The sequence below is a fragment of the Perognathus longimembris genome, chromosome 1 (assembly GCF_023159225.1).
Source record: "Perognathus longimembris pacificus isolate PPM17 chromosome 1, ASM2315922v1, whole genome shotgun sequence".
NCBI classification, from domain to species: Eukaryota; Metazoa; Chordata; class Mammalia; order Rodentia; family Heteromyidae; genus Perognathus; species Perognathus longimembris.
This window is the reverse complement of record NC_063161.1, coordinates 47,471,057-47,543,145: the sequence shown is the minus strand read 5'-3', so window position 1 is coordinate 47,543,145 and position 72,089 is coordinate 47,471,057. Positions and strand designations below refer to the sequence as shown.

Sequence of the window (72,089 nt, the reverse complement as noted above, 5' to 3'; positions counted from 1 at the left end):
ACCGCCTGACTCTTCCTCTGGCTCCATCCCTCCTCCTGGGACAATCCATTGGTCTGGGGCTAATCACCAGCAGCGCCTGGTCCTCCTGCTCACTCAGGAAGCACAGGCATGCCGCAGGCTTCTTGAAGCCCTGGTGGTGGTAAGTCCGCGTCTGGTTGTGCTTGAACTTCATCATAGAGGCATGTTCAGGGGGCCATGACTGCTCTGACTGACGCCATGGGGGCCTGCCCTCCGCCACCTGGAGGAGGAGTGGGGGCGAAAGCGAATCTGGGCTCTGGAGGGATGCAGGAGGCAGGGGTGGGTGAGGCGGCGATGAGGGAAGAGGCAGCAAAGCTGGGTCAGTCCCGGGACCAATGGCCACTTGGAGGCGGTGCAGGACTCGAGGGGAGGTCACCAGAGCCTGGGGGCCTAGATAGAAGCGCCTCCTCTGCCTGGCGCCAGCCACACTCAGAGCCAGCCTCTGCTGGCCACTGCCCCCTGTTGCCACTGCGGCTGCCACCACGTCCGCGGGAAGAGCCTGGACGTAGGCTTGCTCCATGCCAAGGCAGTTGTGGAGACAGCGCAGGCGAAGCAGCCCAGCCACGGCGGATGTGCCTATTTACTTTTATTCTTTATATAACACTTAAATGCTCTTAGTTTCCACTGGGACACAAACGATTGGTGAGAGAAAGAGAATTAAGAAATCTACCTGGTTTTCTTTTTTCCCCTCATTTTGTCTAATTTCTTGTGTTAGAAGCAAAAGAATACATAAGTTTAAAAGAAGTGGGAAAATTGAACTTTGCCAGATAACACTTATTTTGTTTTATTTATTTATTTTTGTTCCAGCAGTTGCAGTTTGTTAGCTATCAATTTTCTGGGTAGAGATAGGAGAGTGGGGTCGCTAGTCCAGGGGCTTGAATTCAGGCCTGAGAAATATTGTTGAGCTTTTTTGCTCACAACATGTGCTCCAGTCCTGGGCTTTGGACTCAGGGCCTGAGCACCGTCCCTGGCTTCTTCCCGCTCAAGGCTAGCACTCTGCCACCTGAGCCACAGCGCCCCTTCTGGCCGTTTTCCATATATGTGGTGCTGGGGAATCAAACCAAGAGCTTCATGTGTAGGAGGCAAGCACTCTTGCCACTAGGCCATATTCCCAGCCCCACATAGCTCCATTTCTGATGTTTGGATGGCTAATTAAAAGTCTCAAAGCTGACTTGCAAGCATGCAATTAGTTGTTCCTATGTTTCACTCTGTAAGCAAAAACTCTGTTTCTGGTGGGCAATATTCCAAAATAGAAAACTGTTTGAAATGCAGACTTCCCAGGATAACTGATTTGAGTGTTATTTTGTGAAATTTTCTTGTGGTATCTAGATCCATTGACATTTTATATTCGAGAGTCATTTCTTTTTGCCTTCCAATTTTCAGGTAACTTTAATTGCGAATCTTTACATTCCAGTTCATGGTGATCACTATGTTATGAAATTTCCATTTATACTCTACATTATATCTCAGAAGCAATCTGCATAGCAAACACTGTAAAGACAGAGAAATAAATCTTACAGTGATATGTCTATGGCTCACACAAATGCTTCCTTTCCTGCTTGGTTTGGACTATGGAATTCCCTTTTTGTTTCTGGGCAACAATGTCTCCCTATAGGGACTCAGGTAGATTTAATCTTCTTTGCTTGTGATTATCTTGTCTATCAATGTCAGTGGACAAGGAGGGAAACACAAAATATGAAAGAAATGGAGGAATTCCTTGAAAATATTGATATATACAAATACAACCAGGAGAGTTAAAAAAACAACAACAACAACAACAACAACAATGCCTGTCTGCATTTCATCTATATTCTATAAAATTGAGAAAAGTAAGGGAAAATGTAGGTTGAGGAAGGCTAGAATGTTGAAAAAAATGACATTAAGATATACAGTATGCTCCATTTCTTAAATGGCAACTCCTGTCTACAACTAAAGATAATAATGAAAATAAAACCTGCTTATACTAACAATAATTGGCATTAAGCTGTGAAGTTCACAATACAGAAAACATCTGACTGAATTAGGAAAACAGAGTCAAGTGTCATGATAGCTGAATTCAAATGGAGATGGAAGTAGGTTCTGAACATCAAGTCAGGAAGGCTCAGCTTCATGAAAACCTCTAAAGTCACTGTCCTAGTCAGTACATATTCCCACACAAACTTTTACTTTGGTAAAATTTTTACTTACCAGCAGAAATTAGCATGGTAGAAATCCTCAGTAATAAGAGAACTGCCAAGAACTTCATGGTGCTGAGTTGAAGATTTAGAATAGCACATAAGGCAAATCCAGTACCAGGAGAGAGCAAGATGCCCACATCAAGATTCTGGAACTGACAGTATATATATAGAGTGAAGCAATCAGAATTTCTAGGTTAGTATCTGGCTAGGTAATCCCTGGAGAATTTGGAGCACATTGAACAGAGGAAATTGAAGATAACAGCCAGAAGTTATTTGCAGAGGTCATTATTTCTGACCCTTGACTCTGATGACACAGGTTCAATTCAAGGATGTTTTATATAACCTGTGTTTCAGGCCACAACTTCCTCCCACCTACCTCTTACTCTGGACTTTAGCTTCATTGTTATAATCTCTTTTTATTTTTCAAAATTTCTTTCATTATTGTCAAAGTGATGTACAGAGGGGTTACAGTTTCATAGTTAAGGCAGTGTGGACATTTCATATCCAACTTGTTACCTCCTCCCTCATTTTTCCGATGCCTTCTGCCCTCCCCATTTCCCTCCCTCCCATGAGTTGTACAGTTGGATTGCTGCATATAGTTTTGTAAGTATTGCTGTTGCATTGATTTGTCTTTAATCCTTTTTTTCTCCATTTTCATATTCCTCTTCCCTTCCACAATTCCAACACATGTATATACAATATCCAGGGTACCAAAATCAATTACAGTGATATCAGGCATAAAACCATGGGGAAGAAAGACAAAAGAAAACGGCATAGTTTCACATGGTATGTTAGAAAAACAACAACAATGATTAAACCACTTGTTTCCATAACTTGGAGTTCATTTCGCGTAGCATCATCTTATGTGTTCATATGTACATAGCTATTAAGCTATTGCAATACTTTGCCAGTATTATCCTAGTGATGTACTAATTATTCCCGATGAGTAAACCATAGAGTCTATGTTTCTTTGGGTCTGGCTCACTTCATTTAGTATGTTTTCCAGGTCTTTCCATTACTTCTAGGACCTTCACAGTCCTTGATTATGAGCAGGCTAGATAGACAGTATCTTTGTTCAATCTGAGTTAGCCAAAGAGGTTCATAGAGCAATCCTATCATTCCAGATAGAACTAAACATAAGAACAGACTTGTTCACAGTTATAACTGTATATAATCCAACTGCTGAATACAGGGTTCAGGGTTGGTTTTGATGTTAAAATTGTATTCGTGGGACACAGATTAAATCTGTTTCTACATACAAAAAAGGAGAGGGGATTTACCCTATAATTGGGAACCTCTAAGATCTTTAGAACAGGGCTTGGACAGGTTTGGTCCATGTCTTAAATTGTGCTCTGGTGTACCTTTGGGTTTTCTTTCCCATCCAAATGGGCAGAAGAAACACAAGAAAAATGGCAAGTAGGGAATCTCAACTCCCACTCAAAATCAGCAGGAAACAGAGCAGTCAATCAAAGACCTAGAGGAGAGTCCTCAAAATGCTCTATAAACTCTGTTGCTAAAAATGATAATCTCCTTTTTCAAATTACAGAATCCAAGAACCAGTCTTGTTGATACATGATTCTCTCCTTTTAAAATTATAGTCTTATAACATTGCTAGCCCTGTCTTTCTTCCAGGCTGTCTTTCTTCCAGTCTATGTTTTTGGCTCCCTTATAGAATACGGGATGAGTGGAGGTCTGTGTGTTCTTTTGTGAGTCTTCTATTCTGTTGCATTGCACCTCAGGTCTGTCTTTGTCATTTTCAAGCTGTTTGGATCACTTCATTATTTAAAAGGAGAACTGAGTACAATCCTTTAGAATGCATATTATTCGCTCCTGTATATTCCAGACAGAGATCCCAACTTGATTATAAAGTGAAGTTCTTTTCTTGTTTGTATTTGCTAGCTTGAGTTCATTTCTCACAAAGGACAAGTAGTATAGTGCAGTGCTGAGCCCTAGCAAGAAGCAGCAAGGATCCCTGGAAAACCACAGTTCATGTGTGCTCACTATCTCCTTTAGAATGGTCTAGAATGCAACAGCCCAGTGGTGAATTTTCAGCTCCAGTGTTTGTTCCAATGTTCACTTTTCACTAAGGTCCTTTGGGCTACCTTCTGAACAAGAATTCCATTCTGGCACTGACAATGAATCCCTCTTTTGTTCCTTCCATTTTTTCTTCCGAGCTTCCTTCCTTCCTTCCCTCTTCCTCCTCCTTTTTCCTCCTCCTCCTTTTTTCTCTCTCTCCTCTCTTCCTTTCTCTCTCTCTCTCACTCTCACTCTCTCACTTTGTAGAGAAGGCAAAGGAACACAATGCCTTGTAATATTAAGCAGGCACTCTATTAATTGTCAATCCTTTAGTCTTTTGTTATGTTTTATAAGAAAATTTTATTTCATGTATAACTCATTTCATTCTTCCTTGTATTTTGCCCTTTCCTGATTTCTAAGTGTAGTCTGTGTGTGTGTGTGTGTGTGTGGTCAGGAACTTGAGCTAAGAACCTGGGTGCTGACCGATAGCATTTGTGCTCCAGACCAACATACTATCACTGGATAATCTCTCTCCCTTCTGGCCATTTGATGTTTAATAGGAGAAAAGACTCTCACGAACTTTCCTGCTCTGTCTGACTTTGGACCATGATACCTAATTCTCATCCACCTGAATTGCTAGGATTAAGGTGTGAGCCATCCACACCTGGCTCACTATACTATGTTTAAAAGTGTGTAAAGAATAGAATGTTGGTATACTCTGCTTATTACCATTTTTCAGTGGTCCTGGCACATGATAATGCTGCCACCAGTATTTTGGAATAAATAAGCTGAATCCATGAATGCAGGAATTAATAATTGTTTTTGCCCTCTTACTCTCAGATTTTTTATTCTTATCCAAATATTTCTAAAATGCATTCAGGTCAGATTTGACTCTTAGAGTTACCGAAATTCCTCTATTTGAGGCCAAATGAGCTTCTCCACAGGTCCACTGGGGAAATTCCAGATTGATGAAGTCATAGATTGGTCTGGAAAAGCTCCTCTCTCATCCTTGCTGCTTTATCCCAAGATTCCCATAGATAAGTTATATTGCTGAAAAGGTTACAAGATTTCGAACTGGGGTATCTTTGGAACAAGCAGTTCATAGACCAGGGAGATCAGTCTGGGACATGTTCACTTTCTAAGAAGAGATGATAATGGGGCTCCACTTTATCCAGAAGGAAAAATCTAGGGGAGAATTTGTTGTCTGGGACATCTTTGAAATGACATGTACATCATCAGAGTCAAGCAATGAAAAATGGTGATGTTTTCAGATGATTCTGTCTGTGCTTTTGATTCATTCCTGTTTACTGAGCATCAATGTTTCCTGGCAGTAGCTATCGAGAGTCTAACTGGCAATTCCTGTTCGGCACACTCAATTTATGTATTTCAGGTTTGGAATCCTGGCTTCAGCATCTTGCCTTCAAGTGGGCCTGCAGTTTTCTTGTGCATGATTCTTACTATTCAACTCAGCACCATGAAGTTCTTGGCACTCCTTATATTGCTGGGAGTTTCTACCATCCTGATTCCTGCTCATGAGTAAAAGATTTCACCTGAATGGAAGCTTGGGGTTATAATATAAAAAATATATATACCAAGTCTGGGGCTCTGTGTTTAGGAGTTCCCAATATACTGTCACTTCCTGATTTTTCTTGAGTACCTGATGGCATTGCTAGGTGATTAATATAGATGGAAAAAAACAGGAAATTAAGTTAACTGATTTTATCAAGCGTGTTCTCTGTTGTCATCTTGGCTCTCTACTTCTAATTTTAATAAAATGTGATTGAGAAGCTAAACATGGGTTTATATTAGGAAGTAAGAGTGGACCAAATTTCCCTCACTTGGGTATCTCCTTTATCCTCAGTGTGTCCACTCAGGATGAATGCTTTCCATGTGTGAACATCTCCAATATTGGTCACCTCTTATCTTCCCTCTGAAAATGGCCATCTTACATCTTTTTGTTTTTGTGTTCCAGAGAATGAGACACCTGATGCTTCCTCTGATACTGCAGGTATGGGAAATCTGCTCTTCCATTCTTCTCCTTTCTAGCACCATCTCCCATCCCAGTGTGCATATTTCAACTCATAAGGATTTCTAAGCAAAAATCAGGGAATGCTACATTGTGATGATCAAGTTCATTTTGGATGTAGATAATCTTATTTCTTATATACATATTTAGAAAAGGAAGCCACAGACACAGTTACTAAATCTGTGGATATTATTCATGATTCCTCATCTAATGGCATGAGCATGATTCCTGACTGTGGCTTGAGCACCTTTATTAATGTGTGCGGTTTCTCATTTATTAGAAGGACTGGATATTATGTGGCTTGTCTTTCTAAGTAGAGGACTTTTCACTTGTCTTAATGACGGGATAATAGGTAATGCCTGTTGGTGCTGTTTAATGAGGAGATACAGCCACCTGGAGAGATAGAGTCTAGGACCATACTAAAAACTTAAGAAGGATAGTTTGTGTGGGGGCACATGGGCTCAACCCTAAAGTCCTATCTACTCTAGAGGTTGATCCCCAAGGATTGAGATTCTAAGTCACCCCAGGTAGGAAACTTCTGTGAAGTGTTTATCTCCAATTGACCACCAAATGTTCAAGGTGGATTTGTGACTCTGGTGGTAGAATGTCAGACATCAGCATAAAAGCTAAGGGACAGAGTTCAAGCTATGTAGTCTAGCCCTAAGTCTAGTTTAAAGAAAATATAACAAAACATTGACAAAAAAAAGAACAAAGCAAAGAAAGAAAAGAGGGGCTCTCAGGTTTGCTTTTAGTAATGATGCGCATATTGAAGCTCCATAGCAATGTTAGTTCCATTGTCTGAGTTGACAGCAAAGGTTGTGGACAGTAGGATTTTCTTATTGATTCTGAGCAGCTGTGTTTGTGAATAACAACCCAGGTGGATTTAATTTATTGTTCCTTGCGGGAACTAAATGCTTTTCTGTCTCTACTGTGTCACAATAGAAGGAGGGACCACCAATTTTGTGGTGTTACAGCAAGGAGAGAGGATTTAGGGTGCAGAATCTACAAGTTTGTGACCACCTTGATGACAGGATTGAAGGGAGAATCAAAGTGCATTCCTGGGGGACACAAATATCATTTCAATTCTTGTTTTTAAGTAATTAATTACTTAATAATTTCACTAGTCCTAAGTGTTGAACTCTGGGCCTGTGTACTGTCCTTAAGTTTCTTTTCCTCAAGATTAGCAATCTAGTAATAGAGATTAATCACCATTTCCAGGGAGTTTGGTGATTAATTTCAGATCAAAGTCTATAGATTTCATTTCAGGGCTGGTTTTGAACCTTGATCATTTGATCTCAGCTTCCTCAAAGGCTAAGATTAGAGGCATGAGCCATCAATGCACGGGTCAAATTTGCTTTTATTTTGAAGTAATTGTACAAAGGTTTTACAATTTTACCATGGAGTATATGAGTACAATATACCTTAATCCATGTCTCCTCCTTCATCTTTGTTCCCATTCCTCCCAATCCCAACCCCTCTCTCACTTTTCTTAAATTTGTAGAGCATACATTAAATTTTATGATTACATTCATCTACCCTCCTGCCTTAGATCTCAGTACCCACTCTAAGCACTCCATTCTTGGTGACTTTTCTATTTCATTATTATTTAACCTTTCTCAAATTTCATTTCTTTAGAGAGAGAATCCATCCCCGACAAATTTCTCCTCATTTCAGATGCCCCTGAAGATATATCTTTTGTTGAAATCAATGAAATCATAGCCTCAAGAAAGTCATTTACTCCTTCCTACAGAAGGACCATAAGAGGTAAAAACTGTTTATTTAATCTGTCCTTGGTATGGCTCTTGGATACTCATAGTTTAACTGGTACACAAAACTACATGTATGCAAAACAGAATTAGGAAATCTACCTGTTTTTTCTCATTTTGGCTATTTTCTTGTGTTAGAATTAAAGGAATATGTAAATTTAAAAGGAGTCAGAAAGTTGAAATTTGTCAGATATCACTTATGTTTATTTATTTTTGTGCCAGCAGTTGCAGTTCGTTAGGGATCAATTTTGTGAGTGGAGGTGGGAGTAGGGAGTGGGGTGCTAGTCCAGGGGCTTGAACTCAGAGCCTGAGCAATATCCTTGAGCTTTTTTGCTCACACCTAGTTTTCCTCCACGTGTAGCTAGCTCCATTTCTGACTTTTTGGTGGTTAATGAATATAAAAATCTCAATGCTGACTCTTGGCCTTTACATTGCTTGCTACCTTGCAACCATGCAATAAATCATTCCTTATGTTGCGTCTTGTAAGTGAAAACTCTGTTTCTGGTAAGCAATATTCTAAAATTGAAAACAGTTCGAAGTAAAGGTCTCCCAGGATAACTGATCTCAGTTTTGTTTTGTGAAATTTGAGATGGTTTCAGGATGCATTGACATTTTATATTCTAGCTTCATTTCTTTTTGTCCTCCAATTTTCAGTTAACTTTAAAAAACTTTACATTCCAGTTGCATGGTGGTTATCCTGTTATGAAATTTACATTTACACTCTAACTTATATCTTATAAGCAATATGCAAAGTAAACACTGTATAGATAGGGAAATAGAATTGTATAGTGATGACCTTATCTTCCACATATTGGAAGTAAGAAAATGTCCACAATTCCATTCAAATGTTTGAAGTTCAGGGGAATCAAGATACTTTTTTCCAGATGTAATTTCCCAGCCACTTACTGAAATCTGACTCACTGGTCTCTGTGGCCCACACTGTGGCAAAGCATGGGCTCTATGTTATTTTATAAGAAGCTAGACCACATTGTGCAAAACTATGAGTCATATGACTATGGGACTGGGCCCTTGGTAAGCTCTGTAATCTAATCTGCCAGTTTACTCACTGTCCACCACAACATGCATATGTAAATATATTAGCTGAAAAACTATGCTTTAATATTTTACAATTTACAACATAATTCTTTGGACTTCATTTGAATTTGATGTCATTTCAGAGTTCTTAGAGTGAATGCAGATAGTAAAGAAAGACCCCCTCTTTCTTTATTCCTGCATAGAAAATATCATGCTATATTTTTGTTTTCTCCTGAACTTTCTCTATTCCTTTTGTTCAGAATAGAACTCAACATGTCATCCAATGAGTCACATTGCTCATTGTATCTTCCACAAATTGAATCAGTTATTCTTCTTTCAAATAATGGGTATTTGGGAAAAGCATTTGTTTCTTTGGGGTTTTTGTTGTTGTTGTTGTTTTGGTTACTATACAGATCTTTGATTGTTTAACAATCCATTGAAGATACTGAATATTATGCAGTACTTCCTTTGTTCTGGTTCTTTAGATCAGAATTAAATCTACTCTGTAAGAGGACAAATTTTCTTAACAAATACATTAGGAGAAAGGTGGCATTTCAAAACATGTCCAACCTGGATTAGGTAAGGGGGTTTTCAGATCTGCTGCTATAACAATAGTAATTTTCAGAGGAGACGTACTGCTGAACATGATGCGTATTCATGACTTCTGATATTTTTGGAAGAAGCAGTGAAAATATCAGTGAGGCTCCTCTTCGGAATCTTTGTCTGAAGAGCTTATTACAATGGAGGTTCATCTTATATCTTGATTTTGTTCCTGGATTTCAAAGAATGAGACATCTCAAACATGGTGTGTCCTTCTTCTCTTCCCTTCTAGGGCCATTTCCCTTCCAACCTTCTTTCTATCAGATGTGATGTCTACTACCTATGTTGTATGGAATCATAAACAAAAGCCAGGAAATGTTGCATTCCCAATTGCACTCAAGTTCATTTTGTATGAAATCTCCATATTTCTTATGTATGTGAACAGACATTAGAGCCTTTGTTGAAGATTTATCAAACTTGTAGATATACTTCATGCAGTACAATATACAGTCATTACTCCCAAAATTGAGGCTCAAGTATGTGTGCGTGTGTGTGTGTTTGTGTGTTTAGAAATTAGTGGTTGTCTAGCTTCTTGTAATTTATGATGTTTGACATATATGAAAACAAGAGCAATTGTTATATAAGAGACCATGATTCCTAGGAATCAACTGCCCGGAAGATCAAAGTACAGTACAGAAACTTTTAACTGGTTAAGAAGAAGTGTCTAAGATTTTCTGTTAGAAATGTTGCAAATTTCTACTGCTCACAATGCTTGCTTTCCTCATTGCTTGGAACTGTGGGATTCCCTTACTGTTTCAGGGCACAGTGTTTGTGAATAGGAACTCAGGTGGACTTGATCTTAAGTGCTTCTGACAACCAATCTTCCAGTGTCACTGGACAAGCAGGCAACTCCCGAATCATTTGTGTCCAAGCAAGAATATGAGTAGGAGGAGGAAGAATGAGAAAAATTGTAACTGGAATGCAGGGATGGCTACATTTCATACAGGATTGTAGTAATGAAATGAGAAGGAAGAATGTATATCTGGATCACATCATTTCATTCAGAAAGAGAGAGGAAGGGAGAGAGAGAGTATTACTAGACACCTTTCTCCTCCTTTCAGCTGCTCTGCTGAAGTCTCTACTGCTGCCAAGTCCATAATCATAGCTGCACATAACACAACCAGAGCTGCTTCTGACTTGTTACAAGAGAACAGTATTACACAGGAATGGTTCCTTTCTTTATGTCACTTCAACTTACATCTTCTCTGTTGCTTTGCATTCAGGTTCAAGTCAATATCTAAATTTCAAAGCAGTCAGCTGGTGGCATGTTTTCTGTTATCAACTTTAAGTGTGTCCTGCTTGTAGGATGTCTTTTCATTAGAGAAAATTGAAGGCTGGGAATATGGCCTAGTGGTAGAGTGCTTGTCTTGCATACATGAAGCCCTGGTTTTGATTCCTCAGCACCACATATATAGAAATTTCCAGAAGCAGTGCAGTGGTTCAAGTGGTAGAATGCTAGCCTTGAGCAAAAAGAAGCCCGGGACAGCACTGGCAAAAAGAAGGAAAGAAAGAAAGAAAGAAAGAAAGAAAGAAAGAAAGAAAGAAAGAAAGAAAGAAAGAAAGAAAGAAAGAAAGAAAAAGAAAGAAAGAAAGAAAGAATTGATTGTTACTAGCAATTATTGGCAAGAAAACAACTTTCACATGGAACATGGAAAATTTCCTTTCTCTTCACATGGAAGTTCTGTGGATCTTATTGATTATTCTACATTTTGAGATGGCATTATGACATGTGCTTTTAAAGCCAAACTATTTTACATGATAAACAGAATATGCCTGGGAATTTGCAAATTTATTCAGTTTCAAGGTCCATTGTTCTAATCTGCCGCTTTTCTCCTTAGTCCACAGAGTGACCCCAAGGGTCAGCTTTCCCCCTCCAGACTTTCAAACTTTGCTGGGACACACTGATGACTTCTGTACATGTTCACTATTATTTATCCACAATAACCTGAAATAGCAGTGTCTCCATTCCTACATTTCCTTCCTGAACCTTTTGCCCACTTCTTTTGGTAGGGTGAAATAACCTTTCTTTTTCTCTCTGAATTACATTATTTTTTGTGTGAAGAAAATTGCTGGGGCTTGAACTCAGAGCCTAGATTCTGTGTCTGATCATTGTGATTCAAGGCTAGGACTCTACCACTTGAGCCACAGCTCATCTTTTTGCTTAATCCTGGTTCGTTGGAGATAATTGCTGCATGGACTTTTCTGTGCACTGAGCTTAGAACCCCAATGCGCAGATCTTTTTCCTCAGTAGACTGGATAACAAGCATGAGCCCATTTTGTGGTTTTACATTTTTCTCCCTACTTACCAGTTGTCATTCATTATACAGTTTTTTACATTGGATTGATTAATTACTTGATTGATACCTATGGACTGATTGATATAGTTAAACAGCATATATTGTCTACTATGTAACATTCAGTTCCTAAAGAAGTGATACATAGTATAGAGTTTTAGGTCAGGAATCTTCACATGGGAGTGTGGTGATAGTGAGGGCTTGGTGCTGAGGAATCAAACTCAGGGCTTCATGTATGCAAGGCAAGCACTCTACCACTAGACCATATTCCCAGCCTTCAATTTTCTCTAATGAAAAGACATACTACGAGCAGGACACACTTAAAGTTGATAACAGAAAACATGCCACCTCCTGACTCTTTGGAAATTTAGATATTGACTTGAACCTGAATGCAAAGCAACAGAGGGCAATGGGAAGAACCCCAGGGTTGATTCCAGTGAATTTGCTCAAGCAATGCAGAATTGAGAAGATGTAAGTAGAAGTGACATAAAGAAAGGTCCCATGGACAGGGTTTTTATTCATTATCAGACAAAATACACACAGGAAGGTGGCTACATCAAAGAGACTACTTCAATAAGGGCAGAAAAGTGGCTACATCAAACAGATAAGGGTGTCTGGGGGGCGGTGATAATTCTAGGATTGGCAATTACCTGTAACCCAGGAAACAAGCAATTTTCATAGGCCATCTGCAGGCTCCAAGGTCTAGTGATGTTCCCAGTTAACCTTATGGTCAAGACTGTGGCACAGTAGGTCTTGAGAGGGCCACCCTCAGCCTTCCAAGGGACAGAGAATGGCATTCCAAGTCTCTAAGGCTGTTTCCCACAACATGGCATACTGAAAACTACAATAATGATATACCACTTGTTTCCATAACTTGGAGTTCATTTTACTTAGCATCGTCTTGTGTGACAATAAAAAAAAGAAAAATAAGACTGGTTAGAAGAGCTCAGAAACTGACCAATGATTTCAAAAACTGAACGCTAAATTGAATTTCCAAATGGTCGACAAGTACTTTCCCCAGTTTCTTTTTCAAGTAAGAAAAGCATTTTCTACTTTCTTTTAATATGTGGCTCAACTTTTCAATAGCATTAATAATACTTCTCCAGAGAATAAGTATAAATGTTTAATAGACTCAAGAAGTGCTCAACATCTCTTTCCAATGAGGAAATGCAAATGAAAACAACAATTGTATTCCATCTCACCACAGTTAGAATGACCATGATCAATAAAGCTAATAATAACATATGTTGCTGTTGGGGATATGGCCAAAAAGGAATGCTTCTCCAACCAACCACTCTAGAAAGCAGTATAGAGGTTCCTCCAATGACTAAACAAAGTTTCTATGCAACCTAGCAAATTCACTCCTAAACATTTATCCAGTAGAACTCAAACATGGTCATAGTAAAGCTAACAGCACAATCATGTTCATTGCAACATTGTTTACTAAGGCCAAGGTATAGAAGCAGTCCAGATGCCTCTCAGTGGATGAATAGATCAAGAAAATATGAGATATATACACGGTGGAATTCCACTCATTCATCAGAATGAATTATATAATACCATTCGTGAGAAGCAGAAAGATTTGGAAAAAATTATATTAATTTATATTATTTTAATTTATTAATAAAATTAGTGAGACCTAGAGAAACATAGGTTGCATGTTTCCTTCCCTTCCTTTGTAGTAGCAAGAATGTGCCTATACATCTACAAGTAAACACTGGATGTTCAAAAACTATTACATTGGGACATAATAAATTATGCTGGCCTCTAAGCACTCACACACAGTGAAACCAATGGAGGATATTGAAAGCATAGGTCCTGGCCATCCCCGAGGACCATGCGGAGATAATCACAGACAGGAGAAGAAGGTTTATAAGGAGGTTTGTTAGTGGGGCCATAGTTCCCACGGGGAGAGGGAGCTACATGGCATCTGCACCTTATCCAGGTGGCAGCTTCTCTCTCAGGGTAAAGAGGAAGTAGTTAGGTAGTGAGTAGTAGTGGCTCATTAGGTATGTGTGGATCTGGAGGCTAGTCGGAGGAGCTGAGGACGTGAGGCTAGGGAAATGCTAACATTCCCTCATTTGTTGTTAATAACAGAGGAGGGGTACGAGGCCGAGAGTATGGGTAGGGTTATTTCTTCTGGAGTTACTTCCTGCTGTAAGGGGCGAAGTAGTCAAGGGTCCCTGATTCATCATTTGGCCTGGTATTGTCCACTTTGGTTGGTAAAAGTCCTCATCATTTCCATGAGAATGGTTATCAGGGCCAATGAGTGTCATGGTCTCCTCTGGCTACCTCCTGCAGCTTGGGCAGATCAGAGTCACTGGGTCTGGGGTCTTTAGGGTCCAGATCTGCACTGGGCAGAGAAGTGTAGTAAGATGATGGCCTTGAACTATATGCTCCCAGGTGGCATGCTGGGTGAGGGATGTTATCCTGTTAAAAGAGACTTGAAAAGGGTCAGGAAAAAGGCTAATAAGTTCACAGGACCAGTTAACATGAACAACATGGGAGGGAGAACACACCCTGGGCACAAGCCAGGAAAGTTCCATTTGGAACATGAATGAAAAATGGACAGGTATGGACATTAGGTGGGTAAACAACTATTCCTCTTTATCTTCCAGCGCTGATTAATTTTGAAAGGGAAAGTTTAAATTGACTCCATTTAGGATGAGACTTCATCTCTTCATCTCCTCTTACTCCTCTCCATGGTTCCTCGTTGTCAGGATTGACCTCGTCCTGAAGGTCTAGGTGCTCATTGCTTGGATAGCTTGTCCCAGTTGGCATTCACAGGGTTTGAACTCAAGGCATGGGCACTGTCCCTGAGCACTTCTGCTCGAGGCTAGTGCTCTACCACCTGAGCCATGGTGATGCTTTCAGCCTTTGGCTGGTTCTCTTGAGCCAAGCTTCCAGTCTGTGTCATCTGGATAGTTGGGAGATGGAGTTTTAGAGGGATTTTTTTTTTTTCTGCCTGGGCTGGCTTCAAACAGTAATGCAAGGAGTCTTAGCCATAAAAGCCCTTTTTTATTTTCAATTACAGAAACAGGAGAACAATAGGACTAGAGCTTACCTGTTATTTGTTGAGAATTGACAAACAAGTACTTGCCAGAGTTCTGCTGTAACACTTAGAGAACAGCAGACTGAGATCCATGTGCCATCAAATCAAATCATATCATTTAACCTTACCTGCAGGTGGAAGAGAGCACAAATGAATAACAATCAAGAGGGCAAAGGGTCAGGACAATGTAAAAGTATCAGCTTCAGCAGAACCAAAGTAGCCATGTCTTTCATCCCGAATCAGCAGGCCTCATTAGTCATGTGTGATGGAGGCAGGCAGGAGAGATGGGTTGGATCTGGGCAAGGCTGTAATGGTGTTGTGCCAAGTCACAAGACGACCACCAAGAAGGCCACCGAGACTCAGACGTTCCAAAATGCAAAAGCAAGGCAAGGCTTTATTCAAGCGAGCTGCAACTCAGGCCTCGTCCTACCACCGACACAGCAGAGGTTAGGAGGGAGCCCCAAGCTGTGATTTACACAGGGCTTATAAAGGCAAAAAACAAAGTTACAGCAATCAGGTGTTCAAGCAAGCAAGATTAGGACACAAGTACAAATCTGATTGGCTCAGGGCTGGAGACACTCTGGGGGCAGTCAGAGTTAAGCGTTCCCAGCGGTTAGAGTTCTAGACCAACTGGGCCCTAATGGGCTTGTCCTGGGTTTGCTCACAGGGCCTGCTTATCTCAAGTTCGCATGGTAAGGTGGGGTTCGTGTGGTAAAGTGGGGCCTGACTTCAAAGTCAGGCACTTCAATGGCATCTCTCAGAATCCCCTGGATAGATTGTCACACCTCCTGCTGGGTTGCCTGCAAATTTCTACACAGACTGGTTAAAGATATTTGAAATCTCCCAGTATACTCTGGCTTTTGTAGGCTGGTGCTCTACTGGTTTAAGCAGGGTGACAACTTTAAAAAGATTTTAGAAGTCTTGGCTTGGGCCTTTAATCGTCTTCCTAGTCACAAAATCCACACAGACCAAAGGCCAACCAAGTCTGCTCTCTGCAGCAGCCACAAAAGTTTCTGAGACATGGAGAGGGAAGACACCAATGCTACCCCAATGCAACCCTGTGGCCACCAAACACAACTCTGATGCTTTTATCCTTGGAGTAAGTCTTGGTTGCAACTCTGTCAAGATAGGCCTGCTATAAGCCCAACTCTTATCTGGTATGGGGTGGCAGAGCCAGGACAGGAGTACTCTGGGCCTGTCAAAATCTTCACAGGACTGCTAGATTCCCTGAGTGGTTTCCCATGTAAGAGAGAATAAGGAATCACTAGTAGTGAAACCAGGCAGTTTGGGAGCAGACTGTGGAGGCAGCTTCCTATAGCCACAAACTGCCACAGTCCACGCAGCTAGCACACATGTCGATCTGCATATTATAAAGCAAAATATCAATCCTGGGTCAGGAAAATCAAGGTTAGCAGCCACATTTGCACACTCGTTCTAAAATGACTCTGGTCCCTTGATCTTAAAGAGTTTATGAGAGCACAGGAGAGAAAAATGGAGAAGCAAAATCTTAGTCTATACCAAAGAAGTGTCAGGATCAGATGTGCACTTGACTTTTAGCATAGATGGACATAAAGAATAACACACTGGTTTAGAACCTTTTGGAGTTTTTCTTAGACACATTTGCTTGCACCCAAACATGATCAGTTTGGGTTTAAAATCAAGGTTTTTTTCTTTGGCTTGGAGTTCAGTGATAAGAGTCAGGATTGCCTCCAGACTTTCACTGTGACTCTACCCACAGGCTGCAAAGATCAGTAGTCAAAAGCAAGTAATTTTGAAACCATGATGCCAGTTTTTACATGTTTTACCAACAGACAAATAGACAGACATATAGAGAGTTGTGCACAAGCTTTGGGGCACGCTTAGAATTTTTTTTTTTTTTTTTGGCCAGTCCTAGGCTGTGAACTCAGGATCTGAGCACTGTCCCTGGCTTCGTTTTTGCTCAAGGCTAGCACTCTGCCACTTGAGCCACAGCGCCACTTCTGGCCATTTTCTGTATATGTGGTGCTGAGGAATCGAACCCAGGGCCTCATGTATATGAGGCAAGCACTCTTGCCACTAGGCCATATTCCCAGCCCCAGAATTTTTTTTTAATTGGCCATGTAATTCTGGAATTCCAGTGGCAAAATGATACTATTTTGCCCATATTTTAGAACCACACGGTCAGTTAGAAAACAAAAACTTTTCCAGCAAACAAAAGTTTTCACAGATTATCCGGCAAGGAAATGGAGACGCCACATTTTGAGAAACCAGTTCAGCACCAATGGGGAGCTGAAGTGGGATGCTATGACCAGAGAAGGTCCAGGAGATGGGAGACAGGACACAAACAGAATACATACACGTGGCACAGTGTAATGATGATGGAGCTGGTCAGCGCCTTAGCAGACTCACAGCAAGACCCCTTCACCTTACAGCATTTGAATTGCAAGGCACATTTGAATTGCAAGGCCACAGGTACAGAGTTCAGGGTGGGGGGCAGGGTTACCAAGAGCTTGAGTCTCCACATCCCTGCCCAGCCTCCAGGAATTTGGCATGCCCATTACCTGGGGGATGGGTGGGACTCCACTTCCAAGAGTTTTTGGAACCTTGATGGAACCAAGATGGCGCTTGCTAAAACAAATTCTATTGTCCACCACATGGTCAATGCTAAAGAAAACAGGATTTAGCCACCAACAAGCAGAACTTAAATGAATCTCTAAGCTTAACAAACATCAATAACCATAAGGACTGACCTGAAAACTGGAGTAACTAAATATAAGTTTTAGTGTTAAAATTATAAGAGCTTCTAAACTCTGGTGATGACTCCATGATAGAGGGCTGCACCACCACCCATGAGACTAGTTTTTTATAGTTTGACATTTAAAAATATAGGGAGCACTTGTTCACCTCTATACCTGGGTAACAACCATGGTAACAGACAGTAAAAAATGATCATAGTCATAGACTATAGAAATAACCACAATAGTAGTAGAAATGCCATGGTAACTGTCAGGTTGGTTTACTTATGATTGAGTACTGGATTGTTTTAGCCTGCTCAAGCTTGCTTAGTGATAATGGGGAAATATGGTCGCAATTGTTAAAATAAAGTTGGTACTAGGTCAGCCTTATTGCAATATTCTGCTTCTGTAAATGGCTTGTTTAACCCATTTGTGACTTGCTCTACTCCCTGCATTAACCCCCTGCATCAGTGCCACGTGACCACCTGTTGTCAGTTCCTGATATTAAGCCCAGTTCCCGATATCAAAGCCAAAATAGATAACTGAAAGGGTAGATAGCCAATAGAAATAGGACAAGACTTGTTTGCTAAATGTCATCCAATCAAGTATCTGCCAAGTTGGAAATACCCTGCCCCTGTTGTAATCACAATAAAAACCCTGCCTATCTGAGGGTCGGGGCTCTCAATCCAAATCCACTGTGTCAGTGACAGTTGGGAGTCCAGGCTTGAGTTTGCAATAAAGACTCTCATGCGTTTGCATTGGTATCGGCTCCTTGGTGGTCTTTGGGGACCAAAAATCTGGCATAACATAACAAGAACAGAAAACCTTTCTTTGTGTCTTTCAAAGCAGATGTTAAACAAATATTGGTACCTTTGGAAGCTAGTACCCATCTTATCACAGGCAGGCAGGCAGGCAGAGTTTAGAGAGACAGAGAAAGAGAGAGAGAGAGAGACAGAGACATAGACAGAGACAGAGAGAAAACTCCATATGCCCAAACGCTCCTAGAAGTTATGTAAGTCCTGTAAAATATTCCAAATTTGTAAGATTTGGCTCAAACTTGAGCAGCATTTAGATTGTGCCCCTCCCATGGTAAGTGATTAGAGGAGCTGAGGAGATAAATAACAAGTGTTCTTGGTATTACTCTGGTCAGCTGAAATGTAGGAGACAATCAGCAATGAGGTCGTCACTCCGGTAGCTGTGTCCCAGACCAAGGGCAGAGTGTGGCCCTGAAGCCATGGCCCTGTGGCTGTATGCTATGCTCATTTGGAGTGGGGCTCAGAACTTGGTGCCAAGACTTTTAGTGTGGCCTTGAAGCCACGGCCCTGTGGCCCTATACAGTAAATCAGAAAATTGGATCCGAGCCCTCAGTTAGATTATCACTTACCCTGGGTGTGAGGGCAAATTTGTAGATTGTTATGGTGGATGGAAGTAGGGCGATCAGTCAGAAGTTACCTCGGTGGTCCTCTGGGTGGGCTTAGGACAGCAGAATAGGTCCTGGGGGCAGCTTAGACCCCCAGAAATGGGGGAGCAAATCCACCAGGGAGCCTATCCTGGGTTTGGCACTAATGAAAGCATAGGTCCCAGCCATCCCAGAGGACCATGCGGAGATAATCACAGACAGGAAAAGAAGGTTCATGAGGAGGTTTATTAGTGGGGCCATAGTTCCCATGGGAGAGGTAGCTACAGGGCACCTGAACCTTATCCAGGTGGCAGCTTCGATCTCTGGGGGTAAAGAGGAAGTAGTTAGGTAGTGAGTAGGAGTGGCTCATTAGGTATTTGTGGATCTGGGGGCTAGTGGGAGGAGCTGAGGACCTGAGGCTAGGGTGTGGGGCTTAAATTCCACGACCCCCCCCCTTTTTCCCGGGGAGACGCCAATCCCCAAATTGTGAAAGGAGCACTTGGCTCTGCGCGCTTCTCCCGCCGGCGGGAAGGCAGAGCGTGCTCCTGTCGGGCTAAGCTAAGCTGAGTTAGGGCTGCTGAAAATCCCCACACGTCCCCAGCCTCCCTCAAGCTCAAGAGACGACACTCACACGGAGATCCTGGGAGAGCCGTCCACTGGTCTACCGGCTTCCAAAGATTTTACCCAAGGGAGGGGTTTATATAACAGTAATGGCGGGCAGGAAGAGGAGGGACTAATTGAGTATTAAGGATTGGCTAGTGAACTGTCCATCATGGTGATGTCATGGAACTTCCTCTATGGGCGGAGACCACAGCCTCCCCAAGGACCAGGCCTCTGGGGTCTCCAGCGCCATGATGGCACACATGTGCCCGCCCCCAGGGGCAGGGGCTTCTCTTCCGGTTGAAGCTGGAAACAGGCTAACTAGGCCGTCCCCTCTTAAAGGCACAGCCATCCCCGACACTAGGGAAATGCTAACAGATATTATTAGGAGAGGATCACAAAGGCACAGTAGCTATGTGCATCTGAGTGCATAAAATAATGTTTATTGAAGTGAACTCATGGAAGTGGAAATGAGATTTTTTTTTGCTTTGTTGCTGTTTGTAGTTTCTTTTTCTTTTTTAAAATGCTGCTCCTGGGGCTTGATCTAAGGCCTGAGTGCTCTCCCTGAACCTCTACTACCTTAGTCACAGTGCCACTTCTAGCCATTTTATTTTTTTTAATCTTATTGTCAAATTCATGTACAGAGAGGTTACAGTTTCATATGTTAGGCCTTGGGTCCATGTCTTGTACTGTTTGTTACCTCCTCCCTCATTCCCCCCGCTCCCCTCTCCCCCCATGAGTTGTTCAGTTGGTTTACACCAAATTGTTTTGCTAGTATTGCTTTTGGAGTTGTTTGTCTTTTTATCCTTTGTCTCTCGATTTCGATATTCCCTAGTTCTAATACCATTATATACAGTATCCAGTGTATTTAGATAAGATACGGTGATAGCACGAGTACACCACAGGAAGGGATATAAGAGGATCATCAATGAAAGAAGCTACAGTTTCACATGGTGTGTTGAAAGTAATTACAACAGTTATATAACACTTGTTTCCCTAACATGGAGTTCATTTCACTTAGCACCATCTTATGCATTCATGGGGGCATAGCTATTAGGCTCTTGTGATCCTCTGCTGTGACTAGCCTAAACCTGTGCTAATTATTCCCTGTAAGGGAAACCATAAAGTGCATGTTTCTTTGGGTCTGGCTCATTTCACTTAGTATAATTTTTTTCAAGTCCTTCCATTTCCTTATGAATGGGGCAATGTCATTCTTTCTGATGGCAGCATAAAATTTCATGTGTATATGTACCACATTTTGCTGATCTATTCATCTACTGAGGGGCATCTGGGTTGGTTCCACCAGCCACTTTTGAGTAGTTTATTAATGTGAGTTTCATGGACTTTGCTGTCCTGGCTAGCTTTGAACTGTGATTCCCAGATCTCAGCTTCCTGAGTAGCTAGGATTACAAGCATGAGGCAGTGACACCTGGCTTTGGGGTTTCATATTGTTTGTACTTTCATTTGTCTTTGGGATGATAAGAGGGAGGACAGAGATTTTAGGACAACAGGTGAACAACAGTAGCAGCAGTGCTCACTAGACACTATGGTGAAAGTGAACTATATAACATGTGGGTGAGGATGTGACGGCAAAGGTGAGGGAGATCAGGGGAAAGGGTGATAATTTGAAAAAAGAAATGTACTCTTTTCTCTGATTTACATAACTGGAGCTTCTATGTACCTTGCTTTTGCAATAACAATTAAAAATGGGTTCAGAAAAAAGACAATGGAACTGTAAACTCAGGCCTAATAATTGATGGCCTAGTGCATTCTAAGGAAAGGAAAACAGTGAACATAGAAGCTTCGTGGTTTTCCAGGTGTCTCAGCTGCTAGGTCCCAGTACTTCAATGGCATGCACATCAAAGTACTTGTTTTTTTGTGGTAATGAAATCATTCTATTAGATTAAAAACGACATGAAAAAAATCTAACAATATCACATACAGGTTTTAGAACCAAAAATATGCCAAAGCTGCAATGCTGGATTTCTCTCTGGAAATCATGGAATAGTAGGGAATTCTCTACATTCACTTCTCTCTCCCTTTAAATATTTAAGCAGTTTTCATGTTCACAAAAACAATGTCTGTCTTTCCAAACCAACATTGAAAGGACTCTGCCATAATCTTGAAATAACCATGAAAATTGGTTAGAAAAATTGTTTGAAAATTGCCCTTTGGTGGAAAATTCTCACTGACAGCACTTGCAAAAATTGTTGGTGTGTCAGGTGTAGAAAGCAAAAGTATTTGGATAGAGTAGCCTTCCCATTTGCTTTTCCTTTTTCTTTTTTTATACCACAATGTAAGACTAATCAATCACAAGCACTATTTATGGTCTGAGGTTCTTAATGGTTGGGTAGGTACTGGTGCCACCTTTTAGTTATGATTACAACACTACTCTCTTAACCTTTTACAGGATTTTTTTTGCCTGACTCAGTGTCACGAAAATCTGAAAGTTTCAGAAAAGTACAGCCTCAAAATTGTTTCTGGACACGTGCTCTGTGGCCCTCTTAATTGCATCTGCTTCTAAGTAACCCGGCCACTGACTGTCTTCTCCATCTGAATTCTGGATCTTGGTCTCTGGGCTAACAGTGCACTGCTCATGGTTTACAGAGTGTCTACTCCACTCCTACCATACTTGTTCTGGATGTTTTCTCCCTGAGGTATAGGGTTTATACTTATACATTTATTAGCCTTTCTTCATTCTATATGTCAATATTCTGTTCAACCCACCAAGTGATTTCTTTCTCCTTACTGGTCCCTCATGGATGCAAGTTTCTTCTTTCTACAGCAAGACAGTCGATGGTTAACTGTCTAGTAGGTGGTAGTGCCCATGTGAGTGGCCCACAATAGCCTCTCAGGGAACTTCTGTCTTAACGGCCATCCTTCTACTAGTGTGAGTTTGGTAGTGAGTCCTTGAGGAAGTGGTTTACTGGAGTCTTCAACTAATTTTAGTGTTTTTCTTCTCTTCTCTTTTTTTTTTTTTTGGTGTTTATTCAGTGGTTTCTGTTTCTTTTGTTGTAGTACTAGGGGCAGGGGAATTGAACCCATCCAATTCTAATCAAACACTATACCATGGATTCACAGTACTAACCCAGATTCTGTGTGTGTGTGTGTGTGTGTGTGTGTGTGTGTGTGTGTGTGTGTATGTATGTATGTATGTATACCAGTTTTGTGCCTCAACTCAGGATCTGGGCTCTGTCTCTGAGCTTCATTGCCCAAGGCTAGCTAGCACTCTACCACTTGAACTATTACTACAAGTCCAGCTTTTTCTTTTTCTTTTGGTAGATAATTGGAGTTAAGAGTCTCAAAGACTTTCTTGCCATGCTAGCTTTGAACAATCCTTAGATCTCAGCCTCCTGGGTATCTAAGATTACAGAGTGTTCGCCAATGGTGCCAAATGGTACCTCTGAATTTTAAAGCTTCTATTGTGCTAAAGTCTCACCAAGACAAGACTCATTTTTTTGTCTCTCTACCATGACCCATGGCAAGGAAACTTGCTTTTAGAGATCACAGGCTGCCCTCTATCCAAATACATTTCTTTTTCTTTCCATAATGACAACTAGCAAGTACTTGCAAGTGAGGATCCTGGTACTACCTGTGAGAATTTCTAGTAACATGGAAATAAATTTTTCAGTGCATTTGCAGAATGAGAGGGGTCTCTTCAATTTTTCTTTTGAATTTTGTCATTCCTAGAGCTTGAACTGATGCCCTAGGCTCTGTCCAAGTCTCTCTGTGCTCAAGGCTAGCACTCTATCACTTGAGCCAGAGTCACTTCTGGATTTTTCTGAGTTGTTTATTGGACATAAGAGTCTCATGGACTTTCCTACCTGGGCTGGTTTTGAACTGTGATCCTCAGATCTTAGCACTCTGAGGAGCTAGAAATAAAGGGTAAGCCACTGGTGCCCAGCTGAAAGCAGTCTTATCAACAGGAATATCATTCATTTATTTTTTAATTTAAAAAGAAATGATTATCTTGCTTCAACTCACCAATATTTAATATTCTTTCAAAAATTTTAAATTATCATCTTTATGTAGTTGTACAAAGGAGATGTCATTTAACAAAACAGTTTATGAATTTAATGCATCTTGATAAGTGTCTTCCTTCAGTATTCTCACCTCATTTCCATCCACCTCTTCTTTTACTTTTCTTCATTTTGTAGCATATACAATGAACTTGACTTCATTCTCCCTCCCTTCCTGATTCATTCATTGACCCCTCTCCCCCTAAGCTCACCAGCATTTTCATGTACCCTTGAAATGTTGATTTTGTTGGGTTTTAACCTAGTCCTTCTAAAAGATTATACTACACCATTGCTCTATTCAATCTCTTATACTTCAGTTAATCCAATACTAACCAATATGTTTACTTACAGACTTATAGGTACATTCTACCTACCATGAATGAGGGAAACTACGCAACCACTGTTTCTGGCTCAGGCTTACTTTACCTAACATGATTTTTTTGCAAGGCTTTCCCTTTGCTCAAGAATGCTATAATATGGTCTGGGAATATGGCCTAGTGGTAAAGTGCTCGCCTCGTATACATGAAGCCCTGGGTTCGATTCCTCAGTACCACGTAGATAAACATGGAAGTGGCACTGTGGCTCAAGTTGTAGAGTGCTAGCCTTGAGCAAAAAGAAGCTAGGGATAGTGCTCAGACCCTGAGTTCAAGTCCCAGGACTGAAAAAAAAAAGTGGTATCTTATCATTTCTTCTAATGGATGAGTAAATCCCATTGTGTCTTATCCAACATCTTTTTGATTCATTTGCCCATCAAGAGGCATCTGACCTAAATCTATGCCTTGGCTATTGTAAATGGTGCTGCAGTGAACATGGTTGTGTAAATGGCTTTATAATAAACTTGTTTGCGTTCTGTTTTATAAATGCCCAGGAGTGGAATTGCTGGGGTGTAAGGTAGCTCTGTGTTTATCTTTTTTGGTTCTTTTTTTTTTTTTTTTTTTTTTTTTTTTGCCAGTCCTGGGCCTTGGACTCAGGGCCTGAGCACTGTCCCTGGTTTCTTTTTGCTCAAGGCTAGCACTCTGCCACTTGAGCCACAGCACCACTTCTGGCCATTTTCTGTATATGTGGTGCTGGGGAATCGAACCCAGGGCCTCATGTATACGAGGCAAGCACTTTTGCCACTAGGCCATATCCCCAGCTCCCTGTGTTTATCTTTTTGAGAAAGCTTCATTGTGCTTTCCAGAGTGGCTGATCATGTTTGCCTTACCACCAACAGTGTAGTAGACTTCCCTTTTGGGCCAAATCAAAGTCAGCATCTGTCATTGTTAGTGTTCTTGACACTGACCATTCTAAGTATTGATGAGGTAGAATCTCAGTGTTATTTTGGTTTACATTTCCTTTGTGGACAGAGATGCTGAGCATTACTTGATGTGTCTACTGGCCATTTTTAGTTCTTCTGAGAAGGTTTTCTTGAAGTCAGTAGCCCACTTGTAAGTTTGGGTTGTTGTTTCCTTCTGTGTTTAATTTTTGAGGACTTAATATTTTGAGCTCCCCATGTAGCCCAGATATTAGGGCCTTGTCTGATGTGTATCTGGTAAAAAAAAATCTCCCATTCTCTAGGCTATTTACTTTTTAGCTATGTCCTTTGCTGTACAGACACTTTTGTGTTTGATGCCAATCTTTTTTATAAGTCTTTGTTTTTTTGTTGAGTTTCTGGATATTTACTTAGAAAGGTTTTTTTTTTGTTTGTTTGTTTTGTTTTGTTTTTGCCAATCCTGGGACTTGGACTCATGGCCTGAGCACTGTCCTTGGCTTCTTTATGCTCAAGGCTAGTATTCTGCCACTTGAGCCCCAGCACCATTTGTGGCCATTTTCTATATAAGTGGTGCTGGAGAAAAGAACCCAGGGCTTCATGTATACGAGGCAAGCACTCTTGCCACTAGGCCATATTCCTAGCCCCTTAGAAAGGTTTGACCTATGCCCTGGAGGCCAAGTGTTTCCCTACCCCTTCCTGGAAGTTCCCTGGTCTCCAGTCTTACACTAGGTCTTTGATCCATTTTGAATTGATGCTGGTGTAAGGTGATAAATGAGGATCTAGTTTTGGTTTGTGCATGGAGATACCCAGTTTTACCAGCAGCATTTGTTGAAGAGGCTCTCTTCCAGTCTATGTTTTCGGCTCCCTTGTTGAATATGAGATAAGTGGGTCTGTCTGTCCATTTCTGGGTTTTCTATTCTGTTCCATTGGACATCTGGCCTATTTTTGTACCAGTATTACACTGTTTGGATCACTTACTTCTTTAAAGAGAGGACTGAGTACAAGCCTTCAGAATGCAGAGAATCCCCTCATATTCTGTACATTCCAGCCAGAAATGCAGCACTTCTCTTAAAGGCCCTCGCTGGGACCCATAATAGAATGTGAAGTGCAGTTCTTTTCTTGTTTTCATTTACTAGCTTGAGTCCATTCCACACAAAGGTCAAGTAGTTTGGTGCAGTGCTGGTCTCTAGCAAAGAGCATCAAGGATCCCTGGAAAACCACAGTTCATGTGTGCTTACTGTCTCCTTTGCAATACTCTAGAATACAACATCCCAGTGGTGAGTTTTCATCTCTGTTCTCTGTTCAAATGTTCCCTTTACACAAAGGTCCTTTTGGCTACCTTATCTGAATAAGAATTCCATTCTGACACTAACAATACTTTTTCTTTCCTTCTTCCTTCCTTCCTTTCTTCCTCCTCATCCTCCTCTCTGTCTTTCTCTGGCTTTCTAGTGATGACAATGTAATACAGGGCCTTGTACATTATAAGCAGGTACTCCAATAATTGTCAATCCTCTATTTTTCTTTTGTTATGTTTTATAAGAAAAATTTATCTCATATGTAACTCTTTTTTCTTCCTTTTTTTCCCTTTCCTGATTTCTCAATGTACTATGTGTGTTTGTGTGTATGTGTGTGTAAGTGTGTGTGTGTGTGTTTGTGTGTGTTTGTATGCCAGTTCAGGGGCTTGAACTAAGACCTGCTGGCTGACCCTTAGCTTTTGTGCTGAAGGCTTGTGCTCAGTCACTTGATAGACAGCTTCACTTTGGCCATTTTGTGTTTAATGGGAAATAAGAGTCTCATGGACTTTCCTACCCTGGCTCGTTTTTGTTCCATGACCCTTAGTTCTCAGCCTCCTGTATATCTAGGATTATAGGTGTGAACCATCAACAACTGACTTCAGTATACTATTTTTTTGCCTGTCCTGGGACTTGAACTCAGGTCCTATGCACTGTCCCGGAGATTCTTCTGTTCAAGGCTAGCATCCTACCACTTGGGCCACAGCACCACTTCAGGCTTTTTCTGTTTATGTGGCACTGAGGAATTAAATCCAGGGCTTCATGTTTGCCTAGCATGCTAGCATGCTAAGCCACATTCCCAGCCCCGAATATACTATTTTTTTTGGGGGGGGGGGGAAGTCCTGGGCCTTGGACTCAGGGCCTGAGCACTGTCCCTGGCTTCCTTTTTGCTCAAGGCTAGCACGCCGCCACTTGAGCCACAGTGCCACTTCTGGCCGTTTTCTGTATATGTGGTGCTGGGGAATCGAACCCAGGGCCTCATGTATACCATGTATACGAGGCAAGCACTCTTGCCACTAGGCCATATCCCCAGTCCTGAATATACTATTTTTTAAAAGTAAGGAATAAAATGTTGGTATGCTTTGCTCATTACTATTTTTCAGTGTACCCGTCAGATAATAATGCCGTATCAGTAGTATTATGAAATGAATATACTGAATTCATGAAGACAGCAATTAATAAATTTTTGTTTCCTTCCAAGTCTTAGATTTCATATTTTTATCCAACAATATCTTAAATACATTGAGGTCAGATTTGACTCTTTAGAGTTACTAAAATTCCTCTGACTGAGGCCAGATGAGTTTCTCCACAGGTCTAGGGAGGGAAGGTCCAGAATGATGAAGGCACAAGCTGGCCTGGAAAGGCTGGTACCTCAACCTTGCTTCTCTGTCCCAAGATTCCTGTGGAAGCATTATGGGATTGAGAATGTTATGAGAAAGCTACAGACATGAAGTTATTCCTTACTTTATGAGTCCTGAGAGCGGTTTGAGTGCCTTTATGAATGTGAGTGGATTCTCATCTATTAGAAGGACTGGATATGTGGCTTATCTTTCAAAGTAGTGGAATTTTCACTTGTCAGTATTTAAAAAGATTTAAGTGATAATTGACAATTTCTGTAGGTTCTGTTTAATGAAAAGATTCAACCATCTGGAAAGGTAGGGTGCAGGATGATACTACAACTTAAAGAGGGATATTTTCAACTGGGGCACCTGTGGGTCACCCCTAAAATCCTAGGTGCTCAAGAGGCTGAGATCTGAGGATTGAGGTTCCAAGCCAGCCCAGGTAGGAAAATTCTGTGAGGTGATTTTCTTTAATTAACCACCAAAAGTTGGCTGTGGAGCTGTGGCTCAAGTGGAAGACTGCTAGACTTCATCATAAAAGCAAATAGACTGAGTTCGGGCTCTGAGGTTAAGTCCCAGGACCAGCTCAGAAAAAAAGCCAGAAAGAAATGCATAAGAGGTCTAAGGTTTGCTGTTAGCAATTGTGCATATGTGGAGAATCCACACCAATCTTAGTTCCCATCTTTGAGTTGACAGCAGTGAAGGCAGTGGATGGAGGGGTTTGCTTATTGCTTCTGATCAGTGTCTGTGAGTAACAAGCCAGGTGGTGCTTCTGAGCAGTGTCTGTGAGTGACAAGCCAGGTGGATGTGATCCTCCCTCCTGCCTGCAACAAAACACTCTCCTGTCTGGTACAAGGAAGGACTCCAAACTTTTTGTGTTAGAGCAAGGAATCTAGCAAATCTGTGGGTAGAATGAAGATACGACCACATTAATGACAGAATTGAAGAAGAAATGAATGTGCATTGCTGTGTGAAACACAAATAATTTCAATTCTTGTTTTAAAATATGTATTTATTTTTCAGGCCCTGGGCCTTGAACTCTGGACCTGGGCACAGTCCCTCACCTCCTTTTGCTCCAAGCTAGCACTCTACTTCTTGGGGTAACACAAGGTTTCCAGATTTGTTTGTTTGTTTTCTGTCATTAATTGGAGAAGAGAGTCTTATGAACTTTCCTCCAACATCTAGCTTTGAACCTCAACCCTCTGTTCTCAGTATCCTTAGTAGCTAGGATTAGAGGCATGAGCCACCAATGCACAGCTTAAATTTATTTTTATCTTTAAGTAGTTTTACAAAGGAGTTGCCATTGAATGATGGAGTATGAGTACAATGAATCTTAATCCATGTCACCTTTTTCATCTTTTTCACGATTCTTCCCAGTCCTACCCCTTCTCTCAATTTTCTTAATTTGGTAGAACATGTGTTGTATTATATGATTATTCAATTCCTTTCTCATTTCATTCGACTACTCTGCTACCCTTGACCCCAGTACCTACTCTGAGTACTCCATGCTTAGTGACTATTTTATCCAATTGTTAGACTTTCTCACATTTTATTTCTTGAGAGAGACAATGTTTCACCTGACACTTTTTTCCTCATTTCAGATGCCTCTGCAGATGTTTCTATTGCTGACACCTCTGAAAACATAGCTCTTTCAAAGCCAGTCACTTAATCTTTTTAAAAACTTTAAAAGGTAAGAGTTGTTTATTTAATTTGTCTTTTATATGATTCTTAGATCCTCTGAGTTTCCACTGGTACAGAAAACCATGGATCAGAGAAAGAAGTGGGAAATCTACCAATTGTTTTCCTCATTATTGTCTAATGCCTTGTGTTGGAATCAAGTGTATATGTAAATTTAAAAGGAGCCACAAGCTTGCAGTTTGTCAGATACCATTTATTTTCTTCTATTTATTTTTTTTTTGTGCCAGCAGTTACAGTTTTTTAGCTGTCAGGTGTGTGTGTGTGTGTGTGTGTGTGTGTGTGTGTGTGTGTGTGTGTAGGAGCTCTAGTCCTGGCTCTTGAACTCAGGGACTATGCCCTGTCTCTGAGCATTTTTGCTCAAGACAAGTGTCTTACCACATTTCTGACTTTTTGGTGGTTAATTGAAAACAAGAGTCTTATACTCTCCTGGCTTGGCTGGTTTCAGTGCGCAGTTCTCATATACCAGCCTCCTGAGTAGCTATGATTACAGAAATGTGCCGTTTTCACCCAGCAGCAATTTTCACTGCGTCATTTTTATAATATTGGAATTAGAAAAAAAATTTGTTATTAGCAGAAGTTATTAAAATAAACAATTTCTCCATGAATCATGGGAACCTTTTATTTACTTTTAGTTGAAAATTCTATTTCCTTTGGAATTTATTTCAATAATAGGAATAAATGGTTTCATGATGAAATCTCTCATTGCATACAGCTCTGTGTGGTATTCACAATATTTTGTGAATACTGAATGGATTCCTTTGTCATCAAGATCTAGCTTTCAGTTTTGGTTTATTTTCCCTTGAGTTCAAGGTGACCACTGAATTCAGTGTCACCTGGTAGTTTTCAGTCCCCATGCAGATTCCAGAGTGGGGAATATTCTTCATCCTCTTGACATCCCATTTTTAATTACAGCCTTGTGATAGGGCTACAAATCATAGTAGAAAAAAAGTATTTTATTGCAAATGAAGGTATTTGTAGCTTGTAGATTTGTCCTTCTGGACTTGACCCTTCATCCAATTTCACCAAACAACCTACTTTTTGCCAACTCTGGCTAACCACCTCTAGTTAGATTAATCTTCTTTCAAATGAATCATAGTTGTATGCACTGTCATGGATAATTTCTCTTTTATGAACTGGTGGTGCTTTTCAATTGTGGAGACCACCCATTTAAGACAATGCATTTCTTTTAATTTTTAAATTTACTTTTTAAATAGTCATTTTCTCTGTTCCACCAATATACCTTTATTTTGGTAAATGAGACACTGGGTTTTGAGTATAATATTAGGTGCAGGAATTTCTTTGTAGGAACATACTACATCAATACTTACCAAGTTTCAATGTTCAATTACATTCCATCAAACTTATTTGTCTCCTGATACAGTTTTATTTTGACATTTGATGGTTACAACTGAGAGAAAGGACAGCAACTGCTAACAACTAGTATGGCACAAGACTGACCAGTCAGTGTTTAGAGGTATGATGGCTTTCTCAATGTTCTCAACTAATCAACAAAATGATTTTGTATACGAGCTGGCAATCTCATAAAATACTCTCAACAGTCCAGCTATTTTAGTGGGCACAATTTTTTTTAAGGCAAATAACCACAATCCAGGAAACAAACCACAGTCCCACATGGAAAAACAACACATCAGGAACAAGGATACACAAATCAATATCATTCAATGTAAAACCCCACAAAATAGCAAACAACCTTGGGTAAGCCCTAAAAACATGTCTTGTGCTTCACCAGCAAGTTCTACCTAGCAAAATCTCAACTGGCCCCATTGCTTAACCCGTACTAATCAGTTCTTAACTATATAAATTTATAGTTAGTAACACTGTCAATTTGAAATCTGTTGAGATTTCTTTAGTGCTTGTTTTTCTGTGACCAAACAGCCCAAGACACCTCGTTGTACTTGAAAACCAGAACAGCTTGGGAATGCCAAAGGGTTTGATTACCTGCCAGGGACATGAAGTCGCTCAGTTTCCTGGACCATACTTTGGCACAGCTGATCCTGACCTGGAAGATCTAACACAGTTTTCTTTGTGTGTGCTTCTAGCAGCTGTTTGAGAGGACCTTGACCCAATAGCGCTCCCCATGCGTGTGTGTGTGTGTGTGTGTGTGTGTGTGTGTGTGTGTGTGTGTGTGTGTGAGAAATGGTCTTGGATATGTAGCAGCTTTTGATTCCCTGGCTCCCCTAGGCTGCTGCCCCCATTCTGTCCTTGTTTATAACACTGAGATGTTTCCTATAGCACCATGCTGAGTGAGAGCAATGTGAAAAGTCAGGAGGGAAAGAAAATGCAGCTACTTTTAAAACAAGGCTGGGCATCGGCACCTGTCCAGCTGAACTTGTGTGACATTTCAAGAACTCAGCCTCTTTTTCCATCTGGGATAAAGAACTGAAAGATGTAACTAAAGTCTTCCGGTGGCCTAAATATTTGGGTCAAAAGAGTCTCTAAAACTGAGACAGTATCATAGTTTGGGATGAATCTGATGACCTAGATGAAATTCTGTCAGTTACAAGGGGACCTTGTTTCCTAAGATGCATGGCCGATCTCTCTAACAATGGAAATGCTTATTCTAGATGTTGGGGATGTTTGCTACCTCCTCCTATCCTCATGATTTTGGTCCTTCCACTGTGGTAGGATGCCTGGCCAGCATTGTGGCTTATGTCAACCCACTGACTACCTTGTCTCACTCTGCGGTACGGCTGCTTCAGTAGCACGAGTTTCTAACTGCTTCAATAAAAGGAGATTAAAATAAAATAAAAATTTTTTTTAAAAAGAATGTTTTCAATGCCTTTCATCTGCCATACTCCACTCTTTCCCACTCTCATTTTACTCTGCCCAAACTCTACCATGCCTCCAGTTTCCTATGCCTTCACTATGTCCAGCTGTCAATCTACCCTTTTTTTCACTCTTCTTACCCTTCCTCTACCCTGCCCTCACTCTAGCACCTAAACTCTACCCTACTTTCTTTCTCCCTTTTGCTTACTCCCCATGGTTCCCACTGTACCCTACTCTCTCCTCCCTTGCCTTTATCCTTTTCTGACTTAACAATTTTTAATGTTCACTCTACCTGCTTCCTTCTTGGTCAGCCTCAGTTGGGTGTATTTGCATCCTTTATACACTATTTTCATTAGAATCAAGGACGTGAATATATAGTGTTTCCAACATGGCTTCTGGCTGAGCCACTGAATCTCTTGTTTAGTCTGTGCTCCATTTCTAGTTATTAAATAGAAAAATTATGCCTGGTATTGGTGGTTCACATCTGTAATTCTAACTGTGGAGAAAAGTTCACTCAAGAATGTCTGTGAGACTCTTAGCGCCAATTTAATATTTAAAAAGTATAGATGTGGATCTGTGGCTCAAGTGGCATAGTGCTGGCTTTGAGCAAAAAGACTCAGGAACAGCAGGTAGACCCTGAGTTTAAGCCCCAGAACCAGGACCAACTCCAAAAGAACCGACCAAACAAAACCACAGACTTAAACAGATTATCACTTGGTAACTCCTGACTGGGGCTCTTTGAAATTTTAGTACCAAAAATTGAGATCCCTGGGGCCGGGGATATGGCCTAGTGGCAAGAGTGCTTGCCTCGTGTACATGAGGCCCTGGGTTCAATTTCCCAGCACCACATATACAGAAAATGGCCAGAAGTGTCGCTGTGGCTCAAGTGGCAGAGTGCTAGCCATGAGCAAAAAGAAGCCAGGGACAGTGCTCAGGCCCTGAATCCAAGCCCCAGGACTGGCCAGAAAAAAAAAAAAAATTGAGATCCCATTGTCAGTACCTAGCTTTGTTTCAAAATTGGGTCTTTCTTGTGTTTATTTCCTGATCTTCAACTCATAACTATGAAGTTCTTGGCAGGATTATTCCTTGCTGTTTCTACTATCCTGATCTCTGGCCAAAAATGTAATTCTTAGTTGAATATAAGATTGTGGCATCTGTACATTAAGCAACCTACCCTAGGGTTCAAGTGTGGGTTCAAGTGTGCCTAGGATGCTGGAAACCCCTGTTCTGTGGTCACGTACCTGGTTCCATCTAAATTTTTACTCATGAGAAGGTGACTTTAAACCCAGGTTACCTGGTTCAGTTAGATGTTCTACCTGTTCTCAAGTAGACTCTTAACAAATGCATTGTTAGTATTAGTTATGTGTCACGGAAGGAAGCTGGGGATTATTTCAGAAAAGAAAAAAAGGTTCAACTATTATTTTGAACATTTTTTGTTTTTTTTTTCTGTCTCTATCTCTGCTTGCCCTCAGGGTATCCACTCAGGAGTAATTTTTTCCAATTGTACATGTCTGTAATATTTTTCATATTTTGTTTCTTTTTCACCTCAAAATGTACTTAATCTTATAACTTACTTTTGTTTTCTTTCAGAATTTATAAGGACAGAGCTGAAGAGTTCCACTTCTACTAAGCGTAGTGAATCTGCACTGCTATTTGTCTTCTCTTTCTGACTCATTTTCTTTCATTTGTCTGTGACCATTCTGTCTTCCACATTTATATCAGTTAGCTTCCATGGGTATATTCTAAGTAATCAAAGACATAATGGCAGATCTGATTTTTGCATGGAGCAATGTACATTAAGTTGTTACAGGCTCAATATAACCACTTTACAAGTCTTTCATATTTCTACTCTAGAAATGACAAACTGAAGGACAGATTCCCTTGAGTTTAAGAGTTTCCTTTTCTGTATAATATTAAATGTGTTTATTAGAAAGTGTAGCATTTTAAAAAGTGACATGATAGTAGTATCATGAATTCTGACTACTTTGAAGGATAAGACTTGAAACAGAGAAGAAAAGCAGATATGGCACTAGAAATTCTATCTCTCTGTAACTCTGTACAATAGATTAAAAATTATTATACTAGAGAAATGTAGTTAATGAACAAGCAGTTTCTATAACTGTTGGATTGGCTGAATTAAATCATGTTAACATTTTTTTCTGGGATAAGTGGCAGGTAAACATTTGCTTTGAATTTTGTATCTGTTAATTCTAGATTTTAAAGGCATCTGGGAATAATAACTGTCATTTCATATATAAATGTGTTAGCCAGTTTTCTGGACCTGTGACCAGGTCACTTGAGAAACAATTTGAAGGGAAGAATAGCTTATTTTGGCTCATAGATTTAGAGGAGTCAGTGTTAAGTCACCTGACACTTCTTCCCTGGCAGTGAAATTGATTTCTCCCTTGACAGACATTGGTATCATGTATTCATGTAATATTTCTCCCTGTAGGCTCAAATTGAAATATACTTTCAGTTGGTCAAATCATTTTATTTACCACTCCCACTGTACCAGTCTCATGTCTATCCTATATGTGTCTGTGTTTGTTTGTGTCTGTGTGCTGATCCTGATGCTTGAACTGGAGGCCTGGGTGCTTTTTCTCAGCTTCTTTTTCTCAAAGCGAGTGCTCTACCACTTAAGCCAAAGCTCCACTTCTGCCTTTTTCTTTATTGGAGAGGAGAGTCTCACTGACTTTTTTGCTCAGACTCACTTTGAACCATGATTCTCAGCCTCCTGAATGAGCCACTAGTGCCCAGCAGTTTTATTCCTTTCAAATGAATATCACCATATGAATTATTAGATTGCTTTTTCTGTCTTTAAAGAAGGCTGTTGGGGTTTTGATGGGTATTGCATTGAATTTGTAAACTGCTTTTGGCATTATTGTCATTTGCACAATAGTATTTTTTCCAGTCCTGAATCATGGATAGTGTTTCTATTACCTTCAGTGTTGTTCAGATTTCTTCTTAAAACTGGTCCTTCATTGGTTTGGCAATTACTAGGCATTTTTTTCAGATAATTGTAAATAGTGTCTTTTCTTATTTTAGCTTTGGTCTTCATGCTGTGGGCACACAGAAAGGATATTGGTGAGTTGGTTTTATATCCTGATACTTTGCCAAAGTTTAAAATCAGCTCTTGTAGTTTGAGGGAGGTGATTTTGAGATTTCAAAGGAGAAGATCATGTCATCTGCAAAACGGACAGTTTTACTCCTTCTTTCCTTATTTAGATTCTCTTTATGTTTTCTCCTGCCTATTACTCTGGCCAGGAATTGCAATACTATGTTGAAGTGGAGTGGAAAGAGTAGACGCCCTTGTTTCACTCCTTATTTTAGGGGAAATGGCTTTGGCTTTACATTTTCACCATTAAGTATACTGTTGTCTGGAGGTTTGTCATATACACCCTATATTATATTGAGGAATGTTTTGTGGATTCCAAATTTCTCCAGCACTTTTATCTATTTTTTATTCCTACTCCTTTGTATTTCTCCTTCTCTTTTCATAAATTTGTGTAGTTTTTGTTTGTGTGCTTGGGTTTTCTTTATTTAACTTTGATAAATGAGCAAAAAACTGAAATTCTTTTTTTGTAGGATGGATAGTTATACTTAAGAAAATCAAGGAAATTAAGATGTAAGAAAATGACAATATATAAATAAACAATGTGGGATAGATGTGGGAATGTTTAATCAGACCCCTGAGCTGAAAAGTTTCTCAGGACTCATGTATGGTTTTCCATTCTGGGAAGACATGTGCAGCACCTCTGAGGACTGAAGTCAGTTTTCCCTGTGGGCTCGCAAAGTGGAGTAGAGATGCCAATCAAAAGCTGACTGTTGGCCTGGACAAGACTTGCCAACTTGCAACTATGCTAATATGTTATCACTTATGTTCCTCTTCGTAAGTAAAAATTCTGATCATGTTGGACAATATTTCAAAATAGAAGGGAGTTTGAAGTGAAGGTGTCCCAGGAGAACTGATTTGGGTGTTATTTTGTGAAATTTTCAGATTGTTTCATGATCCAGGTATATTTTATATTCTAGCTTCATTTCTTTTTGCCCTCCAATTTTCAGGTAACTTTAATTATAAAACTTTAGATTCTAAGTGCATGTTGGTCTTTATGTTATGGAATTTACAGATATACTACAAGTTATATCTCATAAGCAACCTACAAAGCAAACATTGTAAAGATGGAGAAATAGAATCTTATACTTACGAACTTATTTTGTACATAAGTGCAATAAGAAAAAGTCCAGATTCCCATTCAAATGTTTGAAGTTCAGGGGAATCAAGATATTTCTTTCCCAGATGTAATTTCCCAGCCACTTATTGAAATCTTGCTCACAGCTTTCTGTTGCCCACACTCTGGGAAAGCACTGACTGTCTTCTGTTTTGGAAGAAGGTATCATGTCAAGCTATAAGAAATACTGCTACAGAATAGGAGTTGGTAAATCCTGTAATCTTCCAATTTACTCACTGTTTACCAGAAGATGAATATCCAAAGATAACAGATGAAAAAAACATGCTTTCTTAATTTAAAATTAAAAATGTATCCAGTTGGATTTCATTGGAATTTAATGTCATTTCAGAATTGTTACTCTGAATTAAGATTCTAATGAGTGAAATCCCATTCTTCATTCTTTTGTAGAAACTTCATGCAATTGTTCATTTTATCTGTCTTGCAAAGTTGTTATCAAACGTGAGAGCTTGGCTGACCCATGGAAAGTTTTGATAAGTTTACCCCATTCCTCTCGGCCAGAACAGAACTCACCATTTGATCTCATCCAACGAGGGATAATACCCTTTGTATTATTATTATTCTTTCAAATAAAGTGTATTTGAGGAAAACATTATTTTCTCTGTGTTGTTTTTCTCTTTTGGTTGTTAGTTCACCACGCTTTGATTATTTGACAATCCATTAAAGATACTGAATTTTATGCAGTACTTAATTTGGTCTGGTACTTTAGAACAAATATCGTTAACAAATATATTAGAAGGGAGGGAACAATTCAAAACATGTCCAACCTGACTTGTGTAAGCCAAGTGTCAGACCTGCTGCTATAACAACAGTAATTTTTAGAGGAGACATGGTACTGAACATGTTGTGTGTTTATGATTTCTGATATTTTTGTTAGAAGCAATGAAAATATCAGGGAGACTAGTCCTGGGACTATTGAATTGTCAGAAGGGCTTATTCCAATGGAGGTTCATCATACATATTATTTTTATTCCTCTATTTCAAACAGTGAGACATCTCAGGTACTAGAAACCTGCTCTGGCCTTCTCCTCCCTCCTAGGACCAGTTCCTTTCTAGCCTCCTTCCTGTCAACTCCCATGTCCATCTTCTATGTTATATGGAATCCTAAGCAAATGGCATGGGATGCTGCATTCCTGATTATATTCAAATTCATTTTGTATATAATCTCCTTATTTCTTATGTATTTGAAAAGAGAAGGCAGCCTCTGATGCAGAATTATCAAACTTGTAGATATTACTTGTGCAGTACAATGCACAAAGCCATTATTCCCAACACTGGGGCTCAAGAGTGTGTGTCTGTGTGTTTGTATGTGTGTCTTTGTGTTTAAAAATGAGTTGTTGTCTAGCTTTTGGTAATTTATAATACGTGACACACATTAAAACCAGAGCAATTGCTCTATGATGGAAATAAAAGACCATGATTCCTAGGAGTACTGTTTATCGAAGGAATTCAACTGCCTGGAAGGCCAATATACAACACAGGAATCCTTAACTGGTAAAGAAGAATGGTCTAAGACGTCTGTTAGAAGTGTTGCATATGCCTAATGCTCACAACAGTACTTGCTTCCCTGATTGCTTGGGGTTATGGGTTTCTCTTATTTTTTTCTGGGCAGCAGTGTCTGTGACTAGGAATGGAGGTGGATTTGATCATTTGTGCTTCTGACTATCTTCCCTATAAGATCATTGGACAAGAAGGGAACCCCCAATTCATTTCTATCCCAGCAAGAGTATGAGTAGAATGAGGAAGACTGAAAAAAAAAAACTTTAAATAGAATATAGGTGTGGCCACTTTGCCTACAGGATTGCAATGATGAAATGCAAGGAAGAATATATGTCTCATTCTTGGTCACCACATTTAATTGTGAGAAAGAAGAGAAAGAGAGAGAAAGAGAAAGAGAGAGAGAGAATTACTAGACACTTTTCTCTACCTTTCAGCTGCTCTTGCTAAAGAATCAACTACTGCCAGACACACAATCACAGCCACACCTAACATAACCACTGTACTGCTTCTGACTTGTTACAAGAGAACAGTATTATACAGGAATGATTCTTTCTTTATGTCACTTCTACTTACATCTTCTCAGTTCTCCACTGCCTGAACAAACTCACTGGAATCAACCCTTGGTTTCTTCCCATTGTTCTCTATTATTTGCATTCAGGTTCAAGTCAAATATCTAAATTTGAAGGGGGTCAGGAAGTGGCATATTTTCTGTTAACAACTTTAACTGCATCCTGCTTGTAATGTTTCTTTTCATCAAAGAAAATTTATTGTTACTAGAAATTATTGGCAAGGAAACAACTTTCACGTGGAACATGGATAATTTCCTTTCTCTATACATGGAAGTTCTGTGGACCTTAGAGATTATTCTACATGTTGAGATGGCGTTATGACCTATACTTTCAAAGCCTACCTCTTTTATGTGATACTCAGGATATGGTTGGGAATTTGCAATTCATTCAGCATCAAGGTCCATTGTTCTATACTGGTGCATTTCTCCAAAGTGACCTCATGGATCAGCTTTCTCCCTCCAGACTTTCAGAGTTTGCTGGCACACACTGAAGACTTCTGTACATATACCTAATATTATTTATATAATATTAAGAATGTATAATTCTGTACTTAAGACAGGAAGTTTATGATGCTTGAATGCTTACTGGACATATAAAAAGACAAGTAATTGTGACTGAGAAAACATGAAGAAGGAAAGCAGGGTATGAAGTGAGGAACTGAGTCTAAATAATGTCATTCATCCCAGAACGTGGCCAGGTGATGGGGGCTGTTATGGTTGTCATAGCCATAGGTTATAGATGGAAGAAAGATCCAGAAAAGTAGAGAGACATTGTATTCTAGAGACACTGAGAAAGGATTCTTGGAGAACCTAGTGGGGGTCTTGACTAGTGTGGGAGCTTTAGACAGTCTACCTGCCAGGTAGAGAAGACAGGACCCATGGCTCCCACACAGTGGCACTGCAGGCTTCAGACCAGCTTTCTCCTGCATAGGGTGAAAGGCCAGGGAAGGTCCAGAGCTGAAGGTAAACCCATGACTGGATAAAATGGGAAAAGAAGCAAAGAAGGAGCATAGCACTGGCCCAGTCCTTCACCACTTCCATACACACTGCACAGAACATGACAGCAACTCTTTAAACAGCACCTCTTTCACTTTTCACCCAGTACATGTGCACAGAAATGAAGGATTGTACCCTTGATACTCCTTTTTCTACCCTGAGAAGCTTTATAACATGAGGTGGAATGGTGGTGAGCCCAGAGCCTCTCCTGAAAACCTGAGCCAGAGAGTTATAGTGAGCTTCCACTAAGCACCCTGAACCCTGAAGAAAATCCCACAGAAACTCAACTGGATTTCTGAATCTTCCATTTTACTGGATTGGATGGGAGATTCTGCTTTTTCTGCTTTAATTAAGCTTTTGATTCTGAGTTTCCTGTTGCCTAACATTCCTTGGAGGACCATCTTGTTTCTAAGAAATCTAGGTGAGTATTTTTTCTTCTTCATTGGTAGCAAGAAAGCCAGGAAGGAGCTACTCTGAGTCCTTGGGAGAAGGCAATTTGGGGAAGGGAAGAAGGCAGTGTAGGAGGAAAAAGATGGGGGTGGTGGTGGTGAGGTGGAAGCAGAGGGCCTGGGGACCAACTAGGAAATTCTGGTGCTTCATCCTGGACTCCCAGAACTTGGTCCAGCTGGAGTAGCCTCCTAGCTCCCTAGCCAGGACCTCCCCCAAACCAATCATCCTTGGCTCCTTGCTCTACCCAGGGCTAACAGCAAACCCTCCTCAACTCCTGGACCCCAGCCAGTAAGAGCATACATTGCATCTGAGAGCAGACATTGCATCTGAGACTGGAACTATGACAATAGTGCCCTCCAGCCCCCATCTGGCCATCCCTGGGCAGCTTGCAAGGGTGTGTCTGGGCTTCCTTAGTCCTCTGTGGTTCCTTCCATCCCTTCCCAGGGCCTGCCCCCCTCCCCACCTTCACACAGGTCTCCCTCTGTGCAGAGAAGTCCACCAGCCCTTCCTGGTGGTGAGCTCAGGCCCAGAGTGGGACCCAGCACCTAAGTAGAGGGGGAGGGGCAAGGGACTGTTGCTCTGAATCCCCAGGTGAGAGTCCACTGGCTAGATACTGGAGGAAAGTTCTAGAAGACAGATAGAGATGTCCCATAGATTGAGGACTGTAGCTAATGCCCTTTTCACAATCTCCAAGAGTCCAATTTGGTGCACATCTCCCCTGACAATTCCTTTCCATTGCTTTTTCTGTCCCCAGTTCTCTACCTGACCCAGGGCCTTTTCAGTTCTGGGGTTTGGGGACTGGAGGTCCTAGCTTCTGTAAACACTTCCTGCTGGAGCCTGCTAGCAACAAAAAGAATCCTAATTGAGGGGCAAGGATAAAAGAAAAAGAAAAGCACAAGGCGATATACAAAAGACAAAAGAGTTTGGGAGGCCTGCAGCTCAAGACTTCAGCCCAAGACTGCAGCCCTGTTCATGCTTAAATTCCAGCTTATTTGCAGTTTGGGAACCAGGGAATGACATAGGGCTAACTAAAGTTTAAGAAAACAAGAAAGCTCTTAAGTCGGTAAATAACAAGAGGCAGTAAAACAAGACAAGGCTGAATGGTTAACATAAACCAGACTCTTATGGACATAGTAAAACATCTCGGTAAGTGCTGTCTGCCAATTAAGCCATATTTTTAGCACATTCCTTGAGATAACAACATAGCCAGAGGTCAGGATGAACTTTGCTGTTGCCTCTCTACAACTTCCTCTCCTCCAACTCTCCCTCTGGCAGAGCTCAGAGGGGAAGGATTGGAGGACCCCCCCATCATTCCAGCCTGTGGTTGGAGGGGGTAGTGCCTCCATCCCAGATTGTGTATATGTTTGTGGATGTGTGTGTGTGGGGGAACCTGGGGTTGTTTTTGTGCCCCGTCCGATCAGGACACTGAGAACATTATGGGTGAGGGAAGGGCAGCATGGCTCTCGATGGGGCGGGGTGTGGGGGGTGTCTGGTCCCAGCAGATGAGGGCTTGGCCTGTGCTGACTGACTTCTGGGGCGGGGTCTCAGGTTACAGCCCCAAGCAGGAGCGGGGGAAGGGGGGAGGAGCAGCCCGCGATTGGGCGAGTTGGCCAACCTGGGGATGAGCCAGGCACATATAATGGGAGCAGCTATTGGGAGTGGATGTAGGGCACTGCTGGGCTGCCCAGTCTCCTCTTCCTCCTCCTGCCCCATGGCCTCCTGCAAGAGGGCACGGTAAAGACCCTGACCTGCGCCTTGCTCGGGCCGCCCTCACGGCGCTCTGCCCTTGCCCTGGCTCCGCCCTGCCCCTCGGTGAACCATGAATGGCCTCAGGCTTCCCAGTCGCTGGTGCTGCTGATGCCGCTGGTGCTGCTGATGCCGCTGGTACTTTGGTATCAGGGCCAAGGTATCCGTAAGTCGCCCTCAACCCCTGCCTACTCCTCCCCCCCCCCGCCCCCGCCCCTGCGTGTATCTTTCTTCCTCCTCTTCTTCCTCCTCCCTTGCAAGGCTCTGGAGCCCTTGGCCCCTTAACCTGGCTCGCAGAGTCATAGCTGGGACGCTTAGTTACAGGGTCTGCAAAGCTTACCTAGCCCAGTTCTGCGAAGGCGGGGCTTCAGTCCCAGCGCCCTCCTGGCAGGTTCCTCCTAGGGTCAATCTGAGGCCCTGAGCAGGAATATTGAACTTGCAAAATGTTAAGTCTGAGAGGTTTGCGCACCAATATAAAAGCACATTGATTTTCTCCCCACACCATCCCCACCAGCTTTGATAATTAGGCTCAGGAACACACTGTTCAACTTGCCTTGCCCAAGTATTCAGAGCTCAGCAAAACAGGTCCTCAGAGATGTAACAGAGAGTAAACGCCAGCCAAAGGGATGTCTTGCAAGCCTCATCTTGGGGGTCAAAAGCAGCAGGGACTGTGAAAACCAAGGAAAACTGTAGCCCTTCTCTCCTCCCTGCTCCTAGACACAATAGGGCTTGTAAAAATTTCACTGTCTTAGAGTTAGTCTTAGCTTCTATAACTCCATTTTGGTGACTCCATGCTAGACGGGCTGCATCCCCACCCTGGAGGCTAGCTCCTTGTACATCGACATTTATTATTTTTTTATTTTTTTTAAGTTTTTATTATAAAGCTGATGTACATAGAGGTTACAGTTTCATACGTTAGGCATTGGATAAATTTCTTGTACTGTTTGTTACCTTGTCCCTCATACCCCCCTCCCTCCCCCCTTTTCCCTCCCACACCCAGGTGTTCAGTTCACTTACACCAAACAGTTTTGCAAGTATTGCTTTTGTAGTTGTTTCTCTTTTTTTAACCCTGTGTCTCTCAAATTTGGTATTCCCTTTGAATTTCCAACTTCCAATACCCATAAACACTGTTTCCAATATACTCAGATAAGATTACAGAGATAGTATAGGTACAACCACAGGAAGGTGATACAAGAACATCATCAATAATAGAAGCTACTGATAAACATAGGACGTTGAAAGTAGTTACAACTGTGATATAACAATTCTTTCCACAACATGGAGTTCATTTCTCTTAGCATCATCTTATGTGTTCATAAGAGTATAGCTATTGGGCATTGTGATGTTCTGTTATGAATTGCCTAAACCTGTACTAATTATTCCCAATAAGGGAGACCATAGAGTCCATGTTTCTTTGGGTTTGGCTCACTTCACTTAGTATAATTTTTTCCAAGTCCTTCCATTTCCTTACAAATGGGGCAATGTCATTCTTTCTGATAGAGGCATAAAATTCCATTGTGTATATGTACCACATTTTCCTGATCCATTCGTCTACTGAGGGGCATCTGGGTTGGTTCCAGATTCTCACTATGACAAATTGTGCTGCGATGAACATTATTGTGCTGGTGGCATTACTGTGATTTTGTTTGTGGTCTTTTGGATAGATACCCAAAAGTGGGGCTGCTGGATCATAGGGGAGTTCTATATTTAGCCTTCTGAGGAATCTCCATACTGCTTGCCAGAGTGGCTGAACCAGTTTACATTCCCACCAACAATGAAGTAGGGTTCCCATTTGGCCACATCCCCTCCAACAATTGTTATTATTAGTTTTCTTGATATATGACATTCTTGCTGGGGTGAGATGGAATCTCAATGTTGTTTTGATTTGCATTTCCTTTATGGCCAGTGATGTAGAGCATTTTTTCATATGTCTCTTGGCCATTCTCATTTCATCATCAGAGAAGTCTCTTTGTCAGTCTTTAGCCCACTTGATGAGGGGGCTATTGGTTCTTTGCGGTTTTGTTTTGGAAGAAGGTAGTTTTTTTAGTTCTGCATATATTTTAGAGATGAGGTCTTTGTCAGTTGAATGTCCGGTAAAGATCTTCTCCCAGTCTGTGGGCTTTCTGATTATCTTGCGAGCTATGTCCTTTGCCCTGCAGAAGCTCTGCAGTTTGATGCAGTCCCATTTATCCAACCTTTCTTTGATTTGTAGCCTTTCTCTGTCTTTGTTAAGGAAGTTCCGTCCTGTGCCAAGGAGCCCAAGTGTTTCTCCTACTCCTTCCTTTAGTGTTCTCAGGGTGTCTGTTTTGATTTCAAGGTCTTTAATCCATTTGGAATTCATTTTGGTGCAGGGTGATATATAAGGATCTAGTTTTAGTTTGTTGCATGTGTTGAGCCAGTTTTGCCAGAACCACTTGTTAAAGAGGCTATCTTTCTTCCATACTATTATTTTAGCTCCTTTATCAAAGATTAAGTAGGCGTAGTTCTGTGGGTTCATTTCTGGGTCTTCAATTCTGTTCCATTGGTCTTCAGGCCTGTTCCGGTGCCAATACCAAGCTGTTTTCATTACTATAGCTTTATAATACAGCTTGAAGTTGGGTATTGTAATTCCTCCAGCACTGTTCTTTCTGCTTAGGAGTGTTTTTGCTACTCTAGGTCTTTTATTATTCCATATGAATTTCTGGATTGCTTCCTCTATTTCATTAAAGAATGGTGTTGGGATATTAATGGGTATTGCATTGAATTTGTAGATAGCCTTTGGCAGTATTGCCATTTTGATTATATTAATCCTCCCAATCCAGGAGCATGGGAGGTTTTTCCATTTCCTTAGTTCTGACTTAATTTCATTTTTCAAGCTTTTAAAGTTCTCCTCAAAGAGATCTTTCACTTCTTTGGTTAAGGTTATTCCTAGGTATTTTATGTTTTGGGGGGCTATTGCAAAAGGAGTTGCTTTCCTGATTTCAGCCTCGGTCTTCGGGTTGTTAGCATAGAGAAAGGCCATTGATTTTTGAAGGTTTATTTTATATCCTGCAACTTTGCCAAAGTTTTGGATCAGCTCTAGTAGCTTAGGGGTAGAGTCTATGGGACTCTTTAGGTAAAGGATCATGTCATCTGCGAAGAGAGAAAGTTTAACTTCATCTTTTCCTATTTGGATCCCCTTTATATTTTCTTCTTGCCTGATTGCTCTGGCTAGGAATTCTAGTAATATGTTGAAGAGCAGGGGAGAGAGTGGACATCCCTGCCTTCTTCCTGATTTTAAAAGGAAATGGCTTTAGTTTTTCACCATTTAGAGTTATGCTTGCTGTTGTTTTGTCATTAACTGCCTTGATTATATTCAGGAATGTTCCCTAGAATCCCAGTTTTTCCAGGGCTTTTTAGCATAAATGGGTGCTGGATTTTATCGAACGCTTTTTCCGCATCCAGAGATAAAACCATGTGGTTCTTTACCTTGCTCCGGTTGATGTGGTGGATTACATTAATTGACTTGCGTATATTAAACCAACTTTGTATCCCTGGGATGAATCCAGTTTGATCGTGGTGTATGATTTTTTTGATGACCTGTTGAAGTCGATTGGCCAGAATTTTGTTGAGAATTTTTGCATCTATGTTCATCAGGGAGATTGGTCTGTAGTCCTCTTTCCATGTTGAGTCTCTGCCTGGTTTGGGGATGAGGGTTATACTGGCTTCATAAAATGAGTCTGGTAGTGAACCTTCTCTTTCAATTTCATTGAAGAGTTTGAGAAATATTGGAGTGAGTTCTGTTTTGAAGGCCTTGTAGAATTCTGCAGTGAATCCGTCTTGACCTGGGCTTTTCTTGGATGGGAGATCATTTATTGCCGTTTCTATTTCAATACTGGATATTGGTCGGTTTAGAAGGTTTAAATCTTCATGGTTGAGTTTGGGGGTATCAAATTTTTCTAGGAAATCATCCACTTCTTCCAAGTTCTCGAATTTGTTGGCATAAAGGTTTGCAAAATAGTCCCTCATTATTTTCTGAATTTCAGTTATTTCTATGGTGATGTTACCTGTTTCATCTCTTATCTTGTTTATTTGAGTGTGCTGCCTTCGTTTTTTGGTCAGGTTTGCTAGGGGTCTGTCTATCTTGTTGATTTTTTCAAAGAACCAACTCTTTATTTTGTTGATTCTTTCGATGGTTTTTTCGTCTCTAATTGATTTGATTCTGATTTGATTTTAATTATTTGCTTCTGTCTATTGACTTGGGGTTTGGCTTGCTGTTCTCTCTCCAGAAAATTAAGGTGCTTCCTTAAATTACTGAGTTGCTGTTTCTCCAGTTTGTTGATGTATGTACTCAGAGATATAAATTTTCCTCTGAGTACTGCCTTTGCTGTGTCCCAAAGGAGTTGGTACTTTGTGTCCTCAACTTAGTTGAAGTCCATAAACATTTGAATTTCTGTTTTAATTTCTTCAGTGACCCACTGATGGTTCAGCAGTGTGTTCTTTAGTCTCCATGAATTGTGGGATTTTCTGTGGTGGCTGATTGAGTTGAGCTCTAATTTTATTCCATTGTGGTCTGAGAGAATGCAGGGAATGGTTTTGATACTTCTGAATTTGTACAGATTTTCTTTGTGCCCTAAGATGTGATCTATTTTGGAGAATGTTCCATATGCTGCCGAAAAGAACGTGTATCCTGTCCTTGCTGGGTGGAATATTCTGTAGATGTCGATTAAGTTTAGTTGGTCTATGCAATTGTTTACTTCTGTGTTTTTTTTGTTCAGGTTTTGGCGTGTTGATCTGTCCAGAGGTGATAGTGGAGTGTTAAAGTCCCCAACAATCAATGTGTTTGGGTCTATGAATGTTTTTAGAGCCAGTAATGTTTGTTTGATGATGTTGGGTGCTCCTGCATTTGGTGTGTAGATGTTTAGAATGGTTATATCTTCCTGTTGGAGAGATCCTTTTACTAGTATGTAGTAACCTTCTTTGTCTCTTCTTACCTTTTTTAATTTGAAGTCAATGTTGTCTGATACTAGGATTGCAACTCCAGCCTGCTTATGGGGGCCATTTGCTTGATAGATTTGTTTCCAGCCTTTCACTTTTAGAAGATGCTTACTTTTGCTGGATAGATTTGTCTCTTGGAGGCAGCAGAAAGATGGATCTTGATTTTTGATCCAACTTATGAGCCTATGTCGTTTGATTGGAGAATTAAGTCCATTAATGTTGACAGTTAGGATTAAGAGATGATCGTTTGTTCCTTTCATTATCACTATCTTGTTTAAAGCTGTGTCTTCCCATTTCTTGATCTAGTGTTTACTATTTAGGGTTCATTTCTCTGTCTGTGTTGGGATCTTGATTATTTTCCCTGTATAGTACATCTTTAAGGATTTTGTGTAAGGCTGGTTTGGTGGAGATATATTGTTTCAGTTTTTCCTTATTGTGGAAGACTTTTATTTGACCTTCGGCTATGAAGGAGAGTTTGGCTGGGTACAGAATTCTTGGTTGGTAGTTATTTTTATTTAGAGTTTGGTATACTCCATTCCAGGCTCTCCTTGCTTTCATGGTCTCTGCTGAGAAGTCTGGAGTAATTCTGATTGCTTTTCCTTTATATGTGATTGTTTTCTTTGCCCTAACAGCTTTGAGTATTTTTTCCTTACACTCTGCTGAAGCTGTTTTGATCACAATGTGTCGGTGGGATGTTCTATTCTGGTCTGGTCAATTTGGGGTTCTAAATGCTTCTTGTATCTGTATAGGCCTTTCCTTCTGGATGTTTGGGAAGTTCTCAGCTAATATTCTGTTAAATAGGTTGCCTATGCCATTAACCTCTTTCTCCAAGTTTTCCTCAATACCTATTATCCTTAAATTGGGCTTCCTGATCGTGTCTTGAATCTCCTGTAGCGATCTGTTTTGTTGCTTGGACTGGATTTGTATTGATTTTTGATCTTTCTCCAAAGAATCTAAGGAATCTTCAGCTCCTGAGATTCGATCCTCTGCTTCAGTTAGTCGGGACTGTAGGCTAGATACTTGATTTTGAATCTCTTTTCCTTCTGACTGGTCTTTCCTGATGATTTCCATGTCATTTCTTAGGTCCTGTATGGACTTCTTTACTTCATTAACTTCGTTACTTTGGTTTTGAGTGTTGTCTCTCAAATCTTTAAGCTGGGTAGCTATCTTTTCATTTGACTCTTGAAGTTCATTTATCTTTCTATTTGTGGATGCCATGAAATTCTCCATTAATTTTTGCTTTGCCTCCTCACGCTCTAACATAATTGACTGAAGAGATTCAAACTTTTCTTTTATCATGTTTATCAGTAGACTTTGTAGAGCATTTTGGGAGTTCTCTTCTATGTTTTTGATTGACTGCTCTGCTTCCTGCTTGTTTTGAGTGGGGGGATAAGACTTCATTGTTTGCCATCTTTCTTGTGTTTCTTCTGCCCATTTGAATTGGGAATGCCAGTCTACCAGCACCTGTGAGCACCATTTAAGACCCAAAGCAGCCCTTGCCAAGCACTGTTGTGTAAATCTTTCAATTTCACAATTATATACAGATAATTTGCATACCTGTCTATAAAGTTAGATTTGGTGTTCCTAAAGAATACAATTTCAATATAACAACTGATCCTAGGCCCTGTATTCAGTAGTTACTTATTTACTGCTACAACCCTATAAGCAATTCTTGTTTTTATATTAAGTTCTTTTAGGACTGGCTTTCTCTATGAACCCCTTTGATTCACTCGTATTAAGCTGGGATACCCTCTATCCAATAACCAGGAGTCAATGGAACCTGGATGTCCAGGCAGTAAGTCTGGAGCGTAAGTTGGAGGTAGTAAAGAGAATAGAGAATAGAGTAAAATGTATTGGGTGGTGGTGGTGATTTTGGTTTAGTTTCAGTGATGTGGAAATGTGGAGAAGAGTAGAATCATTAGAAAGAACAAGGTTAAAATGACAGACACTGGAGAGTTAGCAGATAAGAGTGGAGGTGTTATTCATAGGAAAGTAATTTTTAAAGGAAGAGAATGCAACGAGAGAAAAAAAGTAAAAATACTGGAAGACAGATACACAAAACAGAGAAAAATTATTTAAAAAAGAAGAAAAAGTAAATAACAAGGAAAATAACAGAAAAGGAACAACCCAAACAAATGAACAAACACAAAACAACTTGATAAAATAAACCGGTAAAAATGGAAAACAAACAAACAAATAAAAAACAAACAAAAAAAAACCAACCAATTTTGTTTCAGATGTGAAAAAATTAAAAAGAAAATTTTCAAAAAGTTAAAAAAAATGTTTGAAAAGTAAAAGAAAAAAAAAAAAAAGGAGTCCTCCTTGTTTGGGTGGATTCTCCCCAGTCTCTGGTTTCCCTGCAATGGTCTGCAGACTATTTCCTGATTGGCTGTTTTGACTTGATTTCAGTTGGCAAGGGGTGGATCTGTTCTGACCCTACTCCCCTGTTGGTGCAATCCTGGGTCTCTGAGGTTCACACAGCTTGCAGGCAGGCCTTGGGCGTCCTCTGTAGATGGGGACGTGAGCAGTCTCAGGAACTGTGGCTCCTCTGTCTGCTGTGGGGCCGCTGCCTTTGATGCCTGGTCTTGACTAGGCTGTGAACTCAGAAGGGCGGGGAGCTTCTGGCCTGTTTTGCTCAGCTGAGAGTTGCTTGCCTGAGGGAGGCGGCCTCCTTGGCATGGGTGGGTATGGAATGCAGCTCCGTTTTGGGCTGGGAAGTAGCTTCCTCTGTGACGGGCCCGTTTAGCTGTCCCAGGAACTGTTTGTTCCTCCCTCTGGTGTTTCCGTGCCCCCGGTACCTGCTTGAAGCTTTTGCTTTAAGTTTAGAAATTCCGGCGGGCAGGGCGGGGCACCTCTGGCTAAGCCGAGGACCAGGACTCGCCTCCCGCCACGGCAGGGGGCGTTCTTCTGGGCGGATCTGGTTCTCACTGATTCTGCCCCTCCTGCCCTTTTCAAAGATGGCTTTTTTGACCTCGCTTTCCCCAGGCCTGCTTCAGTTCCAATCTGGTCTGACCCTATGCCAGTGGCAAAGATGGCGCTTTGCTTTGGCGGTGGAGACAGGGATGCCTTCCAGAAGCTGGTCTGTGGGCACGAGTGAGAATATCTTTTGTGGGGTACTCACGCTGTCTCTGCGATGTCAGGTCGTCCGTGCTCAGCCGCCATCAGGAGTATTTCTCACAGGTATACACTGAGTGCTTTAGCTGCGCAAAGTGTGGGGGGGCTGTGCCGAGCACTGTGCTGGAGCCGGCACTGGCATGGCGGCGGGATGCCGACTGGAGCTCAAATCTGTGTTTTCAGACGAGCAAAGTCAATTTTTCCTACCTGGTCAGAATCCCTGTACTGTTAGAACTTACTTTGGCTGTCTTTCTAGGAGTAAAAGTTTCTATGGGGTGAGAAAATTACGATATCAGAGGGAGCTCTGCTAGGGCTCTGCTTGTCCTCCACCGTCTTCCCTAAAAATCTGTACTTCGACATTTAAAAATCTATGTAGCCCTTGTTGCTCTCTGTATCTAAGTAGCAACCATAGTAACAAATTGTAAAAATGATCGTAGTTATAGATTATAGAAATAATCATAGTAGTAGTTACAGAAATGCCATGCGACTGTCAAATTGGTCCACTTATGATTGAGTACTGGATTGTTTTAGCCCATTCATGCTTGCTTAGTTGATATTAGGGAAACATGTTAACAATTGTTAAAATAAAATTGATATTCTGTCAGCCTGACCAAGAAATTCTGCTTCTGAAAACTGCTTACTTAACCCATTTGTGACTTGTTCTACCCCCTGCATTGACCCACTGCATCTGCGCTACTTGACCACCTGCTGTAGAATGCATAGCTTCTACCTTTAAAAACCCAGCCGTGCTGTGGTTCATTGCTATTCTTTACCATCCCGTTGGTGGAGAGCAGAGGCTGTGCAGAGCTAAATAAAGACTCCTAGGCTGTTTGCTTGACTGAGTGCTGGTGACTTTCTTGTGGGTCTGAGTCCTAGGTGGCCAGGATGGCCAGGATACAGCAGGGACTAAAGGGGGGAGGGAGTTAGTCCTTTTGTCTTAAGTCTTGACACTGGTGAACTGAAATCTGAGGCCACAAAGAAAAGGTCCCAAGAGGTGCTGCAGGACTTCATCCTGGTCTTGAGTTCAGAAAGGTAGAAATGTCCCACCTACATCGGCCTCAAATACTTCCCCCAAGTAGCACCCCACCCCTTCCCTAAAGTCTTCCCCCACCTCTCCCATCCCATGGTACCACAATGAGTTACTTTTCTAAGTTTTAGGATCTCATAGAACCAGACTCGCGGGGTGTGTGTGTGGGGTAGGGGTGTATAGCAGAAGGGATATAGAATATAGAAATGGCAGTTTCACAGTCTGGTCCAAAGGCATTTCACCTCCTCTTTTGGTAAAGTGTCCCCCGGTTTGGGATTATATTCAGGACAAAAAAAAGCCTGGAAAGTGTATTAGGTTGAGGGCATTCCCCCCCCCCCCCCGCCCCGTGACGTGTTTGGGTACATTTCTGAAGGGTAAGACTCCAGCCCTGTCTTTTTATATTACAGATTGTAAGTCAATCTCAAGTGAAACATTTGCGGGGGGGGGGGGGGGCAGGAGCAGGAATGGGGAATCAAGGACCTACCTTAGAAAGTGTGTGCCTGCCACCAGGCTGTCTCTAGAGATGGTTTGGAAGGTGGAAGGCACATGAGGGGGATTTCCATTCATTAACCCACTGGATGACCCCTTTGGGAACAGGGCTGTAGCTCAGGATGCAGCAGCTACCCTGTAGCCACAGGGGCTGGAGACTGGTCACACTAGATCCAAGGAAGAAGCACCTTAAGGGAATTGTGTTCTCTGGCCTTTGGGTTTGAACCAAAAAAAATTTCAAGTACCACCCTGCCCCCAAGCTGGCTCTTTGAGTGAGTAGTGGAATTAGCTGGATGACTAAAATAATGTTCCCTGATTCCCCAACTGGTATTAACGCACTCACTAAAGTAGCAGACAGCTCTCACTACTGCATCTTTAGGGCTTTGAGGCCTCCTCCTCTGCCCCCTCCTTCCCCCTCCCCCCTAGCTCTGTTTCATGGGATTCCATAGACATAGCCACACCCAACCTGGGGGATTGGTGGATTCCAAGATGTGATGCCAAGGGGTTGGGGGGTTGGCACAGTCTACATGGACCTCTGGAATGTCAGAAACTGCCACTATCTGGGGCAATCATTTAATCCCACTTTGTGTGTGTGTGTGTGTGTGTGTGTGTGTGTGTGTGTGTGTGTGTTCCTGCTTGCCCATGCATGCTGGTCCTGGTGCTCGAACTCAAGACCTGGGTGCTGCCCCTAAGGCTTTTTTTGCTAAGGGATGGCACTCTACCCGTGGAGTCACAGCTCCATTTCTGGTGTTTCTATGAGTAATTGGAGATAAGAGTACCAACAGATTTTTTTTTCCTGCCCCTGCCTAACTTGGAACTATGACCGTCAGATCTCAGTTTACTGAGTAAGTAGGATTACAGGCTTGAGCCACCAGTGCCAGCTTCATTGCACTTTTTGGGTTTTTTGTTTGTTTGCTTTTTACTGTTTCTGTATCTGCTGATGAATGATGTCCAGGACCATGGCTAAAAATCAGCCAGCTGAGCTCAGCTCACTCTCAGCATGGTGGGCCCGCCCCTTCTCCCAGCATCCCCTGGCCTTTCTTTGCTTAAAAATTTCCTATTCATCCACTTTCTCCATACAGTCCCTCTTCCTCCCACCACCTTGACAACTTCCTGCTTCTTCCTTGGGCCCTCTGGGGGAGGGTAGGCTCTTGCCAATTCTAGTCTGAACACAATGACCTCAGGTCCCTCCTCTTTTTTTCCCCCCTTCCTCACTGCCAGCCTTCCACATCTCCAGCAATTTTGGAGGTAGGTGTGTGATATTTTCCCTCAGACCCCCCCATCTACACCTCACCCCACCCTAACACACACACTTCCCCCTTCATTATCTTGCTTAAAGACTAAGTGGATTTCTTCTAGTGAAAAAAGAAAAAGAAATCCCCCCCCCAAAAGTTTATCTTTAGATTTTTCAGTCTCCTTAAAGAGCAATGGGCAGGCCTGTTTCTGTCCATCCCACCAGGTCCATTGCTTTGCTATCATCTCGTACTGTTGTCATTGCTTTGGGGATTTTGATGAGAAAAACAACACTAGGTGCTTCCTAGCATGTGGTATGGGCTCTTCAGCCCTTGGTGCTTGGAGAAGCACCTTTATAAGCACAAGTTTCATCTACAGCAGGAATTCCAGACAGCATGGAGCTGTGGAGAGGGATGGACGCCTGCTCTCTCTAAGTCTGCCTTCTTGTAGGCCAGGCCTGGACTGGCCAATCTTAGTCCTACAGGCATTAAGGCCTCCTGCCTTCCAAAGTAGGGTGCTGTCCACAGATGGCGGCTGGGCCTCTGCAGAAAGGATGGCAACTGGAGGTCAGCCCTTGGAGTCTTTTGCCCCAGCTTGGCTCTGGAGACCTTTATTGCGCCCCCACCCCCACCCCACCCCCGTGGGTTGTTCAAATGGGCTGCCCTTTGTTTGATTGGTCCCAGTCCTAACATTTTACAGAATGGGAAAATATCCTAATTCTAATTACTTATCATTTCATTGCCCCTCCTCATTCTATCTTGGAGACACTATATCTCCTGGACTTAAAGCCTCATAAGCTCATAGGCTTATGCAATCAAATCGAGCCCTTTCATGCAGCAGTGGATCATGACGGGTCATGACAGTTTATGAGACCTACACAACCTCTATAAGTGCACGGGCAAGTAAAAAGGCATTTACATACAGTCTCTCTCTCTCTCTCTCTCTCTCTCTCTCTCTCTCTCTCTCTCTCTCTCTCTGTCAATCCTTTTCTCCATCCTTGCTATCTGCAGTTGGTTCATGTTCTCTAAACTAAAAATGCCTGTCTGATCCAAGCAAACTCCTTCTGTTGACCTTCTTCCCTGTGCCTGCTTGTCTTTGTAGCAACCATTGGTTGACACAGGTTGGGGGTAGAAATAAGCCTCCAAAGGGCAGCTCAGTCTGTTCCTCACCCCTGACACACTCTCTCTCTCCCTCTCTTTCTCTCTCTCCTTCTCTCTCTCTCTCCTCTCTCTCTCTCTCTCTGTACTCTGCCCACCCCCCACCCCCTATTTTTTGCTTCTCAAGGGTAGCTATCCTGGCCTGGAATTCTATCAGATAGCATTGGCTATCTTTGTCTTAACAAGGGAATCACTGTCATATCCCCCAGCCCTGGAACGTTCTTAGAAGGTGCCTTACCTCCCAGCATGTCACCATCACAGCCTGTGATCCTTGGTCACTAGGAGAAACCCCTCCCCCCAATTCCTCTGCAGGTTCTGGAAATTAACACCTGCCTGAAAGAAACAGAGACCACAACCCCACGACCACCAAGGTTACTTCATATCCTAATATGTCTCATTACCAAAAATGTTTAAAGGTTTTCTTTCTTCTAATCAATGTTTATTTAAACATGCAAATTCTGTTAAATTCTGCTTGTTGACTCCTTGGATCACCATGACATACTTCTTTACTTTTCCATTAGAGTTAATGTGGTTGTTGATATTTAAAAAGACATTCAAGTCAATTATCCAAAATCAATATGTCTTCCTAACAAAAAAGTTTGAATTTATTCTGCTCTTGGTAATCTGTAACACTCTTGCTTGTTGAGAAAGGTATTTGTCTTAAAGTTTTTGTTTTCATAACTGACCATGTGGTTTTTTCATATTGGGCAAAATAATGTCATTTGCCACTAAAATTCCAGAAATTTTACATGGCCAATTTTACATTATTTAAAAAAACCTAAGAATGGCTTAAAACTCTTGTGAGTCTGTGTGTGTAAACATATTCGAAGTAACCACGTTATAATACATTAAAACTATCATCATGATGTAAAAGATAATCTTTTTCTGATTTTGGTACTGATAGTTCCTAAAATTATTTATTCCCTGATGGCAATTGTAAATCTTGTGTTAAAAAGTTATCAAATATACTGTTTATTATGTGAATCAAATCTAGCAAACATCTCTCCCTTACAGCCTGTGGGTGGGAACACAGTCATTGCCTTGAGAAAGTTCTAAAATCATCTGACTCCACAAGCCAAAGGAGAAAAAAAGCAGGCAGTTTTAAGCTCAAACCACACAGAACCTCTTCAAATGTGGGTACAAACAAATATTAACTAATCCAAAGACAAATTAACAACAAAAAGGAAACAGCAAAGAAATGTAAAAAAAGGAAAAAGTTAATTAAAGGGCTTGAAAAAATATAGTTTCCTCTGAATCAAAAAGGTCTTGGAAAGTAAAAATGGTCTTAAATATTTGCTCTGAAGAAAAAAATTAAGACAAACCATGGAACATCCAAATAAGTTGCAAAAGGCTCGAGTATATAGCAGATGGTATAAATATGTCTTAAAAGATGAAGCATATGAGTAAAGATGGTATATAATTAAGTTGGATGTAATGTAAATAAGGTCAAGATTAATACACTAATGTAAAACTACCATGTCATTCTTTATGTCCATCTATAAAAGTATTTATTTGTGCTTTAATATATGTTTCCCAAATATAAAAGCCCCACTGGATACAGAGCTAAGAGGACTCCAACTTCTATACTCTTCATTGTAATCACAAAGCTTTCATAGCATCTACAATATTTTAATCAATTAGTATCCTAATATATTATAATGTCTATTACTAAGACTGTTGTTGCAGAATTAATGCTCTACAACATTTATAGTCAAACTCACAAAAAGATAGATGACTTACCAATTTGTCAAATATAACTTTAGTTCTTAACAAGTTGCTGGTAAGCTCGACTATTTCTATTGGTCTCCTTGTTGCTTTACTTGGAAATAAAAAAATGATTTTATGGCAAAGACTCACTCGATCTGAGTGAATTCAAAGCCAGCTGGAACAGAAAAATCCCTCTGAGACTCCATCTCCCAACTAACCAACAATGTGTCAGGCTGGAAGCATGGCTCAAGAAACACTATGGTTCAAGGGGGTAGAATGCTACTCTTGAGCAAAAGTACTCAGGGACAGTGCCCAAGCCTTGAGTTCAAATCCTGTGAATAAAGAGATGCCTACAAGCCATCATAGAAATGAACACCTGGACTTGCAGACTAGTCATAACAAGGAAGAACCTTGGAGAAGTGGAAGAGGGGATGGTGTCATATCCTAAATGGAGCCGCTCTGCACTTGCCCATTCAAAACTAACCAGGGCTGGGAGATCAAGAGAGATAGTTAATGGTTGGTCATCTAATGTCCAAACCTGTCTACTTCATCTGTAATAGTGGGTAATAAAAGCTAAGGTTGTCAAGTGGGTGGGGGTAATAGTTTAAAATCCCAGCCCCCTGTATCTGCTCAAAGTTTTGGGCTGGCACTAGCCACCTGAATTCAAAACTGTTTGTGGACCTGTGCCACATGCAGCTGATTACTGGTTAAAAAGAAAGTGCTTTGGATGTACAAAAAACTAAGACTCCTGTGGGACATTCTTTCTGTAAATATTACCCAGCTTGACCTAAAATGACTACTGGCTATGTTGCTATGCTAAGAAAACAGGTGTAGGCCCAGGAGGGCTTCAGTAACTTACTTAGGCTCTTGGTTATTATGGACAAAAATTGAATTCTTTAAAAAGTCAATAATTTAATTTCATATGTAAAACTCGTAAAAATAAAGAGGCTGAGTCTAAACAAAGTCTTTTTTTCTGAATAATTACTCATTTATTATCAAAGTGATGCACAGAGGGTTTACAGTTTCATACATAAGGCAGTGGGTACATTTCTTGTACAATTTGTTACCTCCTCCCTCCCTCATTTCCCTCCTTCCCCTCCCCCTATCCCTCTCCCTCCATGAATTTTTCAGTTGCTTTACACCAAATGGTTTTGTAAGTATCGCCTTTGGAGTCATTTGTCTTTTTATCCTTTGTCTCTCAATTTTGATATTCTCTTTGCCTTCCCTAGTTCCAATACCAGTATACACAGTATCCAGGGTGCTCAGATGAGATACAGTGATAGCACAGGGGCAACCACAGGCAGGGGATGCAAGAGAATCATCAACAAAAAAAGCTATGGTTTCACATAGCATGTTGGAAATAATTACAACACTGATATAACACTCATTTCCATAACGTGGAGTTCATTTTACTTAGCATCATCTTATGTGTCCATAAGGGCATAGCTATTGGGCTCTTGTGATCTTCTGCCGTGACTAGCCTAAACCTGTATTAAATTTTCCCTATGAGGGAAACCATAGAGTCCATGTGTCTTTGGGGCTGGCTAACCTCACTTATTATAATTTTGTTCCAAGTTCTTCCATTTCCTTACGAATGGGGCAATGTCATTCTTTCTGATAGAGGCATAAAATTTCATTGTGTATATGTACCACATTTTCCATTTGTCTACTGAGAGGCAATAATATTATTATTAACTTGAAAGATGATTCAATTGATTGGAGATAAGAAGCTACATTGCTTGGAAGGGCATTGGTTGGATGAAAGCAAATGAAATGATCTTCTGATCCAGTCCTGAAGAATAAATCTTGAAGATGTAGATGTTTTCATTCTCACTCCTATATGTCAAATAGTGATAATTTACCTCTTTAAAAATATCTGCAAATAAAAAATACAATGTGAAGAGGTTGGGAATACAAATACAGATGGTGCTATCAGAGTCTTGGAATCTGGATGAAAAGTACCAACTACAAAGTGCTACCAAATTTAGAAGGTCACCTTGAGAGCAAGTGGAGATGAATGCAACATTGAACAACAGACCTCAGTGACAGTGATTTCAATTAAAAATAAAATGCAGGCTAGGCATGTGGCTTAGTGGTAGAGTGCTTGCCTAGCATGCACGAAGCCCTGGGTTTGATTCCTCAGCACCATATAACAGAAAAAGCCAGAAGTGGTGCTGTGGCTCAAGAGGTAGAGTGCTAACTTTGAGCAAAAAGAAGCCAGTGACAGAGCTTAGGCCCTGAGTCCAAGTTCTAATATTGGCCAAAAAAAAAAAAATTCTTGCATGCTACCTGTAGAAATTTTGTTCTTCCAATAATTTCTACTAAATTAAACTTTCTGTAATGCCATTATTACAGCAAGGATGCAGTTAAATTTGGATATAATGTACTATGTGAGATGATTTTTCTTGCACTTTTCTTCCTTATGGTTTAGCACCTTTTGTCACTGTATTTAATTTTGGTACCCTGGGTATTGTATATACATTTATCTGAATTAAGAAAGGGAAGTGGACCATCAAATGCTGAGACAAAGGACAAAAGGCAAATCAATGCAACAGTGATATCTACAAGACAATATGTTGTAAACTAACTGTACGGATTGGGGGAGGGAGAACTAGGGAGGAGAGAAGGTGGAAGAAATATGAGGTAGGAGCTAATAAGTTTTACAAGAAATGTACTCACTACCTTACATATGTAACTGTAACCCCTCTGTACATCACCTTAATGATAAAAATAAAAACAAAAACAACAATGGTGCCTTAGCTCTAAACTGGGCACTGGAGGTTCACAGTTGTAATTCTAGCTAATCGAGTGACTGAAATCTGAGAATCAAGGGTCAAAGTCAGTCCCCAGAAGGAAAGTCCATGAGTCTTTTATCTCTAATTAGCTAGCAAAAAATCCAGAAGTGGACCTATGGCTCAACTGATACAGTGTTTGATCATAAAAGTTTTGGGACAGCATGCAGGAACAGAGTTGAAGCCCCAGGAGTGATCACAAAATCTTGGGGACAGCACTCGAGCTCATGGCTGCAGCCACAGGTGTGGCACAAAAGGCAAAACAAAAACTAAAACCATTCAATCTCTCATGGGTGGACTCATAACTTTGAGCCTTTGGATAAGGATGGAGAAATGATATCCTCAGAACCAATAACTCTGTGTGACAGGCTTCCTTTTTATAAAAATATGGAAGAAAGGAACAAATTATCTGCTTTCAAAATGAATCTCATTATAAGGAATGCATCTTTTCCTAACTTTTCTTAGAAGTCTTTTTTTCACATAGAATATGTACATTTAAGTTGAGCAGAATGAAGCTGAGAAGGAAATGGTCCTAGGAAGGAGAATGGCAGAACAGGTTTCCAGTACCTATGGTGTGAGACCTAATTCCTATTGACTCACTCTTTTTTTTTTCTCAAGTATCACAATGTTTATTGATAGATACAAGTATATAAAATCAGGGCATGAACATGACTTGATAAATTCAGTAGACTTAATTTCAATACTATAATAAGAGGGACCAATTCAAATTCTCAACTTTTGTTTCACACCCACAAAAACCATCAAGGGCATTAATGATCTCTCAAAACTGATCAGCTTTCTGCAAGTAAACCATGTTTCTTTTAAAAAGACTTGTGCACTTGCCAAGGCTCAAGGATATTAAAATCTAGCACATAAAGCCCATTATTAGAGGTAGAAATACATGCAATATACTATTACAGCAACAACCATCAATTATAGTTAAGAATTTTTTGTAACAACCAAATGGATAATTAAATATTGCAACAACTCAAGTCTTACCAAGAAAAGTGCATTTCTACAGTATTCAGTGTTGCTATTCAGTTTTCTGACTTAAAACAGCTTGTGATAACTAGCAGCAAAGAAGGTCCTTGCAATAGACTGCCTCTGCTTGAGAACTTATGATGTAATTATTGCGTGCTGCTAATATACTATCTAAACATTAAAGATACTCCTCAAGTATTGATGGTAGACTATGATTAAGACATTACACTACCAAAAAACCTTATGCAGAAAGAAACCCTTACTGATATGCTTCTGCTTTAAATATTGTGAAAACATTACAGCGGAACGAATTTTTGCAGTGGTTAGGTCAAATGCAGTTATATCATAGTAACAGTATGTTTTGCACAATTTAAGGCTTTGATTGGTTCTTCTTCTGACTCACTCTTTGAAAGATTAAAAATATAAACAAAACGATCAAAACACCATTTGAGAGGGTAGATAGAATGTGACCTGTAATTGTAATGTTTATACTTGGAAGGAAGTGGTTCTCTGGGGTGACACTAAAGACAGAAGATGCCTAGGCAAGACAAGTTAGTCCTCTTTTACTTGTTGAAATAATCCATTGATTACCTCCTAATCACCTTTTACTCCTCTTCATTTGTCTACACTTTTCCCTTGACCATGCCCCTCCTCTTCTGAGTATCAACTACCTGCTGATTTAGATTGCTGTACCTTGATTTAGGCTTTCTGGGGAATTACATTCTTTGAGATCTCCCTTGAATCTATGGTGTTCCCGTTGTTTTGTTTGTGTATACTTGCATACCATCCAACACATTTACTTATGAGTTTGTAAGATAAATCTAGCTTACACATGTAAGGAAAAACATGAATGAAGAGACAAGGGTAAAATACATATAAGAACACAATATGTAGCCTATAAAATTTAGAAGATTGAGGAAAAATTAGAATAAGAGAAGGTTAAATGAGAATAGATTGTATTCACTGCAGTGTTAAATGGCAACACCTTAGTACAAATACTTAAAGATAATAAAAATAAACACACCTTATACAAACAATAACTAGCACTAGACTGTCAAGGTCACAACAGAGAAAACATCTGATTGAACTAGGAAAACAATAATCAGTGTTATGATAGCCTAATATTCAGAGAATGGAACTAGTTCTGAACAACAGGTCAGAAAGCACAGCTTCATGAGTACCTCTAAACTCCTTTTCCAAGAAAGTACATATTTGACACATATACCCCAAACTTCAACTTGGTTAAATCTTTTAGTTACTGGAAGAAACCAGGATGGTAGAAACCCCAAGTACTACAAGGAGCACCAAGAACTTGATGGTGCTGAATTACAGATTTATAATCACACACAAGAAAATTCCTGTATCAGGAGAAGGAAGGCAAGGTGCTGACATGAAGACTCTGAAACTGACATTTATGCATGTTGAATGCACCAGTCAGGAATTTCCAGGTAAATATTTGTCTAGGCAATATCTGGAGAGGTTCGGGAACAGTGAACACAGGAAATTCAAGATGATAGCCAGATGTCACTTGAAAAGGTCATGACTTCTGATGCTCAATTCTGACGACACAGGTTTTGATTCAAGGATATGTTATATTAAATGTGTTCTAAGCCACAACTTCCTCCCATCAATCTCTTAATCTGGGACTTTTAGCTTTATTGTTGTAACCTTTTTTTTTTTTTGTCAAGTTGGAGACTCCAAAACCTGCCTCATTCCTATATGCATGAACTACTCCTTCTAAAATTATAAACTTATAACATTGATAGCCCCACCTGTTTTTGAAGGGAATCATTGATGTAGAGTAGCAACCTCAAGAGCCTTTCTGGGTCAGGTTGTGCATTGTTCAGACCATGACTTCCAACCTTGATATGTGTGGAGGTTCAGCTGGTTCAGGCAGATGGATTCTAACACACATATAAAGAACTTAAGTTCTCTGCATATAAGCAATTCTTGTTTAAAAATGCGAAATCCATGCAGACACCAATGACCCCATCTGTAATCCTGGCTACTCATAAGCCAAGCGAGCAGGAAAGTCCTTGAGTCTCTTATCTCCACTAAACTACCAAACAGCCAAAAGTGGAGATGTGGCTCAAGACGATATCCTTGAGCAATAGAAGCTTAGGGACATCACCCAGGCCCTGAGTTTAAGCCCCAAAAGTGGCACTCATACACACAAAGCAAAATCCAAGAGTGAAAAGAAAATGAACTTTTATATTAAAAATGCTGCATTTGTTAACCAATTTATTCACTTGAAGATACTGATGGAACGTTATTCTGAAACAATTTTTAAAAAGCCAGTATTGGGGAGAGCAATAAAACTTTACATTCCATATATACTATCAAACTACAGCACATTCAAAAGCCAAGAAAACAAAGACAGAAAAAGGAAGAAAGAATTCAGTGAGTCGTATATGAGGTGAAATGTTCTCATATTGAATATCAGTGGAGAACTGGACAGGTAGAACAATGGAAGAGCATTTCCCTAGCACCTTCAACATTGAGTTATCATCATTACCAAATAAAAATAATCTAATAGAAAATAGAGCTAGTACAAAAAAAGAAGAAATTTTGGCATTGGATGGTAATTTTTAAAAAGCAGTCCATGAAAGAATTCATGACAATTAAAAGATAACAGTTAAAGAGGCAAAGGAACTGTAAAATCGTGCCTGATGATTGATGGCCTAGTGCATTCTAAGGAAATGAGGAGACACCGTGAACACATAGGTCTTGTGGTCTCCTAGGTGTCTCTGATGCTCTTTGGTAGATCTCAGCACTTCACTAACATACATGTCAAACAACTTGTCTTTTATGTACTGAAATAGGCTGTTAAGTGAAAACAACAGGGGAAAAAAATCTAACATCCCAGTGTGAGAACCAAGCAGGCTCCCAAGCTGCAGTGCTGGAATTCTCTCTGGAAAACATGGACAAGTGGGGAATTCTCCACTGTCACGAGATATGTCCTCACTTCTTTCTTCCTTTAAATATCGAAAAGATTTTGATGTTCATGAAAACAATGGCTTTTGTCCCAAACTCACGTTGGAAGGGCTCTTCATTGTCTTCAAATAACAGTGAAAATTGTTTTCCGCTTTTATTGAAAATTCTCTCTGATAGCACTTGCCAAAATTGTTGCTGTGTCAGGTGGAGAAAGCAGAGGTATTTAGATAGAAAGTGGCTTTCCCTGTCTCTCCTAGTGTGGTTTTCTTTTTTTTAATCTTTTGTTTTTCTGTTATTGTCAAAGTGAAGTACAGAGGGGTTACAGTTTCATATGTAAGGCAGTGAGTACATTTTTGTTCAATTTGTTACCTCCTCCCTTACCCGCCCCCCCCCTCCACATCTCCCCTCTCCTCCCAAGAGTTGTACAGTTAGTTGGTTTACACCAAATGGTTTGTAAGTATTGCTTTTGGAATTGTTTGTCTTTTTATCCTTAGTCTCTCGATTTTAGTATTCCCTTGCCCTTCTCTAGTTCTAATAATACTCGTATATACAGTATCCAGGGTACTCAGATGAAATACAGTGTTAGCACGAGGAAAACCACAGGAAGGGAATACGAAAGAAAAAAAAGGGCATCTCGAGAATGAACTTAAAGCAGGAAACTTCAATTCATAAACAGAGAATAGAAGGCTGAAATATTTTGAAGCTTCAAAATTTAAGTCAAGGATTGTATGCAATTATCATATGTATTGCCATAAAAAATTTAAATGTCATTATATAAGAATATGTACCTATATATCCCATACGTACATAGCTATATATAAACATACATAATAATGTAATATATATGTGGTTACAAAGTAGAGTGCAGTGTGTTATCTATGGAATACATAAGCACATTGTTATTTATACATATGTAACCATATATGTCATAATTTGTACAATACATAACACACATATATATGTTCTAATGTTTGCACACATACATTTATTTGTGTATTCACTTGTTTACATAGAAGTTGGCTTTTCATTTAAATTGTTATTTAATTTTTTTCTTATTTATTGTCAAAGTGATGTACAGAGAGGTTACAGTTTCATATGGTAGGCCTTGGGTACATTTCTTGTACTGTTTGTTACCTCCTCCCTCCCCCTCCCCCATTCCTTAACTCCCCCCATGAGTTGTTCAGTTGGTTTATACCAAATGGTTTTGCAAGTATTGCTTTTGGAGTGGTTTGTCTTTTTATCCTTTGTCTCTCGATTTTGATATTCCCTTTCACTTCCCTAGTTTTAATGCCAGTATATACTGGGAGAAAATTATACTAAGTGAAGTGATCCAGACCCAAAATACATGGACTCTATGGTCTCCCTCATAGGGAATAATTAGCACAGGTTTAGGCTAGTCACATCAGAGGATCACAAGAACCTTATAGCTATGCCTTTATGAATGCATAAGATGATGCTAAGTGAAATGAACTCCATGTTATGGAAATGACTGTTATATCACTGTTGTAATTACTTTCAACTGCCATGTAAATCTGTAGCTTCTATTGCTGATGATCCTCTTGTATCCCCTTCCTGTGGTTGTACCTGCACTATCACTGTTTTCTTTTTAAACCACAACAAATTACTAATTACAAGCACTGTTTAGCTAAGAACTTGCACCACCCTGTGATTGAGAAGCTACATTACAACAGAGAGTCCTCCCTTAACCATTTACCTGTATCATTTGCCTGACTCCGCATCATGAAAATCTGACACACTCAGAAAAGTATAGCCTCAACATTGATGCTGGCCCTGTGCTCATCAACATCTTAGATGCATCTTGATGCTCAGTGGCCCAGCTACTGTCTGCTCCCTTCTGAACTCTGAGAAGATGCAGACTGGAATAACAGTACACTTTGAGCTGCCCAGGGTTTGCATCTCCAATGAACTGATGTAGGAGTGTTTTGTCTGTTGCCACCATACTTTTTGCTTCTTGGATCTTCTCCCTAAGGTCTAATGGTTATACTTAAATAGTTTTTAGGCTTTACCATGGACTGTCATTCTTGGAATTGCAGATATGTCATGCTATTTGGCCCCAGAAAATGCTCACCCCTGATTATTCCCTTAGATGGAAAGTTTGCTCACCCCTGAGTGTTCACCTATATTTTTCTGTTTCTGTTAGCCTTGGGTCCCCACCCACAAACATGTGATTTTTTTTTCCTTGAAGAGTTATGTGAAAGCTACTTTCGGGCTGCAGGTATTTGGGATAGGAATGCCCCTACAATCACTGGCTTTCTAATGAAAACTGCTGATATGACCTCTCAAATGTGCCTTCTCTATTTCTCACAATTGAATTCCCCTATAACATTTGGAGGCCCTAGCGTTCTTCTCATATAACAACATCCTCTGAGACCTGCTGGGTCAGTTCCTGGTACTGAACTTGTGACAAGTCAATACCAGTAGCTCTGAGCACTGCCCTGACTTGGCTAATAAGCCCACAGTAAGAGGGATGACAACAATGGGGGAACACTGAGAATGTGGGGAGGCTGCCAGATGAGTGGAGCTGCTTCCTGAGGGAATATTGTAAGGTCAGGCAAAGGACTGACAATGGGGCAGGACTGATTGATATGAATGACACATCCTATGTAAACAGTGGCCTTAGTCTGTTTTCCATCCATTTTTGGACTAGAGCACTTTACACACCAGTCTTTATCTCTAACTTTCACCAAGTAAAGTTCGAGAGAAAATAACTTTCAGGTAAAAGCTGTCATACATTGGCCTTTTAGCATATAATTAATTAAGTTGTATAAATTGAGGTGTAAGTTGAAACAAATATCTAATGAAAGTCAGGCAAATTCAAACATCAATAAAAACCCCTTAAATAGGGGGCTGGGGATATAGCCTAGTGGCAAGAGTGCCTGCCTCGGATACACGAGGCCCTAGGTTCGATTCCCCAGCACCACATATACAGAAAAAATGGCCAGAAGCGGCGCTGTGGCTCAAGGGGCAGAGCGCTAGCCTTGAGAGGGAAGAAGCCAGGGACAGTGCTCAGGCCCTGAGTCCAAGGCCCAGGACGGCCAAAAAAACAAAAAACAAAAAAAAACCCTTAAATAAAACCAAAATGGAAATCAGTCTACATCTGAAAAAATTGCACATTATGTCTCTGAATGGTATCTATGTGGAAACTAGAACAAATACTGTACAGTTATTTTATCAAACCAATCCTGAACCAAACAAAAAGTTGTTATGTGGCTTAGTATTGGCTAGAAGTGGCAAAGTAAGAGAAGATAATGAAGACAAGAAAAAGAAGCGAGAAGACTCAAGCCATTTTTTTTTTTTACCTGTAGCTATTCTCAAAACTGAGAGCATTTTCTCCTCCTATAATGAATCATTGTGGTCACAAAAAACTGTCTTAAGATGCAAGTGAGAGTTTGTGAAGTTTCCCTCTATAAGTAGGGACTCTTAGAGTAGGAATTTCTGTACAAGTTACAATGGTAAGAAAATTTGGCAGAGCTTCATAGAGTAGACAAATGAGTAAGTAACCAGCCAAGTAGGCATGCAAAAAGAGCAGAAAAGCAGAGAGATACTAAGAGAGTATGGGTGCTCTTTGTATTCCAGGATAGTTATTGGTAAAGGCAGGTGATGTGACTGAACGGTCTTTATCTTTACCCTCAATCACTCTTGGTTTTATTATACTTTCTAAGTTCTTGTCTCTTGTCTCCCATTCTAGTTGCTTAATTATGGTTCCTCCTTTTAGTTACTATGGAAAGCATATCTCTCAGGAAGATATACATCCTGCCAAGAGTTTTTAATTCTTGGAGTGAGAAAAGAATCTCTAAGAAAGGAATGCATTGTTTTGAAGCAAAGATAGTGATTCATTGTTTATAAATAACTTGTTGCCTTCACCGGGACTCATTTCCCCTCAAAGCCCTACAATTGCCTCTGTTAGCATGCTGTCTATCTTAGGTCCTCAGAACCTCCCACAAAAAACAACTGATCAGACCATATCTAAATGCAATGGGCCTTCAGTCCTGGCCACTCGTGTTTTACTCCTAGCCACCAGCTGCATCATAGGAATGCTGTCTGTCGGGGTTCGCGACCCCTCTCCCCACTTCTCCAGAGGAGATGCCCAAATTCCAAACTATGAAAGAACACTCAGCTTTTATTCGTCTTGCTGGCAAAAGGAACAAAGCGTGTTCTCATGGATTACGCTAAGCTGAGGAAAGGTTGCCGAGACCCCCCTTCCCCCCCATCCCCCTCACGTGTCAGAAATGGTGGCAGAGAGAGAGGCATTGGGGAGACGTATTCGATGGTCCATGAGTCTCACAGGATTTAATGGGGGGGGGGGGGTTGTATAACGGGAAAGGAGCGGGACTGGCCAAAGGGTCAGTCATAGGCTAAAGATCGTGTCTGTCACAGTGATGTCACAAACTTCCTCTATGGACGGAGATTACAATCCCCCAAGGGCCATGCCTCCGCCATTGGACACAAGGCCGAGCTGAGAGGCTGGGACCACTTGCTTCTCTTCCAGTTGAGGCCGGAAGGTGGGAGGGGCTCCCTCCCACACTGCCCCAGGGCTGGGGGAAGGGCAGCGTGAATCCTCAACATCTGCTCTTTTTTTTGTTTTTTAAATTAGCAGGGGATGCTATAAACATATAGCACATATGTAGGCATAAGGCAGTCCAAGTCCAGAAAAGTTGGAGTCTTTAGTCTGTTTCTGCACCAAGTGCAGACATCATACCTCTTTGGGTGGTGAGGTAGAAGCAGGCTGAAGCTCTGGCATCTCTGGTAGTTCACAGTAGCTGATAACTTAAACATAGGTGGTTAGTAAAACATTCCTTTTTCTTTATAAGCATTGAAGTGAAGGTGCTAAACCTTTGCGCTTACTTTTTTCAAAACATTTCTATCATGAAACATTGGGGTTGAGTGTCAAAATCCTCAGCTCCTATTTTGTAAACATTATCACAAATATCAAGATAAGGTGTCAGAACCCTCAGGTCTGATTTTCTTTCCAACGGGACTCCACAAGTCTAGCATCAGGGGGAGAGGAAAGGAAGAAACGTGGTGCAAAATTTCTTTAGTTTTGTGCGACACTGTGGGCAGTATCGCCAAGGCAAAACATTGCACCATGAGACGCTCAAGAGAGAATCTAGAAAGCAGACAGGTTGTCCTACCACTATCGCCCTTGTGTGCAGGCAGGCCTTCTATATTCTCTTGGAAGAGCAAAAGACATCCAGTATGGTCCTTGTTTTCCTAGAGAAAGCAACAAGACATTTCTCCAGAGCAATGCTCTGGGTTTAGGTTTCCAATCTGGAAAGACACATACAGTGCTCCATCCCACACTGATTAGGGATGATTTAAAAAAAAATTAAGATATTTAATATAAGCATAACTATCCTTAATTAATCATGGAGGCTACTCCCCCCTCTTTTGTTTTTGAAAATTATGACACCAGCGGGCACCAGGCTGGGCTGGGGATATGGGCGAAGGTCTTTTTTTCTGTAGCTACTTCCTGCTGAAAGGGGGCGACGTAATCAAGGGCCCCTGGTCAGCCTGGCACCGTCCAGTGTGGCTGGCAAAAGTTCCCATCATTACCACGAGAATGGTCACTAAGGCCAGAGAGTGCTATGGTTTGCTCTGGCTGACTCCTGCATCTTGGGCATACCCAGAAGTTTCCAGGGCTGGGGCCTCCAGGGTTCAGGTCTGTGTTAGGGTGACGGCTGTGAACGGCAAATTCCCAAGTGGTGATCTCAGCAAGAAATTTTATTCTGTTAAAAGAGACTTTTGAAAAAGTCAAGAAAAATACTGACAAGTTCTCAGAGCTAGTTAGCATGAATGACATAAAACATACCCTGGGCATAAGCCAGAAAAGTTCCATTTGGAGCATAGACCCAATTGTAAAGCGAACAGGTAAGGAGGAATGACTGAAAGAAGTGTTTAGTGATAGAAAACTGGCTTGGTGTAGCCAGTCAGAGGCAATAAATAAATAAATAAATAAATATATATATATATATACACACAACTGGCAGAAAAAAGGAAAATGGACAGGTATTACTTCTCTCGATTTCCCAGCTCTGATCCATTTTGAAAAGGGCGAGACAAGGCAACTCCATTTTGGATATGGCACCATTCTCCTTTCATTCCATTCCACATTCCTCTCTCCTGGACTGGCTAAGTCCTAGGACTTCCAGCGCTTGTTGCTGGGATGGCATGCTCCCATCCGCATTTACAGGTTTTGAACTTGGGGCATGAGCACTGTCCCTGAGCACTTCTGTTCGAGGCTGGTGCTCTACCACTTGAGCCACGGTGTCGTTTTCAACATTTAGCTGGTTCTCTTGAGCCAAGCTCTCAATCTGGCTCTTTGCTGGTTAACTGGGAGGTGGAGTTTTAAAGAGATTTTTCTTTTGCCGGGGCTGACTTTGAACTGTATCCAGGCAGTCTTAGTCATACAAGCCCTTTTTATCTCCAATTGAGCAACAAGGAAAACAACAGAGATAATCCATTTGTACTTGTTGAGAGCTGACCAAAAACTGCTTGTTAAGGTTTTGCTGTAACACTTAGAGAACATAAGATCTATGTGCCATCAACCTGAATCCCACCATTTAATCTTACCGGCAAGTGAAAGAGAACACAGATAAATGACGACTGGGGGCAAAGGGTTAAAGCAGTGTGGAATTTTCAGTTTTAGCAGTGGCCACATCTTTCATCCCAAATAAGCTACTGTGATCCACTGATGGGTCTATTCTAGACCTTATTATGTTTAGTAGTTGTTTGGTTTTAAATACATAATGTAAGGTCGCTGACCCAAACCTGTGGAAATACCATTTGAAAAGAAGTTTATTGTTTCACAGCCCTGGTCTCTACTGTTCCCTCCCCCACCTTAACAGTCATATATCAAGGAGACCATGCCCCTTTGTTCTCTGTGTTCTAGGCTTATCTCACTTAACATTATTTGTTCAAATTCTGATAGTTTTCCTGTGAATACCAATATTTAATATTTCTAATTGCTATGTAATATTCCATTCTGTATAGATACCACTTTTTTGTACCCATTTATATGTAGTGGGGCATCTGCATTGTTTCCATATTTTGGATATTATGAATTGTGCAGTGATAAATATGGATGTGCAGATGTCTTTATGATATCTTGAGAACTGTTGGTCACCATAGATGCCTAGTAGTGGTATGGCTAGGTCATAGGATATGTCTATGCTGAGCTTTTTGAGGAACACCCATACTGTTCTCCAAAGTGGTTGTACTAATTTTCACTCCCACCAACAGTCAAGAAGGGTTCCTCTTTCCCCATATCCATTCCAGCATTTGTTGTTGCCTGAGTTCAGAGTATAGGTCATTCTAAATGGACTGAGGTGGTATCTCAGGGTTGTTTTTATTTGCATTTCCTTTACTGCCAGGGATGTTGAATATTTCCTAATATGTTTCTTTGGTATTTTTATCTCTTCTCCTGTGAAGTCTCTCTTTAGCTCCTTTTCCCATTTAATAATTGGTTTACTGGGTTTGGAGGGGGTTAGTTTTTTGAGTTCTCTGTAGGTGACAGATATGAGGCCTTTTGTCTGTTGCTGTGCTGGTGAAGATCCTTTCCCATATGGTTGGCTGTCTTTCTAGTTTGGTGTCTATGTCTTTAGCTGTGCAGAACCTTTTTATTTTGTAGTAGTCCCATTTGTCGAGACTCTCCCCTATCTGTTTTGCCCCTGGGGCTCTATTCAGGAAGTTCCTTCCTGTGCCTATAAGTTCTAGCGTCTCTCCTACTCTGTCCTTCAGTAGTTTCAGGGATTCAGGTTTGATGTTGAGGTCCTTAATCCATTTTGAGTTGATCTTGGTGCATGGTGATAGGCTAGGGTCTACTTTGAGTTTTCGACATGTGGCTGCCCAGTTTTCCCAGCACCAGAAGTTGAAGAGGCTATGTTTTTTCCATTGTATGTCTTTGCTCCTTTGTCAAATATCACCTGACTGTAAGAATGCGGTTTTATTTCTGGGTCTTCTATTCTATTCCATTGGTCTTCAGGTCTGTTTTTATACCAAACCAGGCTGTTTATGTTATGATGGCCATATAATAGAGCTTGAAGTCTGGTATTGTGATTCCTCCTGCGCTGCTTCCTTTGCCTAGAATTGCTTTGGCTATTCTAGGTCTTTTGCTGTTTCATATGAATTTATGAGTTGTTTTCTCTATTTCAGTGAAGAGTGTATCTGGGATCTTGATGGGGTTTGCATTGAATTTGTATACATTATGGGAAATATAGCCATTTTCACTAAGTTTGATTCTGCCTACCCATGTGTGTAGGAGGTCTTCCATCTCCTGATGTTCTCTTTGATTTCCATTTTTAGATTTTTATAGTTCTCATTATATAGGTCATTCATGTCTTTACTTAGGTTAATCCTTAGGTAATTTATTCTTTTTTTAGTTATTGTAAATGGTATTATTTCCATAATTTCCTTCTTGGTTTGTACATTTCTTGTGTACAGAAAAGCTGCTGATTTTTGTGGGTTGATTTTGTATCCTGCTACTTTGCCAAAATGGTTTATTCAGTCTAGGAGTTTGGGGACTGAGTTTTTTGGGTCCTTCAGATGTAAGATCATGTCATCTGCGAATAGGGATAGTTTGATTTCTTCTTTGCCAATGTGGATCCCTTAGATGTCCTCCTCTTGCGTTATTGGTATGGCTAGGGATTCCAGAACTGTGTTGAATAGAAGCAGGGAGAGTGGGCATCCTTGTCTTGTTCCCGAGTTTAGGGGAAATGCTTTTAGTTTCTCCCCACTTAATATGATATTAGCAGTTGGTCTGTTGTATATGGATTTTATTGTTTTAAATAATTTTCCCTCTATTCCTGTTCTCTCCAGTGCTTTTAACATGTATGGGTGTTGTATTTTGTCAAAGAATTTTGGGCATGGCTGAGATGATGGTGTGGTTCTTGGTCTTAGCTCTGTTGATGTGGTGAATTATGTTTATTGATTTGCGGATGTTGAACCATCCTTGTGTCTGTAGGATGAAGCCTACTTGATCATGATGTATAATTTTTTTCATAAGTTTCTGGACCCTGGTAGCTAATACTTTGTTGAGGAGCTTTGCATCTGTGTTCATTAGTGATATTTGTCTGTAATTCTCTTTTTTTGGGGGGGTCTTTGCCTGGTTTGGGGATGAGTACAATATTAGCTTCATAGAATGAGTTTGAGATTTCTCCATCTGTTACTATTTCATGAAAGAGTTTGAGGAGTATTGGTATTAGCTCCTCACTAAAGGTTTTATAGAATTCATAGGCAAATTCATCCAGGCCTGGGCTTTTCTTTGTTGGAAGTCTCTTGATTACATCATGTGTTTTGCTGTAGGTTATTGGTTTATTTAGTTGATTCATTTCTTCTTGATTCAGTTTGGGCAGTTTATACTTCTCTAAGAATTTATCCATTTCTGTACATTTTTCATTCTTTAGTAAGTAAAGGTTCTGGAAATAGTTCCTTATGATTGTTTGAATATCCTGTGTATTTGTTGTAATTTTTCCGGTAGAGTCCCTGATCTTATTGATATGAGTCTCTTCTCCTCTTTCTGTGTAAGTCTTGCAAGGGATCTGTCAATTTTATTTATTTTCTCAAAGAACCAGCTTTTAGTTTTATTTATTTGCTGAATGGTCTTTCTATTCTCAATCAGATTTATCTTTTCTTTAATCTTTGTGATCTCTCTCCTCCTAGTGGTCTTTTTATTTAAATTTTTCTTCTTTCTGCAGTCATTTAGCTGTATCATTAGGTTATTTACCTGTTCTGATTCCATTCTTTTAATGTGTGCACAGAGGGCAATGATCTTGCCCCTCAGTGCTGCCTTTGCTGTATCCAATAGGTTTCTTTGTGATGTATTTTCATTGTTTTTGTGGGTTATGAGCTGGTTAATTTTGTCCTTAATTTGCTCTGTGACCCAAATGTTAGATAACAGTAAGGAGTTTAGTCTCCAAGTATTTCTGTAATTTCTGTGGTATCCTTTGTTATTGAGGGCTACCTTGATTCCACTGTGATCAGATAGAATAATTGGGATAATGTCAATACTCTTGTATTTGCTGAGGTTCTTTATGTGGATTATGATGTGATCTATTTTGGAGTATGTTCCGTGGGCTGCTGAGAAGAATG

The 72,089-nt window shown here is 40.7% G+C and overlaps 1 long non-coding RNA gene and 1 pseudogene across 2 annotated transcripts in view; both read right to left on the bottom strand.

Annotated features, from left to right (window-relative positions):
* Positions 1-175, bottom strand: part of LOC125354616 — a 1,003-nt pseudogene extending 828 nt beyond the window's left edge. Inside the window, exon 1 of the transcript XR_007211515.1 lies at positions 1-175. This exon is cut by the window's left edge and continues 828 nt beyond it. The product of XR_007211515.1 is annotated as a diphosphoinositol polyphosphate phosphohydrolase 2-like (transcript).
* Positions 176-31,058: 30,883 nt separating this feature from the next.
* LOC125354610 lies at positions 31,059-47,918 on the bottom strand. Its single transcript, XR_007211513.1, has 3 exons — positions 47,906-47,918; positions 45,273-45,275; positions 31,059-31,533 (listed from the first exon to the last, which is right to left on the bottom strand). It is a non-coding gene; the product is annotated as an uncharacterized LOC125354610 (long non-coding RNA).
* Between the last annotated feature and the right edge of the window lie 24,171 nt (positions 47,919-72,089).